We start from the raw sequence: 70,682 nt of genomic DNA on the forward strand, positions 1-70,682 counted from the left end.
CTACAGAACTCTATACACTACACTACAGAACTCTATACACTACACTACAGAACTCTATACACGACACTACAGAACTCTATACACGACACTACAGAACTCAATACACGACACTACAGAACTCTATACACGACAGAACTCTATACACTACAGAACTCTATACACGACAGAACTCTATACACTACACTACAGAACTCTATACACTACACTACAGAACTCTATACACTACAGAACTCTATACACTACACTACAGAACTCTACACACTACACTACAGAACTCTACACACTACACTACAGAACTCTACACACTACACTACAGAACTCTACACACTACAGAACTCTATACACTACAGAACTCTATAAACTACACTACAGAACTCTATACACTACACTACAGAACTCTACACACTACACTACAGAACTCTATACACTACAGAACTCTACACACTACAGAACTCTATACACTACAGAACTCTATACACTACAGAACTCTACACACTACACTACAGAACTCTACACACTACAGAACTCTATACACTACAGAACTCTATACACGACACTACAGAACTCAATACACTACACTACAGAACTCTATACACTACACTACAGAACTCTATACACTACACTACAGAACTCTATACACTACACTACAGAACTCTATACACGACACTACAGAACTCTATACACGACAGAACTCTATACACTACACTACAGAACTCTATACACTACACTACACTACATAACTCTATACACTACACTACAGAACTCAATACACTACACTACAGAACTCTATACACTACACTACAGAACTCTATACACTACAGAACTCTATACACTACACTACAGAACTCTATACACGACACTACAGAACTCTATACACTACACTACAGAACTCTATACACGACACTACAGAACTCTATACACTACACTACAAACTCTATACACTACAGTACAGAACTCTATACACGACACTACAGAACTCAATACACTACACTACAGAACTCTATACACTACACTACAGAACTCTATACACTACACTACAGAACTCTATACACTACAGAACTCTATACACTACACTACAGAACTCTATACACGACACTACAGAACTCTATACACTACACTACAGAACTCTATACACTAAACTACACTACAGAACTCTATACACTACAGAACTCTATACACTACAGAACTCTATACACTACACTACAGAACTCTATACACTACACTACAGAACTCTATACACTACAGAACTCTACACACGACACTACAGAACTCTACACACGACACTACAGAACTCTACACTACAGAACTCTATACACTAAACTACAGAACTCTATACACTACAGAACTCTATACACTACACTACAGAACTCTACACACTACACTACAGAACTCTATACACTACACTACAGAACTCTATACACGACACTACAGAACTCTATACACGACAGAACTCTATACACTACACTACAGAACTCTATACACTACACTACAGAACTCTACACACTACACTACAGAACTCTACACACTACACTACAGAACTCTACACTACAGAACTCTATACACTAAACTACAGAACTCTACACACTACAGAACTCTATACACTACACTACAGAACTCTATACACGACAGAACTCTATACACTACACTACAGAACTCTACACACTACACTACAGAACTCTATACACTACACTACAGAACTCTATACACTACACTACAGAACTCTATACACGACACTACAGAACTCTACACACTACAGAACCACACACTACACTACAGAACCACACACTACACTACAGAACCACACACTACACTACAGAACCACACACTACACTACAGAACCACACACTACACTACAGAACCACACACTACACTACAGAACTCTACACACTACACTACAGAACTCTATACACTACACTACAGAACTCTATACACGACACTACAGAACTCTATACACGACACTACAGAACTCTACACACTACACGACAGAACTCTACACACTACACTACAGAACTCTATACACTACACTACAGAACTCTATACACGACAGAACTCTATGAACTACACTACAGAACTCTATACACTACACTACAGAACTCTATACACTACACTACAGAACTAGATACACTATACTACCACCAGGGGTATGCGCAATGTTGTCTGGAGTACGTCAAATAACAATGTGATTCACACTTTTTAAAAATGTTTTCTGCTTCACATTTTCAAACAGTCCAACGGGGCTATACATTTGGGTGAGGCTTTTTTCCTCGCCTGAGTAGCCTTGTTTCACTGCCAAAAATAAAATTTAACCATTTAGTGTTCAGCGGAATAACAACACAATGTCGAATACAGGTAGCCTAGTCAAATAATTAACATGCAATCGCATTAACCGTTACTCACGGGAATTCCACTAACGGTCCATATGTAGCCAAACCTAGCTGCTGCTCATATTGGTATCTGTACTGATGGCACAAAAGCCATGACCGGGAGACATAGTGGAGTGGTAACATGCATGCAAGCAGTTGCTCCTGACGCCACTTGGGTACACTGCAGCATCCACCGAGAGGCTCTTGCTACCAAGGGAATGCCTGACAGCTTGAAAGACGTTTTGGACACTACAGTGAAAATGGTTAACTTTGTTAAAGCAAGGCTCCTGAACTCTCGTGTATTTTCTGCACTATGCAAAGATATGGGCAGTGACCATGTAACGCTTTTACAACATACAGAAGGTGGTTATGGTTATGAAGGGGCAATGTATTGACAAGTTTTTTGGAATTGAGAGACGAGCTTAAAGTTTTCTTTAGTGACCATAATTTTCACTTGTCTGACGAGTTTCTCACACGACTGGCCTATCTGGGTGATGTTTTTTTCTTGACTGAATGATCTGAATCTAGGATTACAGGGACTCTCCACAACTATATTCAATGTGCGGGACAAAATTGAGGCTATGATTAAGAAGTTGGAGCTCTTCTCTGTCTGCATTAATAAGGACAACACACAGGTCTTTCCATCATTGTGTGATTTTTTGTGTGCAAATGAACTCAAGCTTACGGACAATGTCAAATGTGATTTAGCAAAGCACCTGAGTGAGTTGGGTGCGCAATTACGCAGGTACTTTCCGAAGTGGATGACACAAACAACTGGATTCGTTATCCCTTTCATGCCCTGCCTCCAGTCCACTTACCGATATCTGAACAAGAGAGCCTCATCGAAATTACAGCAAGCGGTTCGGTGAAAATTGAATTTAATCAGAAGCCACAGACAGATTTCTGGATTGGGCTGCGCTCAGAGTATCCTGCCTTGGCAAATCGCGCTGTTAAGACACTGATGCCCTTTGCAACCACATACCTATGTGAGAGTGGATTCTCGGCCCTCGCTAGCATGAAAACTAAATACAGGCACAGACTGTGTGGAAAATGATTTACGACTGAGACTTTCTCCAATACATCCCAACATTGCAGAGTTATGTGCATCCTTTCAAGCATACCCTTCTCATTAACCTGTGGTGAGTTATTCACAATTTTAGATTAAGTTTTTAAATAAGGTTTTATATGTAAGATGGTTAAATAAAGAGCAAAATTATTGATTACTATTATATTATTATTTGTGCCCTGGTCCCATAAGAGCTCTTTGTCACTTCCCACGAGCCGGGTTTTGACAAAAACTCACACTCATTCTTATGTTTAATAAATGTATCACTACTCTACACACTATACTACAATACACTACACTACACTACACTACACTGTATTCACCAGTGTCCTCAGACCTTTGATATATGCCTTACATAGTATTCTATAGAGATGGAACTAGACTGAAACCCACAGATGTGTTGTTGGCTTGCATTCCATTATAGACTGTAAGTCAAAACTTACGTTTGAGATCACTTCACATGGTGAGATGCTTCTCTTTCTCTCTCACTCTCTCTCCCTTTATCTCTCCCTCTGTCTCTATTACTCTCTCTCTCTCTCCCTCCATCCATCTCTCTCTCTCTCTTTCTCTCTCCCTCCATCTCTCTCACTCTCTCTCCCTTTATCTCTCCCTCTGTCTCTATTACTCTCTCTCTCTCTCCCTCCATCCATCTCTCTTTCTCTTTCTCTCTCCCTCCGTCTCTCTTACTCTCTCTCTCTCTCTCTTTCCTCCTCCCTAGGTGCAGTACAGAGTGTATGATGAGATGTGTTCGGTGCTGGACGGGCGCTACCCTCAGTACAGTGACAGACACAGGCTGCCAGTTCTGTGTGCTGTGATCAGTGAGGTGCTCAGACTCAGACCTGTGGCTCCGCTAGCCGTGCCTCACAGAGCCATCAGAGACAGCAGGTGAATGGAAGATATACCAGGGGAGGCTGGTGGGAGGAGCTATAGGAGGACGGGCTAAAATGGAATAAATGGAACAGAGTCAAACATGTGGTTTGCATTTATTTGATGTGTTTGACTCCGTTCCATCAAATCCATTCCAGCCATTACAATGAGCCTGTCCTCCTATAACCCCTCCCACCAGTCTCCTCTGTGATATACTTACTGTAGTACCATATAGCATTACTGTATAACATTACTGTATATCTTTACTCTATATCATTACTGTATATCATTACTGTATATCATTACTGTATAACATTACTGTATAACATTACTGTATATCTTTACTGTATATCATTACTGTATATCTTTACTGTATATCATTAATGTAAATCATTACTGTATAAGATTACTCTACAGAGCATCTCAATAAATGCACTGTGGGAAAGTACTGTACAGCTATGTGTAACTTTCACCATCATATGGGAGCTTATGTTTTGATGCTGTTACTCTGCTTTGTACAGTACATTTGCCTTGCCAACTTCCCTTCTGTGCCGTTTTTCTACCTAAAAGTAATACCTCATCATACAGTACTAATGCATGTTTATACACTGAGTACACAAAACATTAAGAACACCTGCTCTTTCCACGACATAGACTGACCAGGCGAATCAGGTGAAAGCTATGATCCCTTAATGATGTCACTTGTTAAATCCACTTCAGTCAGTGTAGATGAAGGGGAGGAGACAGGTTAAAGAAGGATTTTTAAAGCCTTGAGACAATTGGGACATGGATTGTGAATGTGGTGCCATTCAGAGGGTGAATGGGCAAGACAAAATACTCCAATGCCTTAAAATGGGGTAAGTTAGTAGTAGGTGCCAGGCGCATCAGTTTGTGTCAAGAACTGCAACACTGCTGGGTTTTTCACGCTCAACAATTTCCTGTGTGTATCAAGAATCGTCCACCACTCAAAGGACATCCAGCCAACTTAACACAACTGTGGGAAACATGGGAGTCAACATGGGCCAGCATCCCTGTGTAACGCTTTCGACACCTTGTAGTCCATGTCCCAATGAATTGAGGCTGTTCTGAGGGAGGGGGGGGGGGTACAACTTAATATTAGGAAGGTGTTCCTAATGTTTGCTATACTCAATGTATGTGCAATGTATAATTCTGTGTCTATTCCATATGTGTTCAGTATTGCAGGCTACTTCATCCCTAAAAACACTGTCATCATCCCCAATTTGTTTGGGGCGCATCATGACCCTGCAGTGTGGACGGATCCCTATGCCTTCAAACCAGGTGCTGGGCTATTGAGTGTACTGGTAATGTCCCAAATGGCATCCTATTCCCTATAGAGTGAACTACTATTGATCAGGGCCCATAAGGCTCAGGTTAAAAGTAGTGCACTATATAGGGAATAGGGTACCATTTGGGATGCAGACCTAGCATTCCTTTCACTTGGCTCAGCAACATAGTTCCAGCAGCAGCTAACAGTAGACCCTCTCTCTTTCAGAGCGGTTCCTGGAGGGTGGGGGGGCCTCGACGCGTGCTCTCCTGCCTTTCGGCGGGGGCGCTCGGCTGTGTTTGGGGGAGGCCGTGGCCAAAATGGAATTGTTTCTGTTCACCGCCTACTTGTTGCGTGATTTCCAGTTCGTACCAGCTGAAAGCCAGACCTCTCTACCAGACCTGACAGGAGTAGCCAGTGTGGTACTCAAAGCCAAGGCCTACACAGTCATAGCACAGCCCAGACCTGGGCCTTGACCTCTCACAGAGTTTGTTCATGTACAGTGATCACATTACATTTCTATCAATCATTAGGCTCTAGAGGAAGTATTCCTGTAAGAGAAGGCATATATTGTGTAGTATTGTGCAGTAATGGTGAAGTAATTGGAATGTATAGAATAATATTTTCTATTTCTAATAAATACTTCCTCTTTTAACAAGGAAGGATGCATTTCTTACTCCCTAAATAGACACACCATAGGTAGCCTGAATGAGAATGCTGATAGGTTTATTAGAAGAGGGTTGGGCTAAAGGTTAGGGGTTAACTCGGGGGTTAAATGTTACTACTACTCTGGCAGGGCTGTAACAAACGGTTTGGGTTTGCGGAGGATCCTCATCAGGTTCCTGGACATGTAATAAGGCTTCTGCATAGTTCCATCATTCCTCTCTAGATCTTCCACTGTATGAGGGAGAAACACTGGAGTCACTCTACTACTCTACCTTACTATAATGTACCTTACTATACTGTACCTTACTATACCTTACTATACTGTACCTTACTATACCTTACTATACTGTACCTTACTATACTGTACCTTACTATACTGTACCTTACTATATTATATACTGTACCTTACTATACTGTACCTTACTATGCTATACCTTACTACACCGTACTATACCTTACTATACTGTACCTTACTATACTGTACCTTACTATACTGTACCTAACTATACTATACCTTACTATACCGTACTATACTGTACCTTACTATACTGTACCCTACTATAATGTACCTTACTATACCTTACTATACTGTACCTTACTATACCTTACTATACTGTACCTTACTATACTGTACCTTACTATACTGTACCTTACTATATTATATACTGTACCTTACTATGCTATACCTTACTATACCGTACTATACCTTACTATACTGTACCTTACTATATTATACCTTACTATACAGTACCTTACTATACTGTACCTTACTATACTGTACCTTACTATACCTTACTATACCGTACTATACCGTACTATATTGTACCTTACTATACTGTATCTTACTATACTGTAGCTTACTATACTGTACCTTACTATACTATACCTTACTATACCGTACTATACCGTACTATATTGTACCTTACTATACTGTATCTTACTATACTGTACCTTACTATACTGTACCTTACTATACTATACCTTACTATACCGTACTATACCGTACTATATTGTACCTTACTATACTGTACCTTACTATATTATACCTTACTATACTGTACCTTACTATACCGTACTATACCGTACTATATTGTACCTTACTATACTGTATCTTACTATACTGTACCTTACTATACTGTACCTTACTATACCTTACTATACTGTACCTTACTATACCTTACTATACTGTACCTTACTATACTGTACCTTACTATACTGTACCTTACTATACTATACCTTACTATACTGTACCTTACTATACTGTACTATACCGTACTATACCTTACTATACTGTACCTTACTATACTGTACCTTACTATATTATACCTTACTATACTGTACCTTACTATACTGTACCTTACTATACTGTACCTTACTATACTGTACCTTACTATACTGTACCTTACTATACTGTACCTTACTATATTATATACTGTACCTTACTATACTGTACCTTACTATACCTTACTATACTGTACCTTACTATATTATACCTTACTATACTGTACCTTACTATACTGTACTATACCGTACTATATTGTACCTTACTATATTGTACCTTACTATACTGTAGCTTACTATACTGTAGCTTACTATACTGTAGCTTACTATACCTTACTATATTGTACATTACTATACTGTGGCGTACTATACTGTAGCTTACTATACTGTACCTTGCTATATATTACACCGTACTATACTATACCTTACTATACTGTACCTTACTATACCTTACCATTTTATACTGTACTATATTATACCTTACTATATTATACCTTACTATATTATACCTTACTATATTACACCTTACTATATTACACCTTACTATATTATACCTTACTATATTATACCTTACTATATTATACCTTACTATATTATACCTTACTATATTATACCGTACTATATTATACCGTACTATACTGTGCCTTACTATATTATACCTTACTATATTATACCTTACTATATTATACCTTACTATATTATACCTTACTATACTGTACCTTACTATATTATACCTTACTATACTGTACCTTACTATATTATACCTTACTATACTGTACCTTACTATATTATACCTTACTATACTGTACCTTACTATATTATACCCTACTATACCTTACTATAGTATACCTTACTATATCTTACTATATTATACCTTACTATACCTTACTATATTATACCTTACTCTACCACAAGACCACCTTACCCTGTTAGAGGTATAGTGGTGTAGGTATTGGAGGGTTAGGTGGTGTTGTGGTGTTGGAGGGTTAGGTGGTGTTGTGGTGTTGGAGGGTTAGATGGTGTTGTGGTGTTGGAGGGTTAGGTGGTGTTGTGGTGTTGGAGGGTTAGGTGTTGTTGTGGTGTTGGAGGGTTAGGTGGTGTTGTGGTGTTGTGGTGTTGGAGGGTTAGGTGGTGTTGTGGTGTTGGAGGGTTAGGTGGTGTTGTGGTGTTGGAGGGTTAGGTGGTGTTGTGGTTTTGGAGGGTTAGGTGGTGTTGTGGTGTTGGAGGGTTAGGTGGTGTTGTGGTGTTGGAGGGTTAGGTGGTGTTGTGGTGTTGGAGGGTTAGATGGTGTTGGTACTCACAGAAGCAGAGAAACAGGGTGTCAATACACATGCTGTAGACACTGAAGAAGCCCTGAGCGATGAGGTAGGCTCCCGCCATCACGGTCTGCAGAGCAACATTACGACAACATAGCTGCATGACTTTTAACAGTACCAATCAATACAGTGCTGAGGATACATACAGTACATGTAACTTGTAACTAAAATAGACGCCAGTTAGCAACATAGGCTACTGCGTTAATAGTCTCATATCTGCCTCCCGAGTGGCACAGTGGTCTAAGGCACTGCATCGCAGTGCTAGCTGTGCCACTACAGATTCTGGGTTTGAGTCCAGGATCTGTTGCCGCTGGCCGCGACTGGGAGACCCATGGGGCGGTGCACAATTGGCCCAGTGTCGTACGGACTAGGGGAGGGTTTGGCAGGGAGGGATGTCCTTGTTCCATCGTGCACTAGTGACTCGTGTGGCGTGCCGGGCGCAATGCACGCTGACACGGTTGCCAGGTGTACTGTGTTTCCTCCGACACATTAGTGTGGCTGGCTTCTGGGTTAAGTGGGCATTGTGACGAGAAGCAGTGCGGCTTGGTTGGGTTGTGTTTCGAAGGAAGCATGGCTCTTGACCTTCGCCTCTCCTGAGTCCGTACGGGAGTTGCAGCGATGAGACAAGACTAACTACCAAATGGAAACCACAACATTGGGGAGAAAAAGGGCTAAAAAATAAATAATAATCTCATATCAAAGGAGGTTTGACAAAGTTCAACAGTGAAAGAAATGAAAATCAGCCATTTTCATGATCTAATTTCTAATCCATTTCAAACCTGCATACAACGTCTAATGCAGGGTTTCCCAAACTTGGTCCACGGGACCCCAATGAGTTCACGTTTTGGTTTTTGACCTAGCATTACACAGCTGATTCAAATGATCAACTAATCATCAGGCTTTTATCATTTGAATCAGCTGTGTAATGTTCAGGTAAAAACCAAAACTTGCACCCCTTGGGGTCCCGAGGACCGAGTTTAGGAAACACTGGTCTAACGTCTTCATCGAAGATAGAATGTGAATGAAGGACTGGGAGTGTTGAGTGTTTGGTAACAACACTGTTGCATGAACGTACCAGGATGGGAACCCAGTAATAGTTGAGCATCTCGGCCTGGAAGGTGTCGCCAGGCAGGCGGATTTGTCCAGAGAAGAAGAAGAAAGCCAACACACCTGATAAAACAGAGACAGATCAGCCATTAGATCATTATATTAGTCATACTTCCTTAGTGAAGGAAAACAAGATGCTGATAATAAACACAACCACTGAAGATAAAATGGCCAACACCATAGTTACAGTACTATGCCTTATACTATTTAATGTGTATGAAGATTCTTATAATATCAGAAGTCCAGTAGTTCACACACAATATTCATTTAGCTTGAAATCCAGTCTGTTTGTGTTTATTATTTAACCAGGCAAGTCAGTTAAGAACAAATTCTTATTTACAATGACAGCCTACTCCAGCCAAACCCAGACAACACTGGGACAATTATGAGGTGCCCTACTGGATGTGAACCAGGTACTATAGTGACACCTCTTGCACTGAGATGCAGTGCCTTAGACCGCTGCACCACTCAGGAGTGATAGTAACAAGTTTGGCATGACAAGGACTGGCAAGTAGAGGAATGTTGGCAGAAACAGACTGGATTTCAAGCTGCTATTCATACTTAAAGGTCAAACAAATGTGAGTTCATGTAAACTTCTCTTACCAACTAATGCCACCACTAGTAGTTTGCCAAAGAATATGAGCATGTCTGTCACTCTGTCCAGTAGCACCACCCTGTGGACAACAAAAGGATGTCACATTAAAGAATCTTGACAACCTGGAAGCATCTTACATAGAAACCAATATCAATGTCTTTGACTATATTGGAAGTAACGAAAAATAAAAATAAAAGAGAGAGCAGAAGATCGACCAACCAAATAAACCCAGTCTTACCGTCCGATGTGCCTCATCAACAGACTGTATGCATTTTTGGCTGACACACAGAAGCTCTCCCCGTAGATGGCGATCTATCAGTCATTCAGAATGATGCATTACTGACATTACTGATGAGTATGAACTGCATGTTCCTACACCAAGAATACATGACCAGCGGAGCTAGAAGAGGTGCATGGATCCCTATGGCTGCTAAAAGGAATGCCAGACAGTGACAGACAGTCATGTGACTGACCATGATATAAGCGTTCCTGTTGAGGATCTTCAGGAAGTATTCCAGACACCAGAAGCAGCATCTGAGACAGTTTAACAGGAACCGACCACAGGCATTCTGAGAACCTGGAGACACATCACAACACGGGATTCCCTTTAGTCAATGACTGGGGAATCATACAGTCACATCAACAGGATGTTCCCTTTAGTCAATGACTGGAGAATCATACAGTCACATCAACAGGATGTTCCCTTTAGTCAATGACTGGGGAATCATACAGTCACATCAACAGGATGTTCCCTTTAGTCAATGACTGGAGAATCATACAGTCACATCAACAGGATGTTCCCTTTAGTCAATGACTGGAGAATCATACAGTCACATCAACAGGATGTTCCCTTTAGTCAATGACTGGAGAATCATACAGTCACATCAACAGGATGTTCCCTTTAGTCAATGACTGGAGAATCATACAGTCACATCAACAGGATGTTCCCTTTAGTCAATGACTGGAGAATCATACAGTCACATCAACAGGATGTTCCCTTTAGTCAATGACTGGAGAATCATACAGTCACATCAACAGGATGTTCCCTTTAGTCAATGACTGGGGAATCATACAGTCACATCAACAGGATGTTCCCTTTAGTCAATGACTGGAGAATCATACAGTCACATCAACAGGATGTTCCCTTTAGTCAATGACTGGGGAATCATACAGTCACATCAACAGGATGTTCCCTTTAGTCAATGACTGGAGAATCATACAGTCACATCAACAGGATGTTCCCTTTAGTCAATGACTGGGGAATCATACAGTCACATCAACAGGATGTTCCCTTTAGTCAATGACTGGAGAATCATACAGTCACATCAACAGGATGTTCCCTTTAGTCAATGACTGGGGAATCATACAGTCACATCAACAGGATGTTCCCTTTAGTCAATGACTGGAGAATCATACAGTCACATCAACAGGATGTTCCCTTTAGTCAATGACTGGAGAATCATACAGTCACATCAACAGGATGTTCCCTTTAGTCAATGACTGGGGAATCATACAGTCACATCAACAGGATGTTCCCTTTAGTCAATGACTGGAGAATCATACAGTCACATCAACAGGATGTTCCCTTTAGTCAATGACTGGAGAATCATACAGTCACATCAACAGGATGTTCCCTTTAGTCAATGACTGGAGAATCATACAGTCACATCAACAGGATGTTCCCTTTAGTCAATGACTGGAGAATCATACAGTCACATCAACAGGATGTTCCCTTTAGTCAATGACTGGGGAATCATACAGTCACATCAACAGGATGTTCCCTTTAGTCAATGACTGGAGAATCATACAGTCACATCAACAGGATGTTCCCTTTAGTCAATGACTGGAGAATCATACAGTCACATCAACAGGATGTTCCCTTTAGTCAATGACTCATAAAATCACATCTATCTGTGCATACTAGTGGATGACAATGAAGCAGTGTGTATGTGTGTGTGTGTGTGTGTGTGTGTGTGTGTGTGTGTGTGTGTGTGTGTGTGTGTGTGTGTGTGTGTGTGTGTGTGTGTGTGTGTGTGTGTGTGTGTGTGTGTGTGGCCTTACCCCTGGTCTTACGGTTCAGGTACTCCAGCACCAACCTGACTAGCTGGAAGCAGGTGAGGAGGAGAGCTCCAAATGCCAGAGAGCCCACGTGGTACCTTCCAGGAATTAAAGAAATAAACACATTTCATAATGAACTCCACATGAACACACAAGCAGAACCCAACGTCTGCTACTGAAATACACCACATTAGACGCACAGTCTAAAAAGATATGACATTACATATCTCTTCAAACTGACCCATCATTATGCTTAGCTTATCTACTACAACTAGTGCCCTCATATTCAAGATAGGTAAGCTTTGTGGTATTTTATTAGGATCCCCAGTAGCTGTTGCAAAAGCAGCAGCTACTCTTCCTGGGATCCACACAAAACAAGAAATATAATACAGAATGACATAATACAGAACATCAACAGACAAGAACAGCTCAAAGGCAGAACTACAGACATTTTTTAAAGGGCACATGTAGCCTACATATCAGTAGAAACTCACAAACTATCTAGGTCAAATAGGGGAGAAGCGTTGTACTGTCAGGTGTTGCTTTATCTGTTTTTTTTTAGCAATATGAGATGGAAGGAAGTTCCCTGCAATAAGGGCTCTATATAATACTGTATGCTTTCTTGAATTTGTTCTGGATTTGGGGACTGTGAAAAGACCCCTGGTAGCATGTCCGGTGGGATAAGTGTGTGTGTCAGAGCTGTGTGGCTTAAGGCACAATCCTATGTCCCCACCCACAGAAACCCTTAGTCCCTCATGTCTTACTGTAGAGTGCGTATGAAGCACTGGGACAGGGCGAAGGGTGAGATTTCTGCAGGCTTGCTGAAGGCCCAGTAGTATGAAGCGAAGGTCCCAGCCAGGGTACATTGGCCCAGGGCGATGACAAAGTTCACACACCACAGGAAGGCAAAGACGTTGAAGACCTGCAGGTAAACCAGGTTCTGCTGGAACAGGCCTGTGTCATCGTACTTGAAGAAGATGCAGCGCACCGACGGGCAGTATGGGTAGGCCGAGGAGTTGAACGTCTGGGTAGGGAGAGGACAGGACAGGAGAGGAAAGGAGAGGACAGGAGAAGACAGGAGAGGAGAGGACAGGAGAAGACAGGAGAGGACAGGACAGGAGAGGACAGGAGAGGAGAGGACAGGAGAGGAGAGGAGGGAAGAAATATCAGACAAGTGGGAGGCAGTGTTTCCCCTAGTTTACGTAATTTCAAGGTGGGTTGCAAACATGGGGTTCTGACATCAGAATAATTTGTCAATTGAAACCAATAGAAGCCAAGCCATCTACCTGTGGCTTGCAGGTCTCAGAGCCGTTGATGAGACTACACTTATCTACAGAGGGGTCGCTAAGAGACACCACTCTGTAGAGAGGGGCCCCTGATGTGACCAAGTATCTGTGGGGAGCCTCGAGTCAAGGACCCAACCAAACTAAAGGCAAAAACCAGGGGTTGGAAACAAAATGATTTTCCAATTGTTTTGTTCTGAACAGAACCATACTTTTTTGGTTTCCTTTCCACTGTTCCGACCAGGAAACAAAAGTTATGAATCGGTTCGAACCAAAAAAAACGAATTGTTTATATCGTTCCTTTCTGTTCCTTTTTAAACCTCAAATGTTTTTTTACATTTAGCTCGACTTTACCAATCAGTGTGGCTAGAGCAGCTTGCTATGGAGCGGGCAAGCTATTTACATGACTTCACCAATCAGTGTGGATAGAGCAGCTTGCTATGGAGCGGGCAAGCTATTTACATGACTTCACCAATCAGTGTGGCTAGAGCAGCTTGCTATGGAGCGGGCAAGCTATTTACATGACTTCACCAATCAGTGTGGCTAGAGCAGCTTGCTATGGAGCGGGCAAGCTATTTACATGACTTCACCAATCAGTGTGGCTAGAGCAGCTTGCTATGGAGCGGGCAAGCTATTTACATGACTTCACCAATCAGTGTGGATAGAGCAGCTTGCTATGGAGCGGGCAAGCTATTTACATTACTTCACCAATCAGTGTGGATAGAGCAGCTTGCTATGGAGCGGGCAAGCTATTTACATGACTTCACCAATCAGTGTGGATAGAGCAGCTTGCTATGGAGCGGGCAAGCTATTTACATGACTTCACCAATCAGTGTGGCTAGAGCAGCTTGCTATGGAGCGGGCAAGCTATTTACATGACTTCACCAATCAGTGTGGATAGAGCAGCTTGCTATGGAGCGGGCAAGCTATTTACATGACTTCACCAATCAGTGTGGATAGAGCAGCTTGCTATGGAGCGGGCAAGCTATTTACATGACTTCACCAATCAGTGTGGATAGAGCAGCTTGCTATGGAGCGGGCAAGCTATTTACATGACTTCACCAATCAGTGTGGCTAGAGCAGCTTGCTATGGAGCGGGCAAGCTATTTACATGACTTCACCAATCAGTGTGGCTAGAGCAGCTTGCTATGGAGCGGGCAAGCTATTTACATGACTTCACCAATCAGTGTGGATAGAGCAGCTTGCTATGGAGCGGGCAAGCTATTTACATGACTTCACCAATCAGTGTGGATAGAGCAGCTTGCTATGGAGCGGGCAAGCTATTTACATGACTTCACCAATCAGTGTGGATAGAGCAGCTTGCTATGGAGCGGGCAAGCTATTTACATGACTTCACCAATCAGTGTGGATAGAGCAGCTTGCTATGGAGCGGGCAAGCTATTTACATGCATTGGACAGACAAGTGTAGGGCGCGAGATGCGACTGAAATTTTGCGGGTGGGGGGAGAGCGAGAGAGGGTGGAGGAGGAGTCTTGGCTTGAAGCACTGGGAATCTTGCTGTTATGACATGCATTATCTGAATTAGGCCCACAGAATTATACCTACGGAGGAACGGCTTCTATGAAGGAACTTTGAATGTCTTTGAACTTGAGAGTTGGCTTAACGATGGACCACAAGCTTGTGTGTGCAGAGCAGCACCAGAATTAAAATGAATCCAATGTGAAATGTGTTAACAATAGTATCTGAAAAGAATAATCCATTCTTCTGTACTAAAAAGTCTCTCTCTCCAATTTCTGAATCATGCTTGTAATGTCAGAAGGCTATAATAGACTATACTTCAAAGGGGGAGGGGCTACAGTAGACTATACCTCGAAGGGGGAGGGGCTACAGTAGACTATACTTCAAAGGGGGAGGGGCTACAGTAGACTATACTTCAAAGGGGGAGGGGCTACAGTAGACTATACTTCAAAGGGGGAGGGGCTACAGTAGACTATACCTCGAAGGGGGAGGGGCTACAGTAGACTATACTTTCAAAGGGGGAGGGGCTACAGTCGGCTATACTTCAAAGGGGGAGGGGCTACAGTAGGCTATATCTCGAAGGGGGAGGGGCCACAGTAGACTATATCTCTAAGGGGGAGAGGCTACAGTAGACTATACTTCGAGGGGGGGGGGCTACAGTAGACTATACTTCGGAGGGGGAGGGGCTACAGTAGACTATACTTCGGGGGGGGGCTACAGGAGACTATACTCCGGATGGGGAGGGGTTACAGTAGACTGTACACCGGGGGGGGGGCTACAGTAGACTATACTTCGGAGGGGGAGGGGCTACAGTAGACTATACTTCGGGGGGAAGCGGGAGGGGGAGGTAGCCTACACACACACACTGGTAAAGATTTTCAGTTGGCAGGCAGACACTGGAATACGTTTCTGAATGACAGAGACGCTTTGCATAGGCGCTTTGTTGCGTTTTTTTGTGAGACTGGAACCTAAAAGAACTGGAACCTAAAAGCACGTTATTAACCGGTTCCCATGCTTTTAAAATAACGGTTCTGTTCCAGAACAGTATAGATCACTTTCGTTCCCGATTCTCTCTCTGTTCCTCTAAAAATGTTGTTCTTTTCTCGTTTTTTGTTCTGTTCCAACCCCTGGCTAAAACACACATGACAAAATAAGCAGTAAAAATAACCATTTAGCTTATGCATTAGAAAGCATTGGAAATGGAAACCCCATGTATGATGGGCCAAAGGATACAGGGAGGTCATTCCCCAGTAGGCCACACACACCACCAGCAGAACAAAGGTAAACAGAGGGTAGAGCAGGGTGGACATCAGGTAACCCACCACCCTGCAGACAGAACACACACATTACACCTCATTTCATACAGGATAAAACACTAATAGATACAATAAATCAAATCTGAGGCAATGTCCGACCTGCTGGACTCCTCCATGAGAGCAACAGCAACAGAGAGTCTCCTCCTGAGACAACTAAGCACCAGAATCAAAATGGACTCCCACACGCACAGGATGATCACTGAGGAAAGAAAGAAATAGTGGTTTTTATTGAGCTGGTCAGGTTTCCCTTGTAAAAGAGGTCTTCTGACCTCAATGGGACATCCTGGATAAAAAATGTTAAATAAAATAAATAGAAACATATGCCAATCTTTGACTACCAAGCACCAAAACAATATAGGCCCAATATACAACCCATAGACGTTAGATAATGACCAAACTCACAGGAAGCAAGCCAGGTCTCTTTGACTACCGAGCACCAAAACAATAGAGGACACAGGAGGCTGGTGGCACCGTAATTTGGGAGGGTGGGCTTGTGGTAATGGATGGAGCGGAATGAGTGGAATGGTATCAAATACATCAAACACATGGTTTCCAAGTGCTTGATGCCATTCCATTCACTTCGTTCCAGATACTATTATGAGCTGTCCTCCCGTCAGCAGCCTCCACTGATATAGGCCCAACATAACCCATAGACAGTACATAATGATCAAACTCACAGAAAGCAAGCCAGGTCTCTTTGACTTGAAGGTAGACTGAGATATTTGTATTGAAGCTTAGATCACCGAACTTCAGTTTAGAAGTGCTGAAATGGTAGTATTCTGTGTAGCAGTGCCATATTCCTGAGGAGGAGAAGAACCCATTATGCAAATTCTGTCATCATTCTAGATTTAACAGAAAACCAAATAAGGCTAGTATGTGAGTATAAAATAGTGATTGCTAGATACAAAAGATTGGAAAGTCAATATAGTAAGCAAAGCATTTTGGCCCTTGTCTTTCTTGTCTGCAAGCACAGACACACGACACACACGACACACACACGACACAGACACGACACGACACGACACGACACGACACGACACGACACGACACGACACGACACGACACGACACGACACGACACGACACGACACGACACGACACGACACGACAGACAGACAGACAGACAGACAGACAGACAGACAGACAGACAGACAGACAGACAGACAGACAGACAGACAGACAGACAGACAGACAGACAGACAGACAGACAGACAGACAGACAGACAGACAGACAGACAGACAGACAGACAGACAGACAGACAGACAGACAGACAGACAGACAGACAGACAGACAGACACCACCACCACCACCACCACCACCACCACTTTATCCCTACATATGATCCACATAATCTAGTCCAGGCTGCAGGGCTGTATGAGCCAGACTTACCGTAGCCTCCCACCACCAGAAGTCCCACCATGAGAATCCAGACCAGGACAATGGCCAGGTACCTCAGCAGCAACATGAACACCACACTGACTAGCAGAGCCAGCGTCAGACCACTGCAAACACAGCAGGCAGCAAACTGTTGGAGAGCAGCTGAGGCATGGTATGGGCATGCTAAACACTCTGACTGACTGGCATTAGTGTTGGTTGACAAGCAACTGTCCAGAGCAACCACCAGACCACTGCAAACAACTAGACATCCAATGTCTATACTGACATACCACTTATAATACATGGTCAACACATTGCTAAGTGGGTGGATAGTGTGGATATTGGAACAGAGACAGCTCAGGCAGTGTAAAACACCAGTGGACTAGTTGGTGCTGGTAGACTGACAAGATTTAGTGTTGGTTGGTTTACTAGCGTTAGTACCGGTTGGCTGTTGCCGGTTGACGCGGCCGGTAGCCTAGCAGTTAAGAGCCGACTAGGGGAAAATCTGCCGCTGTTCCCTGGAGCAAGACACTTAACCCTAAATGCTCCTGCAAGTCACTCTGGATAAGTGTCTGCTAAATGATTAAAGTGTAAAAATGTTGACAAGCATTTGCATTGGTTAGTTGAAAAGCAATTGCCAGGCTTATAGGTTGGCTGTGAACAAGACTACAAAGCATTGGCTCAGAGCCTCTTCTCAGATCTCCAGACACTATAATACAAGACACTATGGTGGATCAGTAAGGATATAGACACTATGGTGGATCAGTAAGGATATAGACACTATGGTGGATCAGTAAGGATATAGACACTATGGTGGATCAGTAAGGATATAGACACTATGGTGGATCAGTAAGGATATAGACACTATGGTGGCTCAGTAAGAATATAGACACTATGGTGGATCAGTAAGGATATAGACACTATGGTGGATCAGTAAGGATATAGACACTATGGTGGATCAGTAAGGATATAGACACTATGGTGGATCAGTAAGGATATAGACACTATGGTGGATCAGTAAGGATATAGACACTATGGTGGATCAGTAAGGATATAGACACTATGGTGGATCAGTAAGGATATAGACACTATGGTGGATCAGTAAGGATATAGACACTATGGTGGATCAGTAAGGATATGGACACTATGGTGGATCAGTAAGGATATAGACACTATGGTGGATCAGTAAGGATATAGACACTATGGTGGATCAGTAAGGATATAGACACTATGGTGGATCAGTAAGGATATAGACACTATGGTGGATCAGTAAGGATATAGACACTATGGTGGATCAGTAAGGATATAGACACTATGGTGGATCAGTAAGGATATAGACACTATGGTGGATCAGTAAGGATATAGACACTATGGTGGATCAGTAAGGATATAGACACTATGGTGGATCAGTAAGGATATAGACACTATGGTGGATCAGTAAGGATATAGACACTATGGTGGATCAGTAAGGATATAGACACTATGGTGGATCAGTAAGGATATAGACACTATGGTGGATCAGTAAGGATATAGACACTATGGTGGATCAGTAAGGATATAGACACTATGGTGGATCAGTAAGGATATAGACACTATGGTGGATCAGTAAGGATATAGACACTATGGTGGATCAGTAAGGATATAGACACTATGGTGGATCAGTAAGGATATAGACACTATGGTGGATCAGTAAGGATACAGACACTATGGTGGATCAGTAAGGATATAGACACTATGGTGGATCAGTAAGGATATAGACACTATGGTGGATTAGTAAGGATATAGACACTATGGTGGATCAGTAAGGATATAGACACTATGGTGGATCAGTAAGGATATAGACACTATGGTGGATCAGTAAGGATATAGACACTATGGTGGATCAGTAAGGATATAGACACTATGGTGGATCAGTAAGGATATAGACACTATGGTGGATCAGTAAGGATATAGACACTATGGTGGATCAGTAAGGATATAGACACTATGGTGGATCAGTAAGGATATAGACACTATGGTGGATCAGTAAGGATATAGACACTATGGTGGATCAGTAAGGATATAGACACTATGGTGGATCAGTAAGGATATAGACACTATGGTGGATCAGTAAGGATATGGACACTATGGTGGATCAGTAAGGATATAGACACTATGGTGGATCAGTAAGGATATAGACACTATGGTGGATCAGTAAGGATATAGACACTATGGTGGATCAGTAAGGATATAGACACTATGGTGGATCAGTAAGGATATAGACACTATGGTGGATCAGTAAGGATATAGACACTATGGTGGATCAGTAAGGATATAGACACTATGGTGGATCAGTAAGGATATAGACACTATGGTGGATCAGTAAGGATATAGACACTATGGTGGATCAGTAAGGATATAGACACTATGGTGGATCAGTAAGGATATAGACACTATGGTGGATCAGTAAGGATATAGATACTATGGTGGATCAGTAAGGATATAGACACTATGGTGGATCAGTAAGGATATACACACTATGGTGGATCAGTAAGGATATAGACACTATGGTGGATCAGTAAGGATATAGACACTATGGTGGATCAGTAAGGATATAGACACTATGGTGGATCAGTAAGGATATAGACACTATGGTGGATCAGTAAGGATATACACACTATGGTGGATCAGTAAGGATATAGACACTATGGTGGATCAGTAAGGATATAGACACTATGGTGGATCAGTAAGGATATAGACACTATGGTGGATCAGTAAGGATATAGATACTATGGTGGATCAGTAAGGATATACACACTATGGTGGATCAGTAAGGATATAGACACTATGGTGGATCAGTAAGGATATAGATACTATGGTGGATCAGTAAGGATATAGACACTATGGTGGATCAGTAAGGATATAGACACTATGGTGGATCAGTAAGGATATAGACACTATGGTGGATCAGTAAGGATATAGACACTATGGTGGATCAGTAAGGATATAGACACTATGGTGGATCAGTAAGGATATAGACACTATGGTGGATCAGTAAGGATATAGACACTATGGTGGATCAGTAAGGATATAGACACTATGGTGGATCAGTAAGGATATGGACACTATGGTGGATCAGTAAGGATATTGTGTATTTGTATTTATTATGGATCCACATTAGTTCCTGCCAAGGCAGCAGCTACTCTTCCTGAAAAATTAAAGCTGCTTCCAAAAATTAAGGCAGTAATATACATTATAATAACATTTTGAAACATTCAAATACATTTTAGAATACATTTCACAATACATGAATTGTGTACCCTCAGACCACTACAGTACAACACAATCCAGGTGTACATGTGTGTATAGTGTGTATGTTATGTATAGTGTGTATGTTATGTGTGTTTGTATGTGTGTGTTTGTACCTGTGTGTGTGATTCTTCACTGTCCTCGCTGTTACATAAGGTGTATTTTTATCAGTTTTTTAAAATCAGATTTTACTGCTTGCGTGAGTTCCTTGATGTGGAATAGAGTTCCATATAACCATGGCTCTATGTTGTACCATGGCTCTATGTAGTACTATGGCTCTATGTAGTACAATTGCTCTATGTAGTACCATGGCTCTATGTAGTACTATGGCTCTATGTAGTACCATGGCTCTATGTAGTACCATGGCTCTATGTTGTACCATGGCTCTATGTAGTACTATGGCTCTATGTAGTACAATTGCTCTATGTAGTACCATGGCTCTATGTAGTACTATGGCTCTATGTAGTACCATGGCTCTATGTAGTACTATGGCTCTATGTAGTACCATGGCTCTATGTAGTACTATGGCTCTATGTAGTACCATGGCTCTATGTAGTACCATGGCTCTATGTAGTACCATGGCTCTATGTAGTACCATGGCTCTATGTAGTACCATGGCTCTATGTAGTACCATGGCTCTATGTAGTACTATGGCTCTATGTAGTACCATGGCTCTATGTAGTACCATGGCTCTATGTAGTACCATGGCTCTATGTAGTACCATGCCTCTATGTAGTACTATGGCTCTATGTAGTACCATGGCTCTATGTAGTACCATGGCTCTATGTAGTACCATGGCTCTATGTAGTACTATGCGCCCACTGTGAGATAGTTGGAAGCTCAGACTTACAGTAAGATCCAGTACCAGGAGGAGGCAAAGTCCTCAAAGATCCTCACTCCTATGGCTTTTCTGTTGAAGCCTGATATCAGTGAGCTGGAATAACGGAAAGATATAGTAGGTTAGGGGACAGTGATGATCTGTTTAGACACACATAGGCTGTGTCCCAAATGGCACCCTATTCCCTATGGGCCCTGGTCAAAAATAGTGCACTACAAAAGGGAAAGAGTGCCATTTGGAACACAGCGTATAGTATCCACAGGAGAATATTAGTTCAATGGATGAATGATAACCCCATGGCGCTTCTGATGCTGTTGACTGTCTCGTTGACGGAGGCCATTCCGGGCAGAGTGAAGTTGGAAGGAGCACTTTTGAGAGCATGTAGACTGGGCAAACACCTCCCCAGAGCTGTAGTGATTCAAACGGCAACATACGGACGGGTAGAGTGAGGGAAAGGTTCAGAGTGGATTCACCTCAGTCTCCTGCTGTTTCACTTCATCCTCTATACCATGATTATGTAGACATCATTTTCATTTGATTTAACCTTTATTTAACTATTATTTAATGTAGACATTAACAGTCCTGTCAGTAGATGTGAGGATGGATGACATGTTAAAAATACTTCACCTGATTTACTTGGAACAAGGAAGGATGGACAAAGTTCTGCATCAAGGATCTCTTGGACAGTCTGAAAGAGAGAGTACAGGACCAAACATGACTAGAAGGATGGCCAATATACAGAAGCACTGTATAACAGACACACTCATGTAGAAACTACATCTGTTTCTAATCAATGTCTCAAATTAAAATGTTTTCCAATCACCCAAACCCTTTAACTCAGAATGAAACACAGACATAAGCTACACTGTAATGTAGCTATGCTTGACAGAATGCTTGGGACTAATGGTTCCACACACCCAGTTCCAGTCTCTATAAGCACATTGATAACAGTGTAAAATGCCCGGTACCCAGGTGGTGGTAGTCAGGTTGAGGCTGTGGTCACAGTACTGCTGATGGAAGAAGTCTTTGGGATTGGCGTCGGGGTCATAGGCAGCAGCAGACAGCATCCAGAAGTGAGACGGACACTTAGGGACACACACCTGCAAAGGAAGGGACAGAGAGATGGGAGGGACCAGACATTAGTGTACGGCAAACCTTGATTGCCCGCAGTCTCACATTTGACGTATCACAGGTAACGAAAGTGTGAGTGAAACCATCAAGAGAGAGAGGGAGTCAAATCTCAAATGAAACCCTATTCCTCATATCTGGCCCCATACTGTTGACTATTACATTAGGTGGTGTGTGTCCTAAGCTATATGTTGTACCCTATGCATTATGTCCTATCTGTTATGTCCTACGTGACTCTGGTCAAACGGACGGGGACAGGTAGGATGTGATCGTACAGATACAATTTGAGTCTGACCTGTGTGGTGGGACACTGTACGCCTCCGAGCGCTGCTGCCATCACCTTGGTGGTCGTGGCACACTTCAATATGTCCACATAGATCATCCTGGGCTGGTCTCTGACAAGACAGAGTTAAAAACAAAGACTGACTTGTCTCAACATGATCTCTTTCAGACAATGAGTTAGCATACTGCACATCCAGGCCACTGTTCCAGCATCCTGACAGGCACCCTATACCCCTTTAGAGTGACCCACTTTATAGTTCTGTTTAGGATTCTGTTTAGGACTCATCCATATTTTCTGATGCATGGCCTGTAGCTAGGTACACATACAGTAACATATAACCTATAACTAGGTAGACATAACATAGGACCTATAACTAGGAAAACATACAGTAACATAGAACCTATAACTAGGTAGACATAACATAGGACCTATAACTAGGTAGACATACAGTAACATAGAACCTATAACTAGGTAGACATAACATAGGACCTATAACTAGGAAAACATACAGTAACATAGAACCTATAACTAGGTAGACATAACATAGGACCTATAACTAGGTAGACATACAGTAACATAGAACCTATAACTAGGTAGACATAACATAGGACCTATAACTAGGTAGACATAACATAGGACCTATAACTAGGTACACATACAGTAAAATAGAACCTATAACTAGGTAGACATAACATAGAACCTATAACTAGGTAGACATAACATAGAACCTATAACTAGGTACACATACAGTAACATAGAACCTATAACTAGGTAGACATATCATAGGACCTATAACTAGGTATACATATCATAGGACCTATAACTAGGTAGATATAACATATAACCTATAACTAGGTAGACATACAGTAACATAGAACCTATAACTAGGTAGACATATCATAGGACCTATAACTAGGTAGACATACAGTAACATAGAACCTATAACTAGGTAGACATAACATAGAACCTATAACTAGGTACACTGAGGTCTAAAAAGCTGTGGAGCACTAGCTGAGGTCTAAAAAGCTGTGGAGCACTAGCTGAGGTCTAAAAAGCTGTGGAGCACTAACTGAGGTCTAAAAAGCTGTGGAGCACTAACTGAGGTCTAAAAAGCTGTGGAGCACTAACTGAGGTCTAAAAAGCTGTGGAGCATTAACTAAGGTCTAAAATTGAGTGAAATGCCCAGCACCTTGGAAACCCCCCTGTACAAAAAGGTATATAAAGAGAACAGAGATCATGAGAGAACTATGATTACTCACTGACATATAAGACAGACTTCATATGGAGAATCATCATAGGTAAATTTACTATTGCACTATACTCCTTTTGTTGGACTAGTACAATATTTGAGAATTGGATAATTTTGCCTAAGTACTTTATTGGGTCACTATCTGCCAGGTTGAACTTTGTGAAGCCAAGACTGCGTCACTGCAACACAGAGGTCTAGACACCCCTTGATCACAGACAAAGCTGCGACCACACAGTGAGACATCAGGTACAGAAGTGATTAGCAATACAAGGAAACAGCCAAATACCAGCCCCAATATTGAGTCTATACACAGGGTTGGAAGTGAATAGTATTAAAATATTGGAATTCGGAATCTAGCATTATTGCTGTGAGAATACCAATTACAGGAAAGTGACCAAGGGGCTGAGCATTTAAGGTAATTGAACTATTTTACTATTTAGTAAATATTGTTAGAAGTGTTAACGCATTTAAGGATTTGCAATATTATCTGGCATAGCATAACGCATTTAGGATTGATTGAGCATTATTAATGTATTAGAACTGTATAACCATTTAACTGTAATATCATGTGTAAGACAAAAAACAGAGTGACTGAAAAAAAGCTGGAAACTTTGACAACTAGGCCAGGATAGCTATCCGGAGAGAAAACGCCTTTGACACTCTCGCTAAACGGAAAGTGACCCTGGCTTTAGGTTAAAGTGATAGCACTAAAGAATAATTCATTGTGTGGACAATAATATATCTTTGGAAAAGTCAAACATATAACAATACTAGTTTCCAAGTGACTACTAGCTGACGAGCATAATAACTAACAGAAGTTTAGTTATTAGGTATTGGTATACAAGAGAGGAAGAGACGAGTTAAGGGAGTATAGGAGGAATCTATAAACATAAAGTAATAAAGTACTCATCTATCCAAGGCCTCACCCCAGACCGGAAAATAAGGAAGTGACAACGTGAATGAAGGGAAAAACCCAACTCACGCGAAGGGCCAGTGCGAATAAATAGAAGGGTTGGTAGGGCCGCACGGCTAGGCCCTTGTTACACCGAAGTAACTAAAATCCTAAAGTACTCTGCCTAGCCAGAGGCCGGGATAGAGGCTTTTGCTGCAGGCGACGGGCAAAAGTCAGCACCGTGACACTATACAGTAACATAGAACCTTTAACTAGGTAGACATACAGTAACGTAGGACCTATAACTAGTGAGATACTCACCTATTCATCCCCACTCCACAGAACATTCCGGTGGAGTTCCTGGGGAAGAGAACATGGCGAGGGTCTCCAAACAACCAGGCTGATGGAGGGAGAGAGAAAGAACCAGAGGAAATCCTATCACATACTTCCATGACAGGGGTTTAATTTTGAGTTCCTTTGAACTTTCACAGTGGTTCGGTCGATGTAGCTAGGCCTACTGTGCTGTACACTAGAAAGAAGGCCAAAGAGTATACAGGGGAATCGTCTCTCTCATTGTCATGTTGACATTGACAATCAGATACTGACTTTTTAGATGAGCAAGGGATAAAACAGATATCATATGATGACAGTCATGCCATCTTCAAACAAGGATGAAGACTTCCCTACCCAGAACTCCCATGACCATGTAACCAGCTATGACAGCCAAGAACAGTATGCAGCAGATCAGATCTGTGCAGCTCCTGAAATGACACAAAGAAATGAAATCAGCTGATTCAGATGCTTGAACAAGGTGGACTTAATCCCCATGACAGCAAGCTAGTGTAATAAATACCATTTAAAATAACACAAGCATATTGCTATTACATTGTTATAACTAACTTCTTTCTAAGCAGGGTTTCTCACACACCCAGAGACAGATGGCTGACACAGAACATTCATAAACACTGATAAGAAAAGGGTGCAGACACACACACATACCCAAGGACGGAGGGCTGACTACGCACACACAAAATCTCCTGTTTAGCTGAACATTTGATAACAAAGAACTTTTGTTGCAAGACTCAGAAGGATGACGTCCAGCTCATCAGGACCAATCTGAGAAGACAACAACCTGATCAGGACCAACCAGAAAACCAGATCTACCAGACTCAACCTACTTTCTGTGTTGTATAAAATGTCTATGCATTTCTGTTATCTGGGCTTTTTCTGGAGGTTCTCTATGAGCCGAAGGAACGAGACCGTATACGCTTGTACCAGATATCTTTACTCATAATTAAACTGTCGCTTGTCATACAATTTATCACCTTGTCTGAATCGATCCTTGACCGGCTCGCCCTTCTCCATATCCAATTATCAACAGAAACATGGTAGCAGAGGATGGTTGTCTAGATACCCGGTCCAGAGTGGTTGATATGGATGTGAGGGGGCGAGTTGGTGGAAGGACGGTTCACGGAGGACAGGTGAAATTCTTTGGGGGGAGGACGAAAGTTCTGCTCAACTCGGGAAACTGATCTTCTGGTCGACCATAAACAAGGTAAGCAAGACCTGTTAAATCAAACTTTGCATATTGTCGTATAGTTCTTCCAAATTTTGATCAGTGGTACCGAGTCTGGGTAAGAATTCTTGTTTAAATTTATGTGCATAGATGACATGTGAACGACAGTGAAGTGAACATATGTGGGAATAATTTGTAAGTCTTAAGCGCTATTATATAGTCCGGCTTGTGACCGGTGAGGAATAGGCTTAATGTGATAAAAAGATCTATTCGTATAGTCCGGCTTGTGACCGGTGAGGAATATAGTAAGCACTATTCAATAGTCCGGCTATTCAGTCGGTGAAGGGTAGGCTTAAAATTGGGATAGGCACTATTCAATAGTCCGGCTATTCAGCCGGTGAAGGATAGGCTTGTTCCATCCCCATTCATATAGTCCGGCTGTGACCGGTGACGAGTGGGGTAAAGTTTGTCAAGACCTATTAGTATGGTCCGGCTTGTGTCCGGTGAGGAGTAGGCTAGACTTATTCAATAGTCCGGGCGATTGTCCGGTGAAGAATAGTCTATTTGTGTTTGTAGGCGCCAGGTTGAAAAATTTTCAATGTTTAAGTGTAATGTTTCCAATGTCTAAAGTCTAAGTGTTCAACGTCTAAAGGGTAATGTTCATAGTGGGAAAAATTTAAATGTTTAATGTAAAAAATACACACTCATAACTCTTAGAGCTGTACAGAGAATGGACAGAAGATGGCAGTATTGCAGCACTCAACGGTCTCTTAGCAAACGGGAGCCTGTTTGAGTGCTGGTGACAGAAAAAACTTAGAACCAATTCGGAGTAGAGAGAATACATTTAATAACTTATTTAGGTTAAATTTACAGACTAATGATATTATTGTTATGGATTGGCTGACATGCGATATAAATTTAGCGAAGTATATGGTAAGTTTACACTTTGGAATGGAAAGAGTTGAGAAGTTGATTTTACTTATAGGATAGTTTTGCTGCTAAACTTAGTTGGAGTAACTAGATGTTTTGCCTAGAGGCATGAATAAGACAGTCATTTTTGGTATTATATTGGCTAGTTGCTGCGTTCTGAATACAGGTTGAGCGCTAGTAAACGCATATCTTTATTTGAACTATACTAATCTATTTGATAAAAGTACTAAACCTGTATATTTAACATTTGATAATGATTTACCGGGTGTGGCCGTATTAAATTATGCTAGAGAAAATTGGTTGTGTCATTTAGAGGGAAAATGTGTACATTATAGCTTTGAGATACTTTTCAAAAGTTGCTGAAAGTTATTGGTTTTGGTTTAGGTAACACCAGAGAATTCGAACAATAAGTAAACGTATTCTAAACGTGATCTGTTTTCATTATGGGGGACAAAGAACGACTCGCAACCTGGTATGGCTGGCATGAGAGTTTTTAAAGGGACAGTGTACGTTTATCACAGTTGTATGGTTAGTACATGAAACATCGGGGAAATTTAAAACGAATGATTTAAGGGTATTATCATAATTATTAGGTTTTGTTTTTGTGGTAAACGTTTTGGGTTAAGGAGTTTTCCGTGTCCCGAGAGACAAGATAATATTAGGTGTTTTACTTTCTGAGTTTTATTTAGACAAGGGACTTTGTTAAGATAAAGGGTTCTTTTGGTATGTCTAGATATGGAACACAAATGTAGGTGTAACCTTTTTGACCTCTTTTCGTTGCATTTTCCTGTCAATCACGGGGGGATCAATCACGGGGGGATGTAGTGAGAATAATGAAATTGTGGTCATTTGGGAATACTAGTTTTGAGGTAAATTGATATAATAGAGTTTATAACTCTTGACCATAATTGTAGTTTTAACCATAGAGGAGTCAGGATTCTGTTTTTAAACATTGGCTATGACGGTTTTGAATGGGCTGTTATTGAATTGGTTTGAACAGGAGATATTTTAAGCCTATAGGGCATGGAAATAAAAGTGATAGAGAGCTTATTAGTAAAGAAAGGAATTTATATGGTTAGCATTTGTTTTGGCCATAAGAAGATAGAGATAGGTTTATTAAGGTTATGTAAGGACTTTAGAGATTGACACTATAAGACATGTTGTTAATTTTAAATCCATGATTTTAGATAAAGTCAAAACAGTGAGACACTTAGTTAATGTTTGGGACCAAGCTACAGACAGATAAGGGAAAGGGCAGACAGAGTGGCCCTCCCCGCACTGCTGAGACCTTGAAGGTTTGAGAGCAGAGAAGGGAGTTTTGGAAGGGGTGCCAGGACAGAGATAACAGAATGGGTAGATAACAGTTACTGAATGGAGACAAAAGGGAGAATTGGACATGTGGAAAATAAAAGGGGCGCTCCTACATAATAATGTAGAACATAAGAAAATTTAATAAGGTTGATACCTGGGCAGAGCCAGGTATCAAACGGGGGAGGGGTACATTGTGGTCTAGGATAGGATGGGGCCTATTGGATAATAAACTAATAATAATAATAAAAAATAAAAAATTCTAGCTAATAAATAGGCATAGAAGTTAAATATATAATCAGATAGAACAAATGACAAACTGTTTGTTAACCAAACCTGTATGTCCAAGAGTTTATGCATTGCAGGTGAATTAAAGGAGAAGGTGATTAACCCGACCTGGGGGCATATCGCACTTGGAGGGTGAGACACACTGACACTGCCGAATGATCACAGAGTTAAGGAGAAGAACCGTTACTAATAGAGTTCGGGGATCAACTCCTTAATGAAGAATTTCCTTTTCCCGACCTTTCCTCACTGTGTTTGTTCATAGAAGTGAAAATGTTGCTTGATCTCTGGCTGATGATGTGTTCTCTGGGAGAAGAGGGGGCTTTACAGGACTGCTTGTGGTCCTGAGTTGTCTGTTTAGGATACGATGGGGATGTTACCATCACAGTACTGCCAGAACCACCACCAGTTCCAACAGACCAGGTTCAGCCGGCCTCCTCCACCACTTCAAGACCAAGTCCCACGCCATCACCTGAACTCTACAATCTGGTATAGGTAATAAATGTAAAAGACATCTCAGATAGTGACCAATTGGGGACTGAAACTGGTTATGAGGGAAGGGAGAATATGTGGTTGACCTACAAAACACTTAATAAAAAGGACTGTGTCGTATGTGGACATGCCAGACCTATTCTGGCTGCTCACCCATTTGCCCTAAGTAAGGGGGAAGGTTGGATGTGCATATTGGAAAGTTTAAGCCAAATTCAACCCTGTGTAAAACTCTGAGTCTTGTGTTCCCAGAAGTCCGTCCCCAGAGGACACCATTGGGGGTTAAGGCATATGGGGATATTACAGCTGTAACACTGGTATAGGTAGAGGTATGGACTATGGGAGGTTCCCTGCTGCTGCCTGCATTGCTAATGTCACTATTAAATGGAGGTGTTGCTGATGTATGGTGGATGTGTGGACCTACCAGGCGGTTGACCACATTTTGAAAGGAGATTATCAGGGAACATGTGTTTTGGCCAGTCTGATAAACACCATTGCCTATTATTGAGGTTACAGCTAACCAACTTTTGGGAGCTGCACATGACAGAGGCTTGGGACCAACCCAGGAGACGGCAGAAACGTGACGCTCCTTGGTCCGAGAGTACAGATAACATCCACACCAACCTGTTGGGGGTCCCAATAGGGGTCCCCCACGAATTCCAGACATTAAACAGGAATGATGGCCTGTGGCATCTGATGCCCATCATTGGCCCAGCTATTGTTGATGCTAAGCATAATGCCTGGATCAATTATATCTACTATAATTAATAATGATTTGTTAAATACACCCACACAGCACTTACGGGAATGGCTGAACAATTGGATGCTACCTCTAAACCAGTAGACAAAATAGACTAGCACTAGACATGATTCTGGCCAACCAGGGGGGTGTTTGTACAATGTTTGGAGAACAGTGTTAGACGTTTGTCCCTAACAATACTAGTCCGGATGGGAGCATTTCAAAAGCTCTGAGTGGGTTGGCAAGGTTATCGGTGGAGATGGGGGGTCTTGCAGGTGTGGAGGAGAGTGGACTGTTCCCTTGGCTGGGTGGTTGGTTTGGTAAGTACACTACAGTGATGATTACTGGATTTCTGACCCTAAGTTGTTGTTTTTAATATGCTCATGTTCCGTAATGCCTGTATCATACCTTGTTTGAAGAAGTCTGTTACAGATGTGTAAAGGGCCTCTGGTATGATGCCGTTGCTTGATGCTCCAGTTGGAGAGGCTGATACGAAATCAAGCTTCCGCAGGAGAGTGGGCTGACAGAGGGGGACCCTTGGTTCGCTGTAGTTGATGTTGTCGAATGAATAAAAAGTGATGTTTGTCCTCCCTGTTGTGAAGGTTTTAAGTTCCCGGGTGGCGACGAGCCCACCTGGTACAGAGTGTATAGAGGGATGGACCTGAGGGTTTAACATGATCTAGCTTTTTATGTCACGTCTCTTTTGAGACGTGAAGAGAGGGAATCAAAACTTTTTCCTTCTGAAAAAGTTCCCTGTCTCTGCTTGTCTTAGCTTTTGTCACGTCTCTTTTGAGACGTGAAGAGAGGGAATTAAAACGTTCTCTCTGAGAAAGTTTCCCTGGTTGTTTACTTTTGCTTTTCTTACTCTTACCTAGTTTATGTCACGTCTCTTGTGAGACGTGAAGAGAGGGCATATGAAACTTTCTCTTCAAGAAAGTTTCTGCATATATTACTCCTGCTTGATCCCATGTTTATGTCACGTCTCTTAGGAGACGTGAAGAGAGGGAATCAAAACTTTATCTTCTGATAAAGTTTACTCTAATTTTGCCATTTATAGCTTTTGTCCTAGCTTTTGTCACGTCTCTTATGAGACGTGAAGAGGGGGATTTGTAATAAATACCATTTAAAATAACACAAGCATATTGCTATTACATTGTTATAACTAACTTCTTTCTAAGCAGGGTTTCTCACACACCCAGAGACAGATGGCTGACACAGAACATTCATAAACACTGATAAGAAAAGGGTGCAGACACACACACATACCCAAGGACGGAGGGCTGACTACGCACACACAAAATCTCCTGTTTAGCTGAACATTTGATAACAAAGAACTTTTGTTGCAAGACTCAGAAGGATGACGTCCAGCTCATCAGGACCAATCTGAGAAGACAACAACCTGATCAGGACCAACCAGAAAACCAGATCTACCAGACTCAACCTACTTTCTGTGTTGTATAAAATGTCTATGCATTTCTGTTATCTGGGCTTTTTCTGGAGGTTCTCTATGAGCCGAAGGAACGAGACCGTATACGCTTGTACCAGATATCTTTACTCATAATTAAACTGTCGCTTGTCATACAATTTATCACCTTGTCTGAATCGATCCTTGACCGGCTCGCCCTTCTCCATATCCAATTATCAACACTAGCATGTCCGCATTCAAAAGAGTTGTACACAAATCTAAGATGTGATTTTGTATGTGTGCTTCTGCATATGCTGTGATTTTAGCAGTGCTTTTTTTAATCTATGCTAATCAAAAATAGAAACGGTATGTATATGTCCCAAATTTCAAGCTATACAGACCCTGGATAAAGATACTGCCCTAGTGTAGGGAATAGGTTGCTCTTTGGGACGCAAACCGTAAATAGGCCAAATGGAAATCGAGATTGAATGAAGACAAACAACCAATGATGAGCCGGCACAAACCTCTTTCGTACTGGTCCACTGAAGAATGGATCATAGGGAGCGGCATAGCCTAAAATAAAAGAGGACAAATTAAGCACACAGGGTTCTTTCAGACAGAACATTGGTCAAAGGACTTTTACTTTTGCACCAGTTTATCACTGTTGATGTCTGATGTAACTGCAAAAACGAGAAGGCCAACAACATTGGCATTGGTTTGACAAAATCATTTCAAATATTGACAGGGTTGTAAAGTACTTAAGTAAAAATACTTGAAAGTACTACTTAAGTAGTTTTTTTGGGGTCTGCACTTTATGTTACTATTTATATTTTTTGAAAACTTTTACTTTTACTTCACTACATTCCAAAATAAAATAATGTACTTTTTACACCATATATTTTCCCTGACACCCAAAAGTACTCGTTGCATTTTGAATGCTTAGTAGCACAGAAAATGGTCCAATTCAAGCACTTATCAAGAGAACATCCCTGGTCATCCCTACTGCCTCTGATCTGGTGGACTCACTAAACAGAGAACATCCCTGGTCATCCCTACTGCCTCTGATCTGGTGGACTCACTAAACAGAGAACATCCCTGGTCATCCCTACTGCCTCTGATCTGGTGGACTCACTAAACAGAGAACATCCCTGGTCATCCCTACTGCCTCTGATCTGGTGGACTCACTAAACAGAGAACATCCCTGGTCATCCTACTGCCTCTGATCTGGTGGACTCACTAAACAGAGAACATCCCTGGTCATCCTACTGCCTCTGATCTGGTGGACTCACTAAACAGAGAACATCCCTGGTCATCCCTACTGCCTCTGATCTGGTGGACTCACTAAACAGAGAACATCCCTGGTCATCCTACTGCCTCTGATCTGGTGGACTCACTAAACAGAGAATATCCCTGGTCATCCCTACTGCCTCTGATCTGGGGGACTCACTAAACAAAGGAGATCTCTGGTCATCCCTACTGCCTCTGATCTGGGGGACTCACTAAACACACATGCTTTGTTTGTAAATTATGTCTAAGTGTTGGAGTGTGCCCCTGGCTATCCGTAAATTTAAAAAACAAGAAAATTATGCCATCTGGTTTGCTTAATACAAGGAATTTTAAATGGTTTATACTTTTACTTTTGATACTTAAGTATATGTTAGCAATTACATTTACTTTTGATACTTAAGTATATTTAAAAAGTAATTTCCTGTGTGACTTTCACTTTTACTTGAGTCATTTTCTATTATGGTATTTTACTCAAGTATGACAGTTGGGTACTTTTTCCAACACTGAATATTGATTAGTGACTGCATATACTGAAATTGTTGAGATGGTTGGAATAACTCACCCTTCTCTTCCGCCCTTTTACTGGTTCCTTTCATTTTCATGACCTTGCGCCGAAGAAACGGAGCGTTTGACTCGAAATGGTCGCGCACGGGTCGACGTTCAAGGCCCAGTTTAGCTTTGTTCAATCCGAACATCTGGACGTCTTTCCCGCGTTGTTAAACGGTGACGTCATATAAGTACCTGTACAACCGTAGCCAACAGCGCGACCCTGTCATTATGACATACATTTGGGAATGTTGCTGTATAATCGGTAGGGAAACAGTTAAACTAGTGGCCCCATTCAAAACATGTAGCCTCTTCCTGCTATGCTGATTTAATTCAATAAATCAATCAATGAGCAGGCTGAAAAAATGTAATAAATCTAATAAATGTAATATGGGAGAATAGTAGGATATTCTTTACAGTCATGGAATTTATATAACATCCATTTGGTGGGAAATGCCATAATTTTCTGCATGGTTTATCTCAGTTCTTATTTTTTTGCTTCATACAGTCTTGTGTTTGTAGGCTAGGTTATAAAACATAAGATTTAAAATAGAACTGAATGGAAAGGGGAAGAGCAAAAAAAGTAGGCCTACTTGGTTGAAAAATACCAGGGCATGTTGGCTGGTATTTCTAGAAGTTGGTGAAAAAAGAGAAGATGAGTGAGAACTTGTAATTTCCTGAATGACAACACATACTGTCAAAAGGACATTGACAGAAAGAAGAAAATCACAAGACAGAGAGATGTGTCTGTACTTAAAACTGTGTCTCTGGATGCTTTTACAGGCTATACTTGGACTCCAGTCATCTGGTAAATAAGATTCCTTTAACATTAGATTTTTTTTAAACATATTTTAAATCAAATATTTATTGATTCCCTATTGATTTTGTTATGAGAAATGTTGTAACACTTGCTTTTACACTATTCAAAAGACCGTAGGTCCACAAGAATCTTTGCTTCAATTGGAGACAGTGTGAGTTTACCATGTGGTACATCCTACATCAATTCCTGCTCCTCTGTTACCTGGAGTATAGTGAAAGATGGGTTTCATAACCAATTAGAACTATCAGGCAAGGTGAAAGCGGATGGTCCAAACTCAGGAAGAGCCAGTCGACTGAAAGTGGGACATGACTGCTCTCTACATATTCAACCTCTTGAAATAGATGATGGAAGAGTTTACACCTGTGAAGATGGGGCTACCAGTTCAAGTGTTTCTCTTCAGCTTCTCAACAGTATGTTACCATTTATGATCAACCTAAATTGTCCGTCTTTATACACACTATTTCTGAGTGAGTGTTGTCACCATATTTATTTATTTTTTACCAGTTGCTCTGGCAACAGACACCAATACAGCACCAGAGATGGATATCAAGCTCCAATGTTACCTGAATATATTCTCAGGCCTTGTCCCACAATGCAACCATAGTGAAATAAAGCTGAATTGGCTGAATGAGGCCAATACAGTGCTACAGGGAGAGAGATTTCAGACCGAACGTTCATCTGATTGCTTCTCTACGCTGACCATCCGAGGTGTCAGGAAGACAGACCATCACAGGAAGTGGCGGTGTCAACTGATTGAAGGAGAGGTTGTGAAGACGTCCCTCAGCTATACCACAGAAATTACAGGTACTTTTGGAACTATGTATTATTGCATCATATTTGCGTTAACACAGTAGTATATTGCAACCAAATTCCCCTCCCTCCTCTCTCTATCTCTCTCCCTCTCCCTCTCTTTCAGGAGGTATAGAGGAAGTGTTTGTCGCAGTGGGTGAGTCAGTATCACTTCCCTGTGTCACCCACTCCTCTCTCGAGGTGGGCAGCAGATTCCAGTGGACTCTGGATCAAAGGTCACTGTCCAGTCTGTCTCGGTCAGGCGATATCTCAGCTGGAACTCAGGGTCACCTCCCTGCATCTCACATCAGCCAAGACGGGTCTTTGGTCATCAGCAATGTGAAAACACTGCATTCTGGGCTCTACAACTGCTCGCAACAGAACAGAATCCTACTACACACTCTGGATGGTGAGTGTCAATGGGTTGTATCATTGAGACATAGATAAGTGCCTTACACTATGTATAAACGTAGTAAATTAGGGTAACGGCACAAAGTACACCACTGCTTTGTCCTGATATCAAGTAGATCTTCTTGTTGTTCTACTCAGTATCTGCAGAGTATGCTACCACAGGCGGAAACAATCTCACCCTGACATGCTCACTCACCTGTGTGGAAGATTGTGGAGACTTCCATTTATCCTGGATTCACAGTGGCCAGGATGGGTTGCAGAGTGACCCTATAGGACATAACAACACCCTCAGCTCCAAACTCTTCCTCCCTGACCGCCAGGGCACAGAGAAGATAGCCTGCGCCGTGCTCAGAGAGGGGGTTGAAATGGCTGTAAAGGAGTGGACCATCCAGAGAGGTAAGACTTGAAAGTAGTTTGGAACAATGCATAGCCATGATCTGTGTTGAGGCTGTATTCTTTCATTACTGTGATGTTGTGATAAGATATTGAGTTGTAATACAGTATCTGTGACTTTATACGTCTTTGCAAATAGGTCATGTTCTACCTGCAGTGGTATGGTCAGTCCTTCTGCTGCTGCTGCTCTGTGCTGTTGGAGGGGGCGTGTATTGGAAGAGGCAGGGCAAGGGAAGTGCCGCTGGTACGGATGTGTTCACTGGTTAGATGGTGTGTGTTACAAAACTGCAATTTGGATGTTGCATCCTTGATTAAACGTACAGTAATGAACAGCAGTGAAAGGGAAAGACATATCATCAGAATTAAATTCATGAGAAATAAAGCTGACATTTGTCCCTCTTTGCCTATAGAAGGAGAAGAACAGCAGACTCCTGTTGAAATGGTAACGATTCAGTAAAACACAACTATGTCATTCACTAACAAGTCAAGCCCAATTGAGTACGCCTACAACGTGACATCAAATTTGACTAAATGTCTTCTAACCCTTTTACCATGTTGGTGAACTAAATTCAACTGGTTTTACACATTCCATCTTTTCTTCGCAGACTCATTTCTATGAGGAGATTCAAGATCAACCAATTCAACCTTCCGGAGTAACCAACAACAGTTTCTATGATCTTCTGCAGGCTGTGAACTGAGTGTAATGTCATGTCCTCTATCTTTAGGCTATTAGTTGAGTTTTAAATCTAATTTGACTACTTTGTACTTTGCATTGTTTTGTGGTTTGGATTTTCCTTGATATTTTGGAACATTATAAGTGTCACAATGACATCAAGTCTATGCAGGTTGTTTTTTATGATGCAAATAAATTCATAAAAAGAAAATACCCTCTATAGAATATCACCAGTTACCACAGTAAAAAAAACGACATAAGTTGGTTGCAGGAACACATGTAGTATGACTCCTCAGTGTGGGGGTTGATGGCTAAGTCACCCCACCTCCTGTCTTGAAAATCCCTCTGCTGACTTTCACATCCCACATGAAACCTGGTAGCTTCTCTTCAGCACTGGGACTGTGACAAGACACATAATAGATGAGAGTGAACAGATACGTGTGTTTATTTAATTCAGGATGGCAGTGTGTGAGCATTAGCAATACAAGTAAAACCCCCAGAACAGCATGTCTCTGTCTGGAACAGCTCCCAACTACACATCCTGTGGTGTAGAAAAGCATCAGCACAAGTTCCACCGTGGGGTCACAAATAAAGGAATATATCCAATCAAATCAAGCTAAATACAATTGGTCACCTCATCCATTTGATTATTTCACAACTAAGATTGTTATTGTGTAATACTATGTAGGCTATACCAGGGGTTGAAAGATAAGTGTGTGAATATCATAAAAAAGCATTTCCAGATGTTTTGTGGATGGTTCAGTAAGACACGGTGTGTTGACTGAAAGAGGATTATTCTTTTCACTGGCATTGAACTGAAAGAAATAAAACATAAATACATTTGAATTAAATGTTAATTGTTTACAGAACTGAAGTTGTTAGAAACAACATCTGAACCTGGACTCAGACAGTGACCAGAAACTAGATTCAATCCAGATCGCGAAAGATCCGCATTTTAGCGTGCTTGATGTTTAAAGGTTATTTCCGATTGAGCTGACATATGCATTTTACCGTGAGTGCTATCTCCGCGAACCAGGTAGCATTGCCTTTAAATGCCAATCGTCCTATAACGTGGATCTACTGTGGTTCCGGATTGAATCGAGGCCCAGGTTAAACATTTTTCTACAAAAATATTGTGGAAAAAACTCACAAGTGCATAGGTTGTCCTTCTGGTCAAACTCTGCAAGTGAATACAGAAAATTGGATCCCATTTCTGTGAAAGAAATAGATGAAGACGTTATTTCGATGGACCAGGAGCCCTCTGAGCACATTCAGGATGAGACATAATCAACGGGCTTACCAGGGTCTTGTACATCTTCATAAGTATTACAGTTAGACTCATCTTCATCTGAGAAAGAGAGAGAGGCAGATTCACAATACAATAATAGTGTGTGTTTCAAAACATTTAGCCTTACTTTACCAGGTCAATATAAACGGAGTAGTGTCCGTACATACCGGAGTGTCTGCGGCGTCTGAGGCAAATGATCAATCCCAGCGTAAGAGCCATTATGACAATCACACACATGAATGAAGCCGCTATAGTAGCCGTTCCAACTGTAGTAGTCGCAACTCTTTCTGGACTCTGACTGGCAGTAACTGCTGAGTAGAGCATCAATATAATATGATGACAGTCATTCATGGTCTCATTTGATTGAACTGAGTGTAAAGCCTGTCGCGTGTCTCTTATCCTCTAAACCCAGTGGTGATAAATATGTCCACAAATATATTCAGTAGAATTGTTATTTTAAATAAATAAAAGACACAAATAAGAGAAACATTGTATATCTACCAGGGTTTGCTAGTTCAGTTGTGGTGAAAGTCCTAACAACCAGGTTCTCCTCTCCCTGTTCTGTTTCAATGGTAGAAAAGGATCATTATAGAACATCAAATTGCTAATGCAATGGTTGACAAATATAGATACAGTGCATTCGGAAAGTATTCAGACCCCTTGTCGTTTTCCACATATTGTGTTCTTATAGCCTTATTCTAAAATGTATAAAATAGTTTATTTCCCTCATCAATCTACACACAATACCCCATTAGGACAAAGCAAAAACAATTTTTTAGAAATGTTTGCAAATTCATTAAAAAATTTAAACGGAAATATCACATTTACATAAGTATTCAGACGCTTTGCTCAGTACTTTGTGGAAGCACCTTTGGTACGGCGCTACAAGCTTGGCACACCTGTATTTGGGGAGTTTCTCCCATTCTTCTCTGCAGATCCTCTCAAGCCGTCAGGTTGGATGGGGAGCGTAGCTGCACAGCTATTTTCAGGTCTCTCCAGACATGTTAGATGGGGTTCAAGTCCGTGCTCTGGCTGTGCCACTCAAGGACATTCTGAGACTTGTCCCGAAGCCACTCCTGTGTTCTCTTGGCTGTGTGCTTAGGGTCGTTGTCCTGTTGGAAGGTGAATCTTCGCCCCAGTCTGAGGTCCTGAGCGCTCTGGAGCAGGCTTTCAACAAGGATCTCCCTGTACTTTGCTCTGTTCATCTTTCCCTCGATCCTGACTAGTCTCCCAGTCCCTGCCGCTGAAAAACATCCCCACAGTATGATGCTGCCACCACCACAGAGGAACTCTGGAGCTCTTTCAGAGTGACCATAGGGTTCTTGGTCACCTCCCTGACCAAGGCCCTTCTCCCGCTTTTGCTCAGTTTGGCCGGGTGGCCAGCTCTAGGAAGAGTCTTGGTGGTTCCAAACTTATTCCATTTAAGAATGATGGAGGCCACTGTGTTCTTGGGGACCTTCAATGCTGCGGAAATGTTTTGGTACCCTTCCCCAGATCTGTGCCTCGAAACAATCCTGTCTCTCAGCTCTACGGACAATTCCTTCAACCTCATGGCTTGGTTTTTGCTCTGACATGCACTGTCAACTGTGGGACCTTCATTGGCGATTATAGAATGTAAATCTTGATGTGGCAACAAAAAAAAGAAGTGGGATGCATCCCAGCAAAGCCACTACACAACACAACACTAAATAATACATTAATTGCACTATAATAGTGACAAACGGTGCCCACAACCTGTTAGGGCCTACAAGCTGTCCCAACAGCAGTCCCAACACCTTACCACGGCTACACCTGGCTATCAGCGGAGCCTAGTCTGGCAGCGAAACAGTTGATTCAGCCACATTTACTGTCTTTAAAAAAAACATAGCTGATATGGCTGACTTGCTTAAACAACTGTGAATTCTACTGACAACTGATATGTACAAACTAGGGCATAAGGGGACGACAAGTGGATAAGAGTCAATCCGTAATTTCGATTAAGACAATGAGCGAGCTAGGACGGACGTAGTCAATATAACTATTTGTTCAGCACTTTTAAAATGTATAGTGACAGAATTCAGAACATTGGCCGTTCTTACAGTAATCTCCCTGTACACCAAGTCAGAACCGTAGGATAAATAAAGGGGGCATATCAGCAGACAATGAAAGTTCTTACAAAATTAGATGATTACATTTTAAAGGCTACATGTGTGCCACCAAGTGCGAAATTAAGAGGTGAAAATATACCAAATTATTAGTACGAGGCACATGGGCTACTAACAGCTTACTACACAACATACAGTGTACTACTTTCTTAGCTACACTATACATATCTCCCTGGTATATTACATCATTTATGCAACAGCATACAAGACATTTTTGGACTCAGCTTGTTGTGCTGTGCTCAGCTGAACAGGAAGGTGGCCCAGCGGTCCTTCGTGGACATATCGTGGACAGAACTTATTTTCACAGCTTGTTTTTCCAGAGTTCCCAGTTGTCTTTAACAGATGTTGCAGTTCCGAGTTAACAGTTGTTTTGAGCGCGGCACAAATCATGCTTCATTGACAGCATGGCCAATGTTGAACATTTATAATTTTAGACTAGGAAAAGAGACCATTAATCTTAGACTTGGCACCACACAGCCACTCCACTGAATAGCACTGAATAGCAGGCAAATGATTGTTTTCCAATGCTTACAGTTAGCGATTTCCAACTTGTTGTGTAATGTGTATTTCCAATGGCCGATGAGTACTGATATGTTTTATCTATAATTTCTCTTCATTATTTCTCTTCATATGACAAGGATTAAAAATGAATAACTGGTTGCCACTGGGGACTTTATATAGACAGGTGTGTGCCTTTCCAGATCATGTACAATCAATTGAATTTACCACAGGTGGACTCCAATCAAGTTGTAGAAACAGCTCAAGGATGATCAATGGAAACAGGATACACCTGAGCTCAATTTTGGGTCTCATAGCAAAGGGTCTAAATACTTGTGTAAATAATGTATTTCTGTTTATGTTTTTTTTAATACATTTTCAAAAAATTCTAAAAACCTGTTTTCACTTTGTCATTATGGGGAATTGTGTGTAGATTGATGAGGAAACAAAACAAGTTTAACAATTTTAGAATAAGGCTGTAACATAACAAAATGTGGAAAAAGTCAAGGGGTCTGAATACTTTCCGAATGCACTGTATATTACGAATAAGAATGTACTAGCACATACTCACCTTTAACCTGTAGCTTGACCTCAAAGCAGCGTTCATTTTGTCCCATCTGCAACCTACATCTGTACCATTGGCTGTGACTGTACTCCACCATGGAGAAAGCCAAAGATGCATCTCCTGAACTGAGATTCCCTCCAAAGCTCACTCTTTTTCCTAGGAATGTTTGGTTGGAGATATCTGTAGGGTATTGAAGTATTTGGATCTCACTGTCTCCCTTGATCTCTGCCCAGGACACCGATGATATTTGGGGCTTTCCTGTTGTCATGTTCAACAGGCAAGGCAGGGTAGCTATTCCGTTGGGTGCTGCCATAACTGAAGGTAGGATTTTGCATTCTTTGGAGGAGAAGAGAGGCTTACTCAAACAAGTTTGACTCTATTTTATTCGACACTTACATAGAAAGAAAGGGAATATATAATTTTACCTTTCACTTTTAGAGTGATGTTTTTCACCAAGACACAGCTCCATACCTGCCAGACCTTGCAACTATAAAGCCCTTCGTCAGATTTCCTTACATCTCTTAGAGACAGGGACAGGTTTCCAGCCACCACACCATCCGCTCCCGACTCGAAGGCCACACGTTCTGATTTATGGGCCACAGATGGATCATCAGGCCACACCAAGATGTCCTCAGGTTTAGGTGAATGTTTTGTCCATTTCACTCTGGTTGCTGAATCTATGCGAATTGATGTGAAACAGGGGAGGACAGCTACCTCTTCCTGAGTAGCTGTGATGAATTGTGGCGCCTCTACATGAGAACAAGACTCAGCTCCTGGGAAATTACGAAAAAAAGAGATCAAATTAGCATTATGAACTTTTGAAATATGCATACTGCTCTAAAAATCACTTTCAGACAATTAAATCAAGTGCAATTTAATCAAGAATGACTCCTCACCAGCAGACTGTGTTGTGATGAGCAACAGAAGTATTGATAACCCGTGTGACTGAAACAGTGCCATTATCCATGTGAGTGGGTGAAGTTCCTTATCAAGTTAGTCTCTCATCTCAGACTCCAATCTCTGTTCTCCAAGGCCTAGTTTCTATATGGGTCATGAATACACATTTGCGGGGAAACATTTATTGACTTCCCACATAAAAAGAATGTTGTTTTGAAGATTATATGCTTAACAGTGCCATCTAGTGTCAAGGACTGAGAACAAGTTATTTGCTTAAAAATATATACATATAAATTATACATATATTTAAACAGGCAAAAAAGTAAAGAAGAAATTCTTATTTACAATGACGGCCTACCCCAGTCAAACCCGGATGCTGCTGGGCCAATTGTGCACCACCCTATGGGACTCCCAATCAGAGCCAGATGTGATACAACCTGGATCCGAACCAGGGAGTGTAGTGACACCTCATGCACTGAGATGCAGTGCCTTTGACCCTGTGCCACACAGGAGCCCTGTATTTGTTCTTAACTGACTTGCCTAGTTAAATAAAGGTAGAAAAGTGCTTGCATGTTTTGCTGAAAGGACTTGAATAGTTTTTTTTATATGTCGACAATAATGTAGTGTGCAGTGTTTATGTGGTAGCCTAGTCTAGCGTATGTCAAATGCAAACCCCCTAGTTCATTGTCCCCTCCATAGACTCTCTTTGTTCTCTGTCTGTTCCGTCTGCTGTGAGTGGATGTGAGAGGGGAACTTAGCAAATGACCACACTCTAACTTTAACTCCCCACACTTCCTCTTCTGTCACAAAATACAGATACATACTTTACACTTTCAGTGTTCATGACACAACACCCAGCAACCCCTGGTCCCTTTGACTACTCTATGATCCACCAAATAACAGCAGATTGACATGGACAAACATTTGCAAGGTAAGTCTCTGTGTCATATGTCTCATCTCACGCTGTCCGTCCGTCTTTCTGTCTGTCTTTCTGTCTGTCTGTCGATATGCACTCCACAGATTTTATAAACAATTTATTAAAGAAATAAAGTGTTATAGCTAAATCAATCAATTAAATCAAATCTGTTAGCTTTAGTTATATCCTGTGAATGTGTGAGGGTTGTGTGGATAGATCACCAACAAGGAAGTAAGTAATAACATGTTTTCTGAGTTGATCCTCATATCATTTCAGGAGGGAAAGCATTTGGATTCCTCAAGTCTCAGCAGGATGTGAAACTGAACTCCATCAATGAGGTCTGTTGTTCATCTGTCTATAAATGTTATTATGGTAGTATTATCTAGCTATAGTATTATTGGCATCTTATTATCTATGTACACTATCCAGTGGCGATTTTAGCATGTAAATCTTGGTGGGGGAAAAGAAAATTGTGGGATACATGCCAGCAAAGCCAATACACAACACTAAACAATACATGAATTGCATAATATCACAGCTACACTTGGCTATCAGCTGAGCCTTGTCTGGCAGCGAAACAGTACATTCAGCCTCATTTACTGCCTTTAAAAAACTATCTATATATGGCTGACTTGCTTAAACAAATGTGGTTTCTACTGTCAATTGAGATGTACAAACTATGGCATAAGGGGACGACAAGTAGATAAGAGGCAATCCGTAATTTTGATTAAGACATTAATGAGTGAGCTAGAATGGATGTAGTCGATATAAATGTTTGTTCAGCACTTTTTAATTGTACAGCGACAGAATTCAGAACATGGGCCGTTCTTACAGTGCTCTCCATGTACACCAAGTCAGAACCGTAGGATAAAAAAATAATCAATGATTACATTTATCAAAAACAGGTTATAGGCTACATGTGCACCACCAAGTCAGAACAGTAGGCGAAATGTTTTAAATTATTAGGGTGAGGCACATGGGCTACTAAGATCTTACTACACAACATACACTTACTATTACTTTCTTAGCTACAGTATACATATCTCCCTGGCATATTACATCAATTATGCAGCAGCATACAAGACATTTTTGGACTCACCTTGTTGTGCTGTGCTCACTTGAACAGGAAGGTGGCCCAGCGGTCCTTTGTGGACATATTTTGTCATTAAACTTTGTCATCAAAGTCTGGCATTCTCTAAATTTATGGTGCTTTCAAGACAACTGGGAACTTGGGAAAATCATGATGACAACAGTGATCTTCAGGTCGTAGCTCTAGAACGAGGGCCGAGTTCCCGATTTACAATTCTGAGTTGGAAGAAAGTTCAAAACTTATTTTCCCAGTCGTAGCTTGTTTTTCCCAGATTTTCGAGTTGTCTTGAACTCACGAAAGTCAGATTTTGCAGTTCCAAGTTAACAGTTGTTTTGAGGGCGGCACGATGTTTCTTTGATAATGATTGGTTTGGAATGCTTGCAGTTAGCCACTGATTCCTTCCAAAACACTCATTGTTGAATTTGCGATTCCCAACTTGTTGTGTAATGTTTATGTCCAATGGGCGATGAGTACTGATACGTTTTATCTATAATTTCTCTTCATTATTTATCTTCACAAGACAAGGATTAAAAAGGATTTGCCAGTACATTGTCGACTTGATTCATGATGGTGACTGCTAGCTAAGATTTTGAAAGTATGATGTTGACATGATCAGTCCAATCAAAGCTACTGTAGATATAACGTGATTTGACGTCATTTTATCTGTGGCCAATGACCGTGAGCCTACTTGGATGGGCACTTCTAATGTAACTCTATGGCAGCACCCAAGGGGCTTGAATTTTTTTGCTCTACCCTTAGACTTGGCGGTGACGTAGTGTCCCCATGAGTGACAGAACACTGAGCCAATCACGGCGCAACACTCTATATTTTCTGCTGGCTGCCCCACCAGCGGCAGGGTAGCCTAGTGGTTAGAGCGTTGGACTAGTAACCGAAAGGTTGCAAGTTCAAATCCCCGAGCTGACAAGGTACAAATCTGTCGTTCTGCCCCTGAACAGGCAGTTAACCCACTGTTCCTAGGCCGTCATTGAAAATAAGAATTTGTTCTTAACTGACTTGCCTAGTTAAATAAAAGTAAAATAAAAAGCACTGAACTAGGCTGAAACACCTGCATTTTGGAGCTGCCTTACTCAAGAAAACAAAAAGAAGACCATGTTTGTATGCGGCTTAAATTATATGTTTTTTTTTACATTGTTGGCAAACTGATATGTGACACGTATTATGCCAAAATAACATGCGAAACAGGCAAGCCCCCAATTATTTTTTTGTGGGGCTCAATGTGGGGCTCAAAACAGGTGGGGCCCTGCTCCTGATTGACTGGTCGCCACTGAGGACTTTATATAGACAGTTGTGTGCCTTTCCAAATCATGTCCAATCAATTGAATTTACCACAGGTGGACTCCAATCAAGTTGTAGAAACAGCTCAAGGATGATCAATGGAAACAGGATACACCTGAGCTCAATTTAGAGTCTCATAACAAAGGGTCTGAATACTTATGTAAATAATGTATTTCTGTTTAGTTTTTTTGCAAACATTTCTAAAAACCTGTTTTCACTTTGTCATTATGGGGAACAAATGTATCAATTCTTGGATGGGTACTTCTAATGTAACTCTATGGCAGCACCCAAGGGGCTTGAATTTTCGAGCTCTACCTTTAGACTTGGCGGTAATGTAGTGTCCCCATGAGTGACAGAACACTGAACTAATCATGGTGCAACGCTTCGTATTTTCTGCTGGCTGCCCAACCACCACAGAAAGCCCTGAGCTAGGCTGAAACATCTGCATTTTGGAGCTGCCTTACTCAAGAAAACAAAAAAGAGACCATGTTTATTAACTCCATGATATATCTTATATATCTATACACTTCTGCAAGCAGGCCTTTCTAATCGACCTGGCCCGGGTATCCTGGAAGGATATTGACCTCATCCCATCAGTCGAGGATGCCTGGTCATTCTTTAAAAGTAATTTCCTCACCATCTTAAATAAGCATGCCCCTTTCAAAAAATGTAGAACTAAGAACAGATATAGCCCTTGGTTCACTCCAGACCTGACTGTCCTTGACCAGCACAAAAACATCCTGTGGTGGACTGCAATAGCATCGAATAGTCCCCGCGATATGCAATATTTCAGAGAAGTCAGGAACCAATACACGAAGTCAGTCAGGAAAGCAAACGCTAGCTTTTTCAAACAGAAATTTGCATCCTGTAGCTCTAACTCCAAAAAGTTTTGGGACACTGTAAAGTCCATGGAGAACAGGAGCATCTCCTCCCAGCTGCCCACTGCACTGAGGCTAGGTAACACTGTCACCACCGATAAATCCATGTCAATCGAAAATTTCAATAAGCATTTCTCTACGGCTGGCCATGCTTTCCTCCTGCCTAGCCCTGCCCCGGCCAACAGCTCCACCCCCCCCCCCCCCCCCCCCGCATCTACTTGTTCCCCAGCTTCTCCTTCACCCAAATCCAGATTGCAGATGTTCTGAAAGAGCTGCAAAACCTGGACCAGTACAAATCAGCTGGGCTAGACAATCTGGACACTCTACTTCTAGAACTATCCAACGCCATTGTTGCAAGCCCTATTACCAGTCTGTTCAACCTCTCTTTCGTATCGTCCAAGATCCCTAAAGATTGGAAAGCTGCCGCGGTCATCCCCCTCTTCAAAGGGGGTGACACTCTAGACCCAAACTGTTATAGACCTATATCCATCCTGCCCTGCCTCTCTAAAGTCTTCGAAAGCCAAGATAATAAACAGATCACTGACCATTTCGAATCCCACCGTACCTTCTCAGCTGTGCAATCCGGTTTCCGAGCTGGTCACGGGTGCACCTCAGCCACGCTCAAGGTACTAAACGATATCATAACCGCCATCGATAAAAGACAGTACTGTGCAGCCGTCTTCAATCGACCTGGCCAAGGCTTTCGACTCTGTCAATCATCGTATTCTTATTGGCACACTCAATAGCCTTGGTTTCTCAAATGACTGCCTCGCCTGGTTCAAATCGGAGGGCCTGTTTTCCGGACCTCTGGCAGTCTCTATGGGGGTACCACAGGGTTCAATTCTTGGGCCGACTCTTTTCTCTGTATATATCAATGATGTCGCTCTTGCTGCGAGTGATTCCCTGATCCACCTCTACGCAGACGACACCATTCTGTATACATCTGTCCCTTCTTTGGATACTATGTTAACTAACCTCCAAACGAGCTTCAATGCCATACAAAACTCCTTCCGTGGCCTCCAACTACTCTTAAACGCTAGTAAAACGAAATGCATGCTTTTCAACCGTTCGCTGCCCACACCCACCCGCCCGACTAGCATCACTATTCTGGACGGTTCTGACCTAGAATATGTGGACAACTATAAATACCTAGGTGTCTGGCTAGACTGTAAACTCTCCTTCCAGACTCACATTAAACATCTCCAATCCAAAATCAAATCTAGAATCAACTTTCTATTTTGCAACAAAGTCTCCTTCACACACGCTGCCAAACTTACCCTAGTAAAACTGACTATCCTACCGATCCTCGACTTCGGCGATGTCATCTACAAAATAGCTTCCAATACTCTACTCAGCAAACTGGATGCAGTCTATCACAGTGCTATCCGTTTTGTTACCAAAGCCCCTTATACCACCCACCACTGCGACCTGTATGCTCTAGTCGGCTGGCCCTCGCTACCTATTCGTCGCCAGACCAACTGGCTCCAGTTCATCTACAAGTCTCTGCTAGGTAAAGCTCTGCCTTATCTCAGCTCACTGGTCACGATAACAACACCCACCCGTAGCACACGCTCCAGCAGGTATATCTCACTGGTCATCCCCAAAGCCAACACCTCCTTTAGTCGCCTTTCCTTCCAGTTCTCTGCTGCCAGTGACTGGAACGAATTGCAAAAATCGCTGAAGTTGGAGACTTATATTTCCTTCACTAACTTTAAACATCAGCTATCTGAGGAGCTAACAGGTCGCTGCAGCTGTACATAGTCTGTAAATAGCCCACCCAATCTACCCACCTCATCCCCATATTGTTTTTATTTACTTTTCTGCTCTTTTGCACACCAGTATCTCTACTTGCACATCATAATCTGCTCATTATCACTCCAGTGTTAATCTGCTAAATTGTAATTATTTCGCTACTATGGCCTATTTATTGCCTACCTCCTCACGCCATTTGCACACACTGTATATGGACTTAATTTTTTTATTTTGTGTTATTGACTGTACGCTTGTTCATTCCATGTGTAACTCTGTGTTGTTGTTTGTGTCGCACTGCTTTGCTTTATCTTGGCCAGGTCGCAGTTGTAAATGAGAACTTGTTCTCAACTAGTTTACCTGGTTAAATAAAGGTGAAATAAATCAAATAAATAAAAATATATATTTTTTCATTGTTTGCAAACTGATACGTGACACATACTAATGCCAAAGTAACATGCAAAACATGTTGTTTTTTGTGTGGCTGAATGACAGGTCACCACAGACACTATCTAATCTCGATGTCTGCCTTGTGGTATTCTATTCTGAAGGTTTTTCTCACAGATCCTAAATATGCAGAGGAGGAGGACCTCAGCTCAAAACTGGAAATGTTTAAAAGTGAGATTTCAAGTATTTTAACTGCACATTGATCAGACAGTTATGTTTCCTTATTGAATGAATCAACAATGAAATAATAATTGTAATGTGTTCTATATTGTTTTACAGACAAATACATGGAATTTGATCTCAATGACCAAGGAGACATTGGTAAAATTGCCTTCTTTTTTTTACGACAATCCTGATGAATAACAAGATTAGGCTAATCATGAGGACAACATTGAGCCATCCATGTGAACTATCTTTGTCACGGCCTCTCTCTCTCGCTCTGTGTCACAGACATGATGGGGCTGAAGCGCATGTTGGAGAAGCTGGGCGTGGCAAAGACTCACTTGGAGCTGAAAAAGATGATGTCAGATGTGGTTGGCGGCGCTGCACGAGACACGTTCTGTTACACAGACTTTCTCAATATGATGCTAGGGAAGAGGAATTCCATACTCCGACTGTAAGTTAGAAGGAAACTGACACTACATTAATGAAGGCATTACATTTGACCTGAAATAAACTTCTGAATACGATTCTGAACTTTTGTAATCCACTGTATATCCTTTATGGCTATATGTCTTTTTGCTACATGACTTGTGTAATAATTTGTGTTGGTTTATTTTTCTCTGCCGAAGGATCTTAATGTTTGAGGAGAAAGGAAAAGACCAGGAGCCCAAAGAGAGTGGACCACCGCAACGCAAGACTTTTTCAGATCTGCCCTGAATGCAATTACGTTAAGGATCCAATCTGGTCATATAAAAACTGAATGTCAAATGAACTGGGTTATACAGGTTTCATTGTAAGGAATAAAGAAAGGTTTGATTGATCCATAGGCTTGTCCATTTGTTGGTGAAAAACGTGTGTGCAGCTGCAGAACCTCATATCAAGCTCTTGATTGAATATACTTAACAAAGTATATCAATTGTCAGAATTTCTGATAAAATGATAGAATCCCATAACAGCTTTGAGTGTTTGTGTAATGGTGAAAAACATCACTCTAAAAGTGAACGGTAAAATTATATATTCCCTTTCTTTCTATGTAAGTGTCGAATAAAAATAGAGTCAAACTTGTTTGAGTAAGCCTCTCTTCTCCTCCAAAGAATGCAAAATCCTACCTTCAGTTATGGCAGCACCCAACGGGATAGCTACCCTGCCTTGCCTGTTGAACATGACAACAGGAAAGCCCCAAATATCATCGGTGTCCTGGGCAGAGATCAAGGGAGGCAGTGAGATCCAAATACTTCAATACCCTACAGATATCTCCAACCAAACATTCCTAGGAAAAAGAGTGCGCTTTGGAGGGAATCTCAGTTCAGGAGATGCATCTTTGGCTTTCTCCATGGTGGAGTACAGTCACAGCCGATGGTACAGATGTAGGTTGCAGATAGGACAAAATGAACACTGCTTTGAGGTCAAGCTACAGGTTAAAGGTGAGTATTTGCTACTACAGTCGTGGCCAAAAGTTTTGAGAACGACACAAATATTAATTTTCACAAAGTCTGCTGCCTCAGTTTGTATGATGGCAATTTGCATATACTCCAGAATGTTATGAAGAGTGATCCGATGAATTGCAATTAATTGCAAAGTCCCTCTATGCCATGCAAATGAACTGAATCCCCCCAAAACATTTCCCCTGCATTTCAGCCCTACAGTCAGAACGAATGTGTGCGCTTGAGCATTTAGGCCCTATTATTTATTTTATTTTTTTCGTTCTTTGAATTAGTTAATTCTATTCATTTAAATCTTTAGATTATTCATATCTTATTTTTTAAATATTTTTATAAATAGATTGGGCTCTTCTGATATGCGAGCCGGAGTTCGCGAACGACCCATCACTAGTACTTCGCGGTTTGACTGGAACAGCAAACTGTTCATCAACATAGGTCGGAGAAGCCGAAGATTCCACCGGAAGTAGTATTCTTGTTTACAGCAGTTAGCTAAGGTGCTAGCTAGTTAGCAAAGTAGCTACCGGTAGATCTATCTAGCTAACATAAAAGAGGGTGAGTGAACGTGTGCTGACACAACACATTTGGATTTACACAGTACTAAATGAATTGTTTAGTTTCAAATCAGTATGGATTTCATGCGTGTGGAAAATGTCCGTTACCTAGCTAACGTTATTAAACTAACGTAACTAGCTAGCAAACACGGGGTTAGCTAGCTAGCGTTTCTATGTAGCTAACGTTAGCTAGCTAGAGTTCTTTATGCATAATTTGACTAACAATAGGTTTTTGTTCTAGCCCAGTACTAACACATCTGGGCTTGATGATTTGATTAGATTAGCTAGCTAGCATATCTGGGGCAGAAATAAAGCCTGCAGTGTACACATACTTCAGGTCCCTGGACCAGAATGGAATACACCACTAGCTAAAATCAAATCAAATTTTATTGGTCACATACACATGGTTAGCAGATGTTATTGCGAGTGTAGCGAAATGCTTGGCCCAGCTAGCTTTAAATTCTAGTGCATCAATGGAAATTCTGAAATGCATGTAATTTTTGCATGCCGTTGCACCATCACCCCCCACTTGTTCAGAGGATGAGCAGCTCGGAGGAGGTGTCCTGGATCTCCTGGTTCTGTGGCCTGAGGGGGAATGAGTTCTTCTGTGAGGTGAGTAGATAGCTAGTTATGTCAGAACATCACAGAATGAGAAGGACAGACAGGGGAAATACTATTGCTCTGACTTAGCCAACTGTTTGTGAAACTAGTTGAGTGTTTGAAATACAGAATGAACTGTTACAGCTACCAGCCAAATATACCCTAAACACAGATGGAGAATTCCATGTGAAAGAGGACCAGAATACAGTGTTTAAAGTCATGGGGTGGTTTTGTATTGATGCCATAGTGTGTAACCGTGACATGAGCTTGTTATTGCATGGTGGTAGCTTCAGATATTCAAACACAGTGCATTCACCGTGTAGGCTACGTTGCTTAATTCTACCTTTAACTCTTCTGCTTGTCTTAATTGCCAATACTGAAGTAATCCCTTTAACCTGTTATGCAATTGACCAACCGTGGCCTATTCATAAAGCATAGTAGACAGTGTTTGGCAGCTGAAAGCTACTAACCATGTTGATCCATTCCACTTTACCAGGTTGATGAGGACTACATTCAGGACAAGTTTAACCTGACAGGGCTCAATGAGCAGGTGCCTCACTACCGCCAGGCCCTTGACATGATCCTGGACCTGGAGCCAGGTGAGCTCATCACTACACCGTCTGGCATGACTTCACACTGACACTTCCTATAGGCTAATTTATCAGTTGTGTTTGTATTTACAAGTGCCTTTCAAAAGACCCAAGGACACAGTACTGTGACTACATACTTTGATTCATCTATAGGCTGAAGTCTACCTTGTGTTGATCTGAAAGCCTCATTTATGTGTGTGTATAAAGAAAGGAAAGACCTGTAGACGCTATAATGCTGCCTCCCAGTGCTTTATTCATGCACCATGTCACTATAGGCTTCTGTGTACTTTGTGTGTTGATCTGAAAGCCTCACTGTCATGTCTGTCTGTCAGATGAGGAGCTGGAGGACAACCCCAACCAGAGTGACCTGATAGAGCAGGCAGCAGAGATGCTGTACGGGCTGATCCACGCACGCTACATCCTCACCAACAGAGGCATCGCTCAGATGGTAGTAAACCCTACATCTGTATATATTGTTCTGGAGTCTGGATAATCTCTATATCAGGGGTCTCCAGCAGGTAGACTGTGAGCTACCAGTAGCTCGCAGCCCACCTAGGAGTAGCTCGCATTTTTTTCATGTGTGAGTTACATGCATTTTTTTCATGTGTTCCGTGGCAAACTGTCATAAATGTAAAGCTCCCGGCTATCAAAGCCACATTGACATTGTCCAACCCCTAGTTAGCCACTATTGGCTTAAAAAGCCAAACGTAACACAATCTGCCAATTTAATTTCCAGCAATATTGCCCCTGTCTGTTTAGGGTGCTCATTTGTCTGTGTGTAGCCAGTTAGCGACCGGAGTCTTTTGGGTAGACTGGAAAAAACGTTCCCAAAAAACGTTCTCAATTAAATGCATATTGCAAAGTAGGCTTATCTGACAGAACTATCGTGATGATTATTTGTATCAATGAGGTGCCGATTTGTTTTGCAAACTCTGTCATGACGTGCTGCAGCAGTAGGTAACAGCAGTAGGTAACAGCAGTAGGTAACAGCAGTAGGTAACAGCAGCAACATCACTAGACTGACACATTCCTCTCTTGCGAGATGTGCAATTAAAGGGTAAATTGCACTCAAATTAAAATGGGTTAGTTTTTTTCCCAGACCTCAAAAATGGTCTTCTCATGTGATTTTTAAGCTTTGACATGGACTCAGAACAACCATTTTCCTTCTTTCTCTATGAAGAAATGTAATATTGAGCAAATGTTAAAAATAATAATAATAATCCCAAACCAGGAGAAATAAAACAGTGAAAAGAGAATTCAGGAAAATTTGAAATATAATTTTATGGGGCCACTTGGTTGTCTATTAACCATTATTTTACCAGGTATATTGACAAAACAACTATTTGAAAGCTTTAAAATAAAAATGTAGCTCGTGACATGTTTCATTTTTTTGTTGGTTTTAAGTAGCTCATGCTAGAAAAGGTTGGAGACCCCTGTTCTAAATTCTACCTGTCCGTTTATGTAGTTAGTTTGGTTTTCTTGGGCTAGCTGTGTGACCATGTTTCACACTGAAATAGTTTTTGGTTTGCAGCTGGATAAGTACCAACAAGGGGACTTTGGCTATTGCCCAAGAGTGTACTGTGAGAATCAACCCATGCTTCCTATTGGTGAGTTTGACTTTAATGTGTTCATACTCCTGTTCACTTACAGAACATACCTCTTCTCTTCTCATGGAATTGAACCATTTCTCTCCAGTCACCTTTGAACTATATCACAGATTGTCAGCAGTATTTCACACAGGTCTGAGGGAATCTTCAAAAAGATTATTCTTGCTTGCACAGTAAATATATTTGATCAATATTTAATTGCCAGCTGACACCAGAATAGACTTCTGTGCCCTCAGCTGTGTTACATAGATGTTGATCTCTCCTCTCCCATAGGTCTGTCAGACATCCCAGGTGAGGCGATGGTGAAGCTGTATTGTCCAAAGTGCATGGATGTGTACACCCCCAAGTCCTCCCGGCACCACCACACGGACGGGGCCTACTTTGGGACAGGCTTCCCCCACATGCTATTTATGGTGCACCCAGAGTACCGGCCAAAACGACCTGCCAACCAGTTTGTGCCAAGGTTTATTTCTATAATTATCTTTGCAAATTCATCAAGATGCTCTGTTTGGCCCATTTGATTACATATGATTTGTTAGTGTTATTACATAATTCATGTTCAGCTGGGAACTGTAACAAAAACCATTTGCTTGATTTGAAGATGACATGTTTTCCCTCGGTAAGGAGATTGAGACATGTTAGCAGCCTTCTACTATCCACACTGTGTTATTGTGTTGTAATATTTAGTTGTTTTTTCTCAGGCTTTATGGCTTCAAGATCCACCCCATGGCTTATCAACTCCAACTCCAGGCTGCCTCCAGCTTCAAGAGTCCTGTGAAGGCTATTCGCTAGAACTTACACACCCGGCCGGGAAAGAGACATTTTGACTTGGTTGGAATGGAAGCAGTGGATTATGTAGCTCAATAAAGGCTTGTTAAAAACACATTATGACAGATAAAATACATACATGTAGATCAGGGATGGGAAACTCCAGTCATCAGGGTCGCAGTGGTGTCACACTATTACCCCATTCCTAGCAAACACAGCTGATTAAACACATTGCATTCTAAACTGAGGATCATGATTAGTTAATTATTGGAGTCAGTTGTGTTAGCTGCAGCAAAAATATGACAACAATCAGGCCACAGAAGGACTGGAGTTGACCATCCCTGGATGTCCGGACCAGGCCATCTGTCTGTTACACAGAATGCTCTTTGGTGATTGGCTCTAGCCTTTAGCCTATCAAAACCCTACTGACTACAATCTTGCAACTCTTCCCCTCTCCTTGACAGAACCCAATCTTTCAAACCTTTTTTCAGTTTGGCTCGCTAAGGCAGGGTCCTGAGCCCCCCCCCCCCCCCAGGTGCATGTTTTGGTTTTTGCCTGATTCTGATCTTTTGCCCAATTCTTGTCAAAAGAGCTGATGTGATTGGTCAGAATTGGGCAGCCTGTGTGAGCGCATCCTAATACCCGTTTTCACACTATCATGCCGACCTGCACCGTATTGGGCTGACTCGGATACATTCTCTTCATGGTTCCATTACCGACCTGCGCCGTATTGGGCTGACTCGGATACATTCTCTTCATGGTTCCATTACCGACCTGCACCGTACTGGGCTGACTCGGATACATTCTCTTCATGGTTCCATTACCGACCTGCACCGTATTGGGCTGACTCGGATACATTCTCTTCATGGTTCCATTACCGACCTGCACCGTATTGGGCTGACTCGGATACATTCTCTTCATGGTTCCATTACCGACCTGCACCGTATTGGGCTGACTCGGATACATTCTCTTCATGGTTCCATTACCGACCTGCGCCGTATTGGGCTGACTCGGATACATTCTCTTCATGGTTCCATTACCGACCTGCGCCGTATTGGGCTGACTCGGATACATTCTCTTCATGGTTCCATTACCGACCTGCACCGTATTGGGCTGACTCGGATACATTCTCTTCATGGTTCCATTACCGACCTGCACCGTATTGGGCTGACTCGGATACATTCTCTTCATGGTTCCATTACCGACCTGCACCGTATTGGGCTGACTCGGATACATTCTCTTCATGGTTCCATTACCGACCTGCACCGTATTGGGCTGACTCGGATACATTCTCTTCATGGTTCCATTACCGACCTGCACCGTATTGGGCTGACTCGGATACATTCTCTTCATGGTTCCATTACCGACCTGCACCGTATTGGGCTGACTCGGATACATTCTCTTCATGGTTCCATTACCGACCTGCACCGTATTGGGCTGACTCGGATACATTCTCTTCATGGTTCCATTACCGACCTGCACCGTATTGGGCTGACTCGGATACATTCTCTTCATGGTTCCATTACCGACCTGCACCGTATTGGGCTGACTCGGATACATTCTCGTCATGGTTCCATTACCGACCTGCACCGTACTGGGCTGACTCGGATACATTCTCTTCATGGTTCCATTACCGACCTGCACCGTATTGGGCTGACTCGGATACATTCTCCATGGTTCCATTACCGACCTGCACCGTATTGGGCTGACTCGGATACATTCTCCATGGTTCCATTACCGACCTGCACCGTATTGGGCTGACTCGGATACATTCTCTTCATGGTTCCATTACCGACCTGCACCGTATTGGGCTGACTCGGATACATTCTCCATGGTTCCATTACCGACCTGCACCGTATTGGGCTGACTCGGATACATTCTCTTCATGGTTCCATTACCGACCTGCGCCGTATTGGGCTGACTCGGATACATTCTCTTCATGGTTCCATTACCGACCTGCGCCGTATTGGGCTGACTCGGATACATTCTCTTCATGGTTCCATTACCGACCTGCGCCGTATTGGGCTGACTCGGATACATTCTCTTCATGGTTCCATTACCGACCTGCACCGTATTGGGCTGACTCGGATACATTCTCTTCATGGTTCCATTACCGACCTGCACCGTATTGGGCTGACTCGGATACATTCTCTTCATGGTTCCATTACCGACCTGCACCGTATTGGGCTGACTCGGATACATTCTCCATGGTTCCATTACCGACCTGCACCGTATTGGGCTGACTCGGATACATTCTCTTCATGGTTCCATTACCGACCTGCGCCGTATTGGGCTGACTCGGATACATTCTCTTCATGGTTCCATTACCGACCTGCGCCGTATTGGGCTGACTCGGATACATTCTCTTCATGGTTCCATTACCGACCTGCGCCGTATTGGGCTGACTCGGATACATTCTCTTCATGGTTCCATTACCGACCTGCACCGTATTGGGCTGACTCGGATACATTCTCTTCATGGTTCCATTACCGACCTGCACCGTATTGGGCTGACTCGGATACATTCTCTTCATGGTTCCATTACCGACCTGCACCGTATTGGGCTGACTCGGATACATTCTCTTCATGGTTCCATTACCGACCTGCACCGTATTGGGCTGACTCGGATACATTCTCTTCATGGTTCCATTACCGACCTGCACCGTATTGGGCTGACTCGGATACATTCTCTTCATGGTTCCATTACCGACCTGCACCGTACTGGGCTGACTCGGATACATTCTCTTCATGGTTCCATTACCGACCTGCACCGTATTGGGCTGACTCGGATACATTCTCTTCATGGTTCCATTACCGACCTGCACCGTACTGGGCTGACTCGGATACATTCTCTTCATGGTTCCATTACCGACCTGCACCGTACTGGGCTGACTCGGATACATTCTCTTCATGGTTCCATTACCGACCTGCACCGTATTGGGCTGACTCGGATACATTCTCTTCATGGTTCCATTACCGACCTGCACCGTATTGGGCTGACTCGGATACATTCTCTTCATGGTTTCCTTTCCCGCATGGTTCCATTACCGAGGGTGGACACGTAACTTGGCAGTGTGAAAAGGGTGATATACAACAATCTTCAATGATTATTCATATCCAGATGATTGGCTGAGAATCCAATTAACAACCAGTTTGATATGTATTATAGATTCCCTAGAGAATGGATGCTGCACAAATTGAATTGAAGACAGAGTTTATTAGATGTATATGTTCTCAGGGTGAAGGGCAACATGGGTCTGCTTTGTGCTGACATAAAATACCAGTGCTGGAACACTCACTGTCCCAAAGTGAAAATGGCCGGGCCACTTAAGCCATCATTAGTTGTAAACATGTCCGTGACAGAGCAGTTGTCTCTTGACTGGACACTGAGACGCATGGTTTCTCTTGCATTGGTCTGTTACAATATGAAGTGGTATTGAACACACAGGTGGATGTCTTTCATGTTGATAACCTGCAGCTACAACTAGTTTACATTATGGTACTACATTTTACATGAAAGATTTGTTTCTTTCAGTCTACAATTCCAGTGGTAAAGCTATTATTGATTTTCTGAATTCTGTATGCAAGCATCTGGAATTAAAAATGTAATAAAATTGTATTTCTTACAATTCTATTGGTCACCTTTTATTAAAAACTGTTCTTATTGTGACTGAAGTCATGCTCAGATAGACACTATACCACTTGATAATTCATTCTGATTTTATTTAACTTTAAGACAGGGATATGTCACAGAAAAGCAACAATATGTTTACAAATCTAAAAACGAAGGGTTCTGCTGAGATTCTAGTTTATGCCCTCAAGATCCTTCTAGCTAATAGTTTGTGCCACCTTCACAAACTTCTTCAGAGGAGAAGAAAGGTCTGCTACCAATTGTCATTCTCTAAAAGGGTTCTCATACACGTATCTTTATCTGATCTACAAAAGGACAGGGTACAGCAACTGGTAGAGGAATCTACTCTAAAACAGGTGGTAAGAAAGATATACAAACTAGATGATTATGAATGTGTCTTCTGTGTCTGAAAGCCTGCAAACATGTTCGTGTTTTAAAAAACATCCCAGTACAATGAATCACATGAAACAGTCTCTACTTTACAAAGAAATGATGGTAGAACATGTACAAAAGGACAAAATATGTTCCCCTATATGAAAGAAAAGCCACATACACTGGGACAGCTGCCTTTTGATAGTGATAAATACATCTTGCACATGTACTACGGTGTTTAAGAGCTGAGTATCATTTGGACCCATCTATCTGCAGGGCTAGAATGTACATTAAGACTGAACATTCTTCATACAATCATATACAGAGGGGTTTTGTCCTGCAGTATTGACAAAGACATAAAACCGGAGAAACAGACTAAAGCATTGTTTCATCAAATCAACAACAAAAGGTTTGAAAATCAATCACGTTTCGATCTAAAATCATTTTAAGGGACAATACACAGCGGGACTTTCCATTGCTCTCACATCAGACTGCGTGGGGCAGTCCTAGAGGTCAAAGGTGCGTTAAAAGAGGAAGAAAAAACAATGCTGAATACCTACTGGGAAACATGGGACACTCCCAAACTCAAGCTGTAAAAAAAAAAAAGACAATATTGATATGAGAAGCTACCATTGGGTAGGATATGAACTTCAATAACTTAAAAACCTAATTTTGTACAAATACTATAAAAGCAGTAATGCTATAAAATAGAGTAAACATTTCAAAACAGACAGTTGTCATCACGTCAAAGTTTATAACGAGGGTCATCGTGGCCTGACCTAGTAGTATTACACATGTTAACTTGGCTGGTTAAGAAAGAGATATTTTACCTGAGCAGAGAACAAATCCAAAACAGGCCTGCTTGTTTGAGTATGCAATATCTTTGTTCAATACTTTTAAGTGAGGTATGTCATTTCAATTTGAATATTCAATAAAAAAATAATATTCCTCAATTACAAACGTAAACAAACTCAAAGGAGTTATCCCTTTCCAAAAATACGTCTAGTTTCTGTTCAGCATCTTAATCTGATTGAAAAAGTCTGATAATGTTATTACTTAAAGCTCAGTTGAAAACAGTGCATTTCTATCAAAATGAGCATGTTAAAGGGAGACTCAGTAAAATGCCGTTGCCTCGACCAGCACCGCAGATATTGAGATGAGCGAGAAGCAAGACTTTGCTCTCACACAGTATCTGCGCATGTGCACGGGTTCGCTTCACTCTGTTCACAGCGTTGGAACCATGGCACCAAAACAGAGGAGAAGTTGAGCCTCTCACTTCAATGCTCTTAGTTGTTTTGCTGAAATTGACCCACTACGCTGTTTACTTTCTGCATCTCTGTCATATCGCTGAGTCCACACTTAAACTCAATGATACAGTAGTAGCAATACAAACGACAGAAAAATATGTTGTAAATAAACATTTAAAAGCAAACGACCTAAATGCTCTTAGAACTGAAAAGGTTCATCTTTCCTACTACAATCATTTAAAAAAAAGTAATTTGGCGAAATATGAGGTTTGAGTGGAATAGACCAAAATGAAGCCACCATACAGTCAGTACAGCAGTATGGAAAGAGAGGACACAATAGGCTTTCTCCCTGGCCTGTTCATATCCCACTGGGCAGGGAGACACCAGGAAGCATCCCAACCAGGGCTCTGGTCATTTGAGATGCATCCACGGTGGTTCTGGAGGGGACCAGTCAGGACACAATGTCAGTATGGGTTGAGGAGGTGGGGGTGGCTCTGGGACAGGGAGGTTAGTCACTTGGTCCCCTGTACTACAAAGCTCTGGTGTCTTGAGCATCAGATCCATAGGGCTCCCTGACTGTGTGTTGAGCTGAATCACATTGCTGTTGCTCCGCCGTCGCTTCCCTGCAGGAGACAAAGCTTCAGTTAACCTCCACCTAGCTGGTTGTACACCTTATGACAGAAATGTGTCACAGAGAAGCATTGTGCTTGACCAGGCCTTGGTGTGTGTAGAAGGAGCCGTCATACTACACTGTACCTGGTCATCCTCTGAGTCGGCACTGATGACGATTCTCTTCTCCACTCTGGTCTCTGACGCTCCTCCTTTCACCACCTGGGACAAGAGAAATAGTCAGAGGCCATGACACAGCTGAGGTGTGTGTGTGCGGTCTATGGTGTGCCCTTACCTTGGAGATGTGAGTGGTGGTGGTAGTAATGGAGGTGCCACTGGTTTCCCTGCTGCTCTCTGAGGTAAAGGTCTGAATGCTGCTCAGTGCTGTGGCCTCTTTCCCCCCGTCTGTCCCGTCAACTGACCCCTGAGAGGAAACAAACAGAAATAATGGCTCCATGGTAACACCTCAGACATCAGTGGCGTTAAAGACGGTGCACTGTACTGAACGTTTCAGAAAGAAATGCCATGTATTGATCCGTGAACACTGCCCTGATTGTACCCTGTGGTAGATGAACCACAGCTCAGAGTTGCCCAGCTGTAGCATCATCTTTATTATCATGGGGTGGCTACCTCTGCAGACTCGTAGGTGATAGTCTGGGTCTGAACGATAGGGACATCCTTAGTGGAGACATCAGTAGGGAGGGAGTTGGACACGTCTGTGATGGTGACTGTCTGGGTCTGCACCAGAGGGGGCTGGGGTGGGAGGAGAACACACTCCAGTCAGTTTGACTGAACGTTGCACATTGACATGTCATGAGAAGAGCTGACATGGTTCCTTCTATACATGTCACACAGACATATAGGCTCTATATCATATCATTATATCTGAATCTTACATGATGTTGTGTCCAGTGTTGATATACATTATTGGTTGTGCCCAATTGAACATTGCACAGCTGTAATTTTCCAATGTTTCATCAACCACTCCCCATGAAAAACCCTCAAACCACACCTCTCTTTTCATTCACAACTGATTGGGTCCCTCATTCCCACTCCCCATTCTAGTTTTACCAAGATGTCCTTCCCACCACCACGAGGTCAGAGAGAGAAAGACAATTCATCTAGTGTGTCAGAGAGAGAAAGACAATTCATCTAGTGTGTCAGAGAGAGAAAGACAATTCATCTAGTGTGTTAGAGAGAGAAAGACAATTCATCTAGTGTGTCAGAGTGAGAAAGACAATTCATCTAGTGTGTCAGAGAGAGAAAGACAATTCATCTAGTGTGTCAGAGAGAGAAAGACAATTCATCTAGTGTGTCAGAGAGAGAAAGACAATTCATCTAGTGTGTCAGAGAGAGAAAGACAATTCATCTAGTGTGTCAGAGAGAGAAAGACAATTCATCTAGTGTGTCAGAAAGAGAAAGACAATTCATCTAGTGTGTCAGAGAGAGAAAGACAATTCATCTAGTGTGTCAGAGAGAAAGACAATTAATCTAGTGTGTCAGAGAGAAAGACAATTCATCTAGTGTGTCAGAGAGAGAAAGACAATTCATCTAGTGTGTCAGAGAGAGAAAGACAATTCATCTAGTGTGTCAGAGAGAGAAAGACAATTCATCTAGTGTGTCAGAGAGAGAAAGACAATTCATCTAGTGTGTCAGAGAGAGAAAGACAATTCATCTAGTGTGTCAGAGAGAGAAAGACAATTCATCTAGTGTGTCAGAGAGAGAAAGACAATTCATCTAGTGTGTCAGAGAGAGAAAGACAATTCATCTATTGTGTCAGAGAGAGAAAGACAGTTCATCTAGTGTGTCAGAGAGAGAAAGAGAGAGAGAGCGCTTGAAAGAGAGGAATAGCGACACGGTCCGTATCTCTTCCCATCGCCCCCAACACCGGAGAAAACACCATCACTGTGCACCGCCTCTGCAGCGGCTCCAGCAGAGCTCACCCACCCTGACAAACACCAGTATGACTACAGGACAGATTCAGTGTTTACAGTTTGGATTCCTTGTAGCCATGCTGCAGAAAGGTGAGTGTACACTGTCCCCCATGGAATCACCCAGACAGAGCAGAGGACAGGCAGAGGACAGGTAGAGGACAGGCAGAGGAGTCAATCAACAGGAGCTGGTCAGGGCAGAGGGAGGGCTACCTGGAAACAGCGTATGACATGGGGAACACCGCTCACGAAATAGGAGGTGTGGGAGGCTCCAGTTATCCTCCCAGACTGCTCCCCCCTCGACCCTGGGTCTGCCGGCTCCTCCTCCTCCAGCACTGTACCCTGGAGCTGATAGGAGTGGGGCAGCTGTGCCCTCTCCACCTCAACGATGGTGGTCCCAGAGCTAACATGCTCATCCTCCTGATCACATGGCCCTGCCACCACAGGTGCATCATGGGATTTGGAGTCAACCCTATCAGGCCCAGTTTCTGTGCTAGCAGGGCTGGGGCTGGGCCTCCCCGATGGCCTTACAGTGCTGCTGGACTCATCCTGTTGCAGCGCTGCCTTAGTGTCCAGCTCTTCACTTATAGGAGTAATACACACACTCTAGAGAAAGACACAGCACACATATATCCACTGTGTGAACAACAGCAGGGAATGAAACAATGTTTTCCACCATCAAACATGTTGAGCAAGAATTTATTGCATTTTTTGGGTGGGTCAAAATTGATTGTCAAAAGGGCATTGCAGCAGGACAAAATATATTGCAGTTGACAAGAGTGTTTTACCAAATACCAGTGAACGAAACATAGGTCATGTATACTATAACATTTGATCAAGCTGCCCCAAAGTTACCTCGTCAGTGTTAGATGTGCATACAAAAAACAACAGTGAATTGTGATGAGGTATACAGTGTATAGTCAAATATACACTGTAGCTGTCCACTAGTGCTGGGTTAATGTGCTTCTATAGAAGACTTCATACATGAAATACCACAACACGCCACTAACTAATCCTACTATATGACAACATTGATGTCTGTCTGGATGTGTACAAAAACACCTTCTATTAGTGGAACCTGCACATATCAAAACTGTTCCTACTGTAAAAAGCCACCTGTCAACTTTCATTGTCAGACGCACCTCGTCTAGTCCAGATAATCAGATATACAAAAACACAAGTGGGTTCATCGTCAAGTCTTTAAACTTTTTAGGAAGGAGCAACAGTCAGTAGGAACAGTCAGGAAGAGTTGGGGAGGGGGGGACTGAGCAAGATACACAGGAAGTAAGAGTCACATGACAGGAAGCAGCTTCTGAAGTAGAAGAAGATGATGAAGAGCTGTGATGAAGAAGAGGAGAAGAAGGAGCTAGAGGTTGATGGCCTGCCTATACACATCCCTCTCTCTGGTCCTCTCCCTCTGGGCTGGCTCGAGAGGCCCCCAGGATGCCACCTCAGCTGCGTTTAGAGTAGAAGTCTTGCAGGGGGCCACGCGGAAGGCGGATGGTGAACTGAGGGGAGAAGGGTGAGGGTGGAGAGGGGGAGAGATAGGGGATGTTGAAATGTCTGATGTAGGGTAATGGATAGTAAGGCTATGCAAAGCTGTGTCATGGTCTAAGAGAGGAAGAATGGAGAACGCATTTGTCTGAGTTGGACTAGGTGGTTATGGGTAACCTGTGGGCCTTCAGACTATTTAGTTGTGGGCTTGGGGCCAGGAGTATCAGTGCACAGAATAACAAAGCAAAGTGAGAAAAAAGGAAGTGTGGGGAAGCAGAGTTAGGGAAAGAGGGGCAGGATGAAGGAGAAGGAGGCAGGATGGAGGAGAAGGAGGCAGGATGGAGGAGATGAAGCAGAAAACAAGCACATCACTGAGGGAAAGAGGAGACAGGAGGACGAGCACACAGGTCAACTCTTCTACTGCAAGGTCATGATCTTCAAGTCACAGGGTCATGCAGTTTCTCTGTCCAATCAGGTCTGGTTGTCATGCACTGAGGGGAGGGTCAGACTAAGGGACAACCAATGAGGAGGTAAAGACAGAGCTGGGCTTAGAAACCTGACCAATAGGCTCAGACACCACATGCCCAAACCATAAGTCCTTTCCTCACAACAAACAGCTGAACATTCAGACAGACTGGGCCACAAGGTGAACAGACAGACTGATCTGTTCCAATCAGTCTTGACAAGGTGTTCTTCAGTTGTCCCATGCAAACAGAAGTCTTTCCATTTTAGTAGGGTAGTAATGACAGAAAGCCTTCCATAGACTAGATGGGTCCGGTTGAAGATAAAAAAGGCCTTGCTCAAAGACATGCAAAAAGTGTTTGCATCGCATCAGCACAAACCAAGAGGAACAAAAAGGAGAACCACGGGATGGTGTTGTGGTACTCCACCCCAACACATCAACTTAGAACACAACAGACAGCCATACAGAGGGAAACGTGTGGTGAGGTACTTCCATTCAGTCAATTCAGGAATATATTCACACATTTCAATTTCTCCTCATCTCCCAAATTGACTTGCATTGAAATGGAACTGACCCCAACATTGTGTGCTAACATCCATTCCTTCTCTGTGGAATGGGAGAGCTGGGAAGCTGGCGTGAACTACAGAGAACTGAGGGGAGGGCTGTGTGGTGGGGTACAGCACAGTGTCTGGTCTGAGATGGTACTCACCCCGTCGGCATCGGGCAAAGGCTGTCCGTTGATGCCCAGGCTGCGGAAGGGGGAGTGAGTGGACAAGCGCTTGTCCCATTCGCTGGGCCCCCGGGACTCTGGGACAGACGCCATGAAGTTCCTCTTCAGCTCACTGATACTAGTATGATGCCTGATGAGATCCTCCTGGGGATGATCAAAGTCCTGGAGGGAGGGAGAAGTGGAGAGGGAGGGTGGGAGAGACGTAGGGAGAGAGGAGAGAGAGGGAGGAAGGAGAGGGGGGTGGGAGAGAGGAGAGAGAGGGAGGAAGGAGAGGGGGGTGGGAGAGAGGTGAGAGAGGGAGGAAGGAGAGGGGGGTGGGAGAGAAGAGAGAAGGAGAAGAGAGAGAGATAGAGTGAGAGAGAGAGGTAGAGTGAGAGAGAGAGGTAGAGAGAGAGAGAGGTAGAGTGAGAGAAAGAGGCAGAGTGAGAGAAAGAGGTAGAGTGAGCGAGAGAGGTAGAGAGAGGTAGAGAGAGAGAGAGGTAGAGTGAGAGAGGTAGAGTGAGAGAGGTAGAGTGAGAGAGGTAGAGTGAGAGAGGTAGAGTGAGAGAGAGGTAGAGAGAGGTAGAGTGAGAGAGAGGTAGAGAGAGAGAGAGAGGTAGAGAGAGAGAGAGAGGTAGAGTGAGAGAAAGAGGCAGAGTGAGAGAAAGAGGTAGAGTGAGCGAGAGAGGTAGAGAGAGGTAGAGTGAGAGAGGTAGAGTGAGAGAGGTAGAGAGAGAGAGAGAGAGAGGTAGAGAGAGGTAGAGTGAGAGAGAGGTAGAGAGAGGTAGAGAGAGAGAGAGGTAGAGTGAGAGAGAGAGGTAGAGAGAGGTAGAGGTAGAGAGAGAGTAGAGTGAGAGAGAGAGGTAGAGAGAGGGAGAGAGAGGTAGAGAGAGGTAGAGTGAGAGAGAGAGGTAGAGTGAGAGAGAGAGGTAGAGAGAGGTAGAGTGAGAGAGAGAGGTAGAGAGAGAGAGAGAGGTAGAGAGAGGTAGAGAGAGGTAGAAAGAGGTAGAGAGAGGTAGAGAGAGGTAGAGAGAGGTAGAGTGAGAGAGAGAGGTAGAGTGAGAGAGAGAGGTAGAGTGAGAGAGAGAGGTAGAGAGAGGTAGAGAGAGGTAGAGAGAGGTAGAGTGAGAGAGAGAGGTATAGTGAGAGAGAGAGGTAGAGAGAGGTAGAGTGAGAGAGAGAGGTAGAGTGAGAGAGAGAGGTAGAGTGAGAGAGAGAGGTAGAGTGAGAGAGAGAGGTAGAGTGAGAGAGAGAGGTAGAGTGAGAGAGAGAGGTAGAGTGAGAGAGAGAGGTAGAGTGAGAGAGAGAGGTAGAGTGAGAGAGAGGTAGAGAGAGGTAGAAAGAGGTAGAGAGAGGTAGAGAGAGGTAGAGTGAGAGAGAGAGGTAGAGAGAGGTAGAGAGAGGTAGAAAGGTAAAGTGGAAAATGACAAACATTTGGTTTGGAAAATAGGTGTGGAGAAGAGGAGTGGCAGAGTAGATGTGTAGAAGGTGGAGAGAGAAAACAGGTGTGTCAGAAACAATGTCACTCATGTGAACATGTTTATAAAAAATGTCAACCAAGCAGCAGGTTACTTTGCTGTTCTATTTGACTCAAAGCTACAGCGTTAAAGCAGGCCGGAACTCAGAACATCAGATCGATTCGAAATAAAATAGATTCTCTGAGCTCTCATTGATAAATCAACCTGTTCAATTAGTGAGCAGCACTACATATAATCTGATCAGGTTACAAATCACAGCGGATGAGAGCGAGGTGATGTTAGCACACGTGACTTTTGGTCACAGACGCAGGTCGTCACTATGCAGCGACAGCAGCATGGCATCCTGTTTCTGTGGCTGGATGAATCTTATGGTGATGAGAGCAGTGGAGCGTACTCTTAGAAGTCATTTATTCAGAATGACATAAATATATGACTGGGAAGACATCCTAAACTAGATTCAGACAGGGCCACAAATAGTGGACGAGCTGGTGAGTGGAAAGATATGTGATGGCCGAGCGGTGGAGAGGGAAGGTTGGTGGTCGTCTGCCCTATATGGAGAGGGAAGGTTGGTGGTCGTCTGCCCTATATGGAGAGGGAAGGTTGGTGGTCGTCTGCCCTATATGGAGAGGGAAGGTTGGTGGTCGTCTGCCCTATATGGAGAGGGAAGGTTGGTGGTCGTCTGCCCTATACGGAGAGGGAAGGTTGGTGGTCGTCTGCCCTATACGGAGAGGGAAGGTTGGTGGTCGTCTGCCCTATATGGAGAGGGAAGGTTGGTGGTCGTCTGCCCTATATGGAGAGGGAAGGTTGGTGGTCGTCTGCCCTATATGGAGAGGGAAGGTTGGTGGTCGTCTGCCCTATATGGAGAGGGAAGGTTGGTGGTCGTCTGCCCTATATGGAGAGGGAAGGTTGGTGGTCGTCTGCCCTATATGGAGAGGGAAGGTTGGTGGTCGTCTGCCCTATACGGAGAGGGAAGGTTGGTGGTCGTCTGCCCTATACGGAGAGGGAAGGTTGGTGGTCGTCTGCCCTATATGGAGAGGGAAGGTTGGTGGTCGTCTGCCCTATATGGAGAGGGAAGGTTGGTGGTCGTCTGCCCTATATGGAGAGGGAAGGTTGGTGGTCGTCTGCCCTATACGGAGAGGGAAGGTTGGTGGTCGTCTGCCCTATATGGAGAGGGAAGGTTGGTGGTCGTCTGCCCTATATGGAGAGGGAAGGTTGGTGGTCGTCTGCCCTATATGGAGAGGGAAGGTTGGTGGTCGTCTGCCCTATATGGAGAGGGAAGGTTGGTGGTCGTCTGCCCTATATGGAGAGGGAAGGTTGGTGGTCGTCTGCCCTATATGGAGATGAAGGTTGGTGGTCGTCTGCCCTATATGGAGAGGGAAGGTTGGTGGTGTCTGCCCTATATGGAGAGGGAAGGTTGGTGGTCGTCTGCCCTATATGGAGAGGGAAGGTTGGTGGTCGTCTGCCCTATATGGAGAGGGAAGGTTGGTGGTCGTCTGCCCTATATGGAGAGGGAAGGTTGGTGGTCGTCTGCCCTATACGGAGAGGGAAGGTTGGTGGTCGTCTGCCCTATACGGAGAGGGAAGGTTGGTGGTCGTCTGCCCTATACGGAGAGGGAAGGTTGGTGGTCGTCTGCCCTATACGGAGAGGGAAGGTTGGTGGTCGTCTGCCCTATACGGAGAGGGAAGGTTGGTGGTCGTCTGCCCTATACGGAGAGGGAAGGTTGGTGGTCGTCTGCCCTATACGGAGAGGGAAGGTTGGTGGTCGTCTGCCCTATACGGAGAGGGAAGGTTGGTGGTCGTCTGCCCTATATGGAGAGGGAAGGTTGGTGGTCGTCTGCCCTATATGGAGAGGGAAGGTTGGTGGTCGTCTGCCCTATACGGAGAGGGAAGGTTGGTGGTCGTCTGCCCTATACGGAGAGGGAAGGTTGGTGGTCGTCTGCCCTATACGGAGAGGGAAGGTTGGTGGTCGTCTGCCCTATATGGAGATGAAGGTTGGTGGTCGTCTGCCCTATATGGAGATGAAGGTTGGTGGTCGTCTGCCCTATATGGAGAGGGAAGGTTGGTGGTCGTCTGCCCTATATGGAGAGGGAAGGTTGGTGGTCGTCTGCCCTATATGGAGATGAAGGACTTTTCTACTGTATACCGAGGAGAGACAGAGCTGAAACAAGATGCTGTAATGTAATGGTAATGCTTCTACTAACACTCTAATGGCCCAGCTAGGAGACGGAACGACGTCTCAGCTGCATAACGTGGCCGATCAGTAACGGTAACTACAAACACCACAAGTGAAACACTCCTGGCTCCCTTTCATGGAACGTGTATGGTGTGACGTCTGGGGAGAAGAGACCATCATCCCAATCATATACTTTGTGAGAAGCAACCAGGAGATATCTAGTGCTCAACAACCCTCCCCTGAAACAAGCAGCTAGTTGTGTTAATGTCGCCACACACAAAGCAAATGAGCGGTTACACAGTCAAAATCATCCACTAGCAGAAGCAAAGACGCCTATGTAAACACAAGATGTGAATCAGTAATGTCACATGCAAAGCAGCCTGTTGTATTACAGCAGCCAGTAGCCAAACAGCAGGAAAACACAGTGTACAGAGACAGATCTCCAGAAGACGGGGAAACAAACCTCCAACATTAAAAGACTATGTCTGATATAAATTGAGTCACCCTCAGTTCTCTTAGCTCTTTTCTGTGAAGGAACAAAAAAAGAGAAGGGTGTGGGTTACACAGGTTCCACGTGACATCATGGCAGACGTCACAACGTGGACATGCATTGTTGCATTGGGGGGGGTTCTAGAGGAGTGGGGGTGGTGAGGGGTCTGCATGCAGAGTGGCCTGGAGTTCTGGGGGCCACAAGGGCCCTCAAATCCCAGATGTGCAAAGCAGGGGACCCAAGACAGGGCTATTAGAGTGGGTGTCTTGAAGGGGTGGGGGGACAAAGGTGAAGGGTCAGGCAGGAATACAGTACTCGATAGAAACACTAGTCATCATGAAAACCTAGTCCTGTGTCATGCATGTAAATGCAGCAGCCAATGAGGGATCTTCTTTCAACATTCATTCTTCAAAGGCCTTTTCTTCCTGTCTGGACTGATGTACAAACCAAAAGCATATTTAATGTATCTCATATACGTCATCTCAGTCTGTGCACATGACCAATACCAACGCTGTTGTCATAGACAATGTCTGACTTGAACATGAGGTCAACTCAAAGACCGTGTCGTTTGTGAGCAGTATTCAAATGAAAGCAGGATAATAAAATGAGGAGAGGGTGAAGTTAGTCTTATGGATGGGAGACTTGGCAGTGGTGTAAGTTAGAATGGGAGTGGAGTGACTACAATACTAATATAATGCACAAGCAGGAGTCGGGACAAGGTCAAAGGTCTGACCTTCCTCATTTGCACCGGCTCCTCAGTGTCCGTCTGCTCAGACTGGAGTTACCCCAGGCATGGAGGAGGAGAGAAGGCATAATGACATTACAATCCTCCACTAGGAGCCCCGTCCCCGTCCATAGCAGAGCCATCTGAGGAACTTGTGGTCTGAGGTGTGTCTTTGTCACGGTATGTTACACTATCATTACTGTGACCAATGGAGGGCAAAAATGATGATGCACAGCTATTCTATTTTCTAACTATAGAAAAATCATCATATTATACTTGTCTTATAAATAATACTATGTGATGAATATAGCAATATCACTGCTGAGACCAGTCTATCTGTAACTTCTATGACCAGTGTATCTGTGTGTGAGGGGTGAATGATGATGATCCCTGTAAGGCAGGGGATTGTGGGAGTTGTAGTTCCTAGGTGCAGTACCTTGACCTCGGCTGAGCCCTCGTCCACCGCCTCCACGGTGACCTCCAGCTTCCTGTCGTCCTGGCGGGCTGGCAGCCTGATGGGGGTGGAGGTCTGGGGCTGCTGGAGGTCC

At 42.9% G+C, this 70,682-nt stretch overlaps 7 protein-coding genes across 15 annotated transcripts in view; 4 read left to right on the plus strand and 3 right to left on the minus strand.

Moving 5' to 3' along the window:
• Positions 1-4,073: 4,073 nt before the first annotated feature.
• On the plus strand, positions 4,074-6,174 carry LOC120039609 (steroid 17-alpha-hydroxylase/17,20 lyase-like). Its single transcript, XM_038985035.1, has 3 exons — positions 4,074-4,314; positions 5,492-5,595; positions 5,810-6,174. Exons 1-3 carry the CDS (start codon positions 4,172-4,174, stop codon positions 6,055-6,057), a joined length of 495 nt encoding a protein of 164 aa, XP_038840963.1. The 5' UTR covers positions 4,074-4,171; the 3' UTR covers positions 6,058-6,174.
• Positions 6,175-6,365: 191 nt separating this feature from the next.
• Positions 6,366-34,291, minus strand: LOC120039598 (choline transporter-like protein 4). The gene is made up of 22 exons (XM_038985011.1): positions 34,258-34,291; positions 32,933-32,981; positions 26,424-26,497; positions 26,058-26,136; positions 23,608-23,707; positions 23,153-23,284; positions 22,812-22,872; positions 22,478-22,592; positions 22,197-22,280; positions 18,071-18,183; positions 17,359-17,481; positions 16,781-16,880; positions 16,599-16,691; positions 13,891-13,996; positions 13,369-13,628; positions 12,608-12,702; positions 11,020-11,123; positions 10,785-10,858; positions 10,555-10,625; positions 9,920-10,014; positions 8,830-8,914; positions 6,366-6,478 (listed from the first exon to the last, which is right to left on the minus strand). Exons 1-22 carry the CDS (start codon positions 34,289-34,291, stop codon positions 6,366-6,368), a joined length of 2,160 nt encoding a protein of 719 aa, XP_038840939.1.
• Positions 34,292-34,981: 690 nt separating this feature from the next.
• LOC120039596 lies at positions 34,982-37,249 on the plus strand. The gene is made up of 6 exons (XM_038985009.1): positions 34,982-35,049; positions 35,172-35,471; positions 35,566-35,865; positions 35,978-36,259; positions 36,400-36,657; positions 36,794-37,249. The coding sequence occupies exons 1-6, from the start codon at positions 34,983-34,985 to the stop codon at positions 36,919-36,921; spliced, it is 1,335 nt and encodes a 444-aa protein (XP_038840937.1). The 5' UTR covers position 34,982; the 3' UTR covers positions 36,922-37,249.
• Positions 37,250-37,760: 511 nt separating this feature from the next.
• Positions 37,761-42,788, minus strand: LOC120039597. Its single transcript, XM_038985010.1, has 8 exons — positions 42,719-42,788; positions 42,248-42,595; positions 41,829-42,158; positions 39,117-39,176; positions 38,783-38,926; positions 38,628-38,675; positions 38,478-38,540; positions 37,761-38,142 (listed from the first exon to the last, which is right to left on the minus strand). Exons 1-8 carry the CDS (start codon positions 42,780-42,782, stop codon positions 38,129-38,131), a joined length of 1,071 nt encoding a protein of 356 aa, XP_038840938.1. The 5' UTR covers positions 42,783-42,788; the 3' UTR covers positions 37,761-38,128.
• A 725-nt stretch (positions 42,789-43,513) lies between these two features.
• Positions 43,514-50,318, plus strand: LOC120039606 (allograft inflammatory factor 1-like). Its single transcript, XM_038985029.1, has 6 exons — positions 43,514-43,650; positions 43,912-43,973; positions 49,200-49,266; positions 49,375-49,416; positions 49,546-49,711; positions 49,887-50,318. The coding sequence occupies exons 1-6, from the start codon at positions 43,632-43,634 to the stop codon at positions 49,972-49,974; spliced, it is 444 nt and encodes a 147-aa protein (XP_038840957.1). The 5' UTR covers positions 43,514-43,631; the 3' UTR covers positions 49,975-50,318.
• Positions 50,319-51,143: 825 nt separating this feature from the next.
• Positions 51,144-55,608, plus strand: LOC120039604 (casein kinase II subunit beta-like). The gene is made up of 7 exons (XM_038985027.1): positions 51,144-51,251; positions 51,788-51,862; positions 52,347-52,449; positions 52,773-52,888; positions 53,972-54,047; positions 54,321-54,510; positions 54,749-55,608. The coding sequence occupies exons 2-7, from the start codon at positions 51,791-51,793 to the stop codon at positions 54,837-54,839; spliced, it is 648 nt and encodes a 215-aa protein (XP_038840955.1). The 5' UTR covers positions 51,144-51,251; positions 51,788-51,790; the 3' UTR covers positions 54,840-55,608.
• Positions 55,609-58,512: 2,904 nt separating this feature from the next.
• Positions 58,513-70,682, minus strand: part of LOC120039599 — a 38,486-nt gene continuing 26,316 nt past the window's right edge. For 4 of the 9 annotated variants that reach the window (XM_038985013.1, XM_038985017.1, XM_038985015.1 and 1 more), the window contains 9 exons: positions 70,571-70,682; positions 70,144-70,185; positions 69,384-69,446; positions 65,271-65,453; positions 62,818-63,210; positions 61,304-61,426; positions 60,969-61,097; positions 60,821-60,895; positions 58,513-60,687 (listed from right to left, as the gene is read on the minus strand). The exon at positions 70,571-70,682 is cut by the window's right edge and continues 91 nt beyond it. In XM_038985013.1, the coding sequence (XP_038840941.1) occupies positions 60,658-60,687; positions 60,821-60,895; positions 60,969-61,097; positions 61,304-61,426; positions 62,818-63,210; positions 65,271-65,453; positions 69,384-69,446; positions 70,144-70,185; positions 70,571-70,682 (1,150 nt within the window). In that variant the 3' untranslated portion in view covers positions 58,513-60,657. Of the gene's footprint in view, positions 60,688-60,820; positions 60,896-60,968; positions 61,098-61,303; positions 61,427-62,817; positions 63,211-63,291; positions 64,113-65,270; positions 65,454-69,383; positions 69,447-70,143; positions 70,186-70,570 lie in introns of those variants that run through there. The other 5 variants (XM_038985016.1, XM_038985019.1, XM_038985018.1 and 2 more) reach the window with 5 other exon arrangements.

Source organism: Salvelinus namaycush, unplaced genomic scaffold (assembly GCF_016432855.1).
Source record: "Salvelinus namaycush isolate Seneca unplaced genomic scaffold, SaNama_1.0 Scaffold284, whole genome shotgun sequence".
NCBI lineage: Eukaryota > Metazoa > Chordata > Actinopteri > Salmoniformes > Salmonidae > Salvelinus > Salvelinus namaycush.

Coding starts and splice junctions, on each gene's coding strand:
- LOC120039609 (XM_038985035.1), top strand. CDS start 4,172: ATGTGTTCGGTGCTGGACGGGCGCTACCCTCAGTACAGTGACAGACAC. Junction 4,315..5,491: donor AGAGCCATCAGAGACAGCAG/GTGAATGGAAGA, acceptor ATATGTGTTCAG/TATTGCAGGCTACTTCATCC. Junction 5,596..5,809: donor TCCCTATGCCTTCAAACCAG/GTGCTGGGCTAT, acceptor TCTCTCTTTCAG/AGCGGTTCCTGGAGGGTGGG.
- LOC120039598 (XM_038985011.1), bottom strand. CDS start 34,291: ATGAAAGGAACCAGTAAAAGGGCGGAAGAGAAGG. Junction 17,482..18,070: donor TCTGGTGGTGGGAGGCTACG/GTAAGTCTGGCT, acceptor TCTCCTCCTCAG/GAATATGGCACTGCTACACA. Junction 11,124..12,607: donor CCTGAACCGTAAGACCAGGG/GTAAGGCCACAC, acceptor ATGTGTCTCCAG/GTTCTCAGAATGCCTGTGGT.
- LOC120039596 (XM_038985009.1), top strand. CDS start 34,983: ATGTGTCTGTACTTAAAACTGTGTCTCTGGATGCTTTTACAGGCTATA. Junction 35,866..35,977: donor CTATACCACAGAAATTACAG/GTACTTTTGGAA, acceptor CCTCTCTTTCAG/GAGGTATAGAGGAAGTGTTT. Junction 36,658..36,793: donor GGAGTGGACCATCCAGAGAG/GTAAGACTTGAA, acceptor CTTTGCAAATAG/GTCATGTTCTACCTGCAGTG.
- LOC120039597 (XM_038985010.1), bottom strand. CDS start 42,782: ATGGCACTGTTTCAGTCACACGGGTTATCAATACTTCTGTTGCTCATC. Junction 39,177..41,828: donor GGTCAAGCTACAGGTTAAAG/GTGAGTATGTGC, acceptor CCATTGAAACAG/AACAGGGAGAGGAGAACCTG. Junction 38,676..38,782: donor CAGACGCCGCAGACACTCCG/GTATGTACGGAC, acceptor TCTCTTTCTCAG/ATGAAGATGAGTCTAACTGT.
- LOC120039606 (XM_038985029.1), top strand. Junction 49,267..49,374: donor AAAACTGGAAATGTTTAAAA/GTGAGATTTCAA, acceptor ATTGTTTTACAG/ACAAATACATGGAATTTGAT. Junction 49,417..49,545: donor CAATGACCAAGGAGACATTG/GTAAAATTGCCT, acceptor TCTGTGTCACAG/ACATGATGGGGCTGAAGCGC.
- LOC120039604 (XM_038985027.1), top strand. CDS start 51,791: ATGAGCAGCTCGGAGGAGGTGTCCTGGATCTCCTGGTTCTGTGGCCTG. Junction 52,450..52,772: donor GATCCTGGACCTGGAGCCAG/GTGAGCTCATCA, acceptor TCTGTCTGTCAG/ATGAGGAGCTGGAGGACAAC. Junction 54,511..54,748: donor GCCAACCAGTTTGTGCCAAG/GTTTATTTCTAT, acceptor GTTTTTTCTCAG/GCTTTATGGCTTCAAGATCC.